The 72,089-nt window shown below is 44.6% G+C and overlaps 2 protein-coding genes and 1 pseudogene across 2 annotated transcripts in view; all 3 read right to left on the bottom strand.

Moving 5' to 3' along the window:
- The window catches only part of LOC133108252 (sodium- and chloride-dependent GABA transporter 2-like), a 13,850-nt pseudogene extending 9,451 nt beyond the window's left edge, over nt 1-4,399 (bottom strand).
- Nucleotides 4,400-16,481: 12,082 nt separating this feature from the next.
- Nucleotides 16,482-46,437, bottom strand: LOC133108251 (sodium- and chloride-dependent GABA transporter 2-like). Its single transcript, XM_061217721.1, has 14 exons — nt 46,266-46,437; nt 45,735-45,869; nt 44,850-44,990; nt 44,205-44,295; nt 42,425-42,557; nt 39,705-39,839; nt 39,458-39,561; nt 39,106-39,230; nt 23,038-23,150; nt 20,226-20,363; nt 19,835-19,937; nt 18,542-18,642; nt 17,149-17,319; nt 16,482-16,595 (listed from the first exon to the last, which is right to left on the bottom strand). Exons 1-14 carry the CDS (start codon nt 46,435-46,437, stop codon nt 16,482-16,484), a joined length of 1,776 nt encoding a protein of 591 aa, XP_061073705.1.
- A 13,660-nt stretch (nt 46,438-60,097) lies between these two features.
- Nucleotides 60,098-72,089, bottom strand: part of LOC133108711 (sodium- and chloride-dependent GABA transporter 2-like) — a 13,521-nt gene continuing 1,529 nt past the window's right edge. Inside the window, exons 3-14 of the mRNA XM_061218395.1 lie at nt 71,794-71,934; nt 71,127-71,217; nt 69,949-70,081; nt 69,558-69,692; nt 69,319-69,422; nt 67,109-67,233; nt 66,423-66,535; nt 65,936-66,073; nt 65,001-65,103; nt 61,652-61,752; nt 60,808-60,978; nt 60,098-60,227 (exon numbers count right to left, since the gene is read on the bottom strand). Coding sequence (XP_061074379.1) covers nt 60,114-60,227; nt 60,808-60,978; nt 61,652-61,752; nt 65,001-65,103; nt 65,936-66,073; nt 66,423-66,535; nt 67,109-67,233; nt 69,319-69,422; nt 69,558-69,692; nt 69,949-70,081; nt 71,127-71,217; nt 71,794-71,934 — 1,469 coding nt within the window. The 3' untranslated portion in view covers nt 60,098-60,113. The remainder of the gene's footprint in view (nt 60,228-60,807; nt 60,979-61,651; nt 61,753-65,000; nt 65,104-65,935; nt 66,074-66,422; nt 66,536-67,108; nt 67,234-69,318; nt 69,423-69,557; nt 69,693-69,948; nt 70,082-71,126; nt 71,218-71,793; nt 71,935-72,089) is intronic.

Here is a 72,089-nt window from a genome sequence, read left to right as displayed (position 1 = left end):
TAGACCTCTGACAGTAAATCAATCTCTAACCTTGTTGAGAACAGTGATAGCTAATGTTGGTCTTCTTGGGTCCCTGAGCCGCCATCGGATACACCCATTGGTAGCATCTGACACAACATCTGAAATGACCGTGGACATAGCCAGATCGTGAGATATGTACCAGAATTATTTCCTGTCTGATTCCTGGTACAACCTGTTTTGTTTTCTACTCTCGCTCTTTGGATTATCCTCTTGTTCTGTTTTGACCCGCTGTGTTTGGACCCCCTTTGGCTACTCATTGATTTTGGATTCTGTTTCTGTTTGGACTGCCCGTGTGTTTTCGACCCTCTGCCTGTATTATCAACTACTCTCTGGATTATCCGGGTTGTACCGTTTGCCTTTTTTCTGAACCATTGCCTGGACTTTGGGTTTTTGAACGGCCTTATCTCTGATAAATTTATCTGCTGGAAATTGACCCTTGCCTGTTTGATCAAAGTTAATAAAGACTCTTTATTAGGTATCTACTAGAGATGTTCCGATGGCATTTTTTCCTTCTTGATACCAATTTTGATACCTGAACTTGCATATCGGCCGAAACCTGTGCATGAAATTTTATTTTGTCTAATTGCAGTGTAGCCTCTCAGTTACAGAAATCTGTAGTGAAATGCATCTGTTAAAACGATAATTCTTCATTCCTCTTCCCTATGGCCTTCTGTCTGATGGACTTGATTGGCATCTGTTAATTTGCTGCTGTTAAGAACTTTGTAACAGATGGGGTTGTGCACTCAAAATGTTGTGGTCACGCAATATTTGCCTGATAGGATATGATACCACTGGATTTACTTTACCATAGGTGACTGGTCTAATGATTTTACTTTGTATGCCAATACAGGTCTCTGTACCATGAGACTTTTATGTTACAGTAAACTTTGTCAATGCTTTTTGTATGGTGCGGGAAAAATGTAGTGCCCCCGACCAGTGAGTTGGTACCTTGCATGACAGCCAGTTGCCATTTTTTTGTGAGTGGGTGTGAATGAGTGAATGAGAGGCATCAATTGGAAAGTGCATTGGATAAAAGCGATATATAAATATTTTTTACCATTACAGTCCGCATTGTCACGGTCTGGATTCAATTCAAGCTCATGAGGTTCATCTATGCACCACAGCCTTAACCAAATTACATTTTTATATATTTGTCACATCTTCGTAATTGGTCTTCACATACTGTGCAAGTACCTGATTCTGCGACTTCCTCTATGGGGACGCCCTGCTCATGTGCCATGAACCCCAGCACAGAAAAGACCGCAAATCCTGCCACCAGGCTAGTCCCGCAGTTCAGCAGACACAGCCATAAACTGTCCCTGTAGAAACACCACCAGGAGGCTAAACATTCTCTGACCAGCCCTAATTTTTGCATTTCATTTCTTCGAAGGTGAAGGAAATTAAGTACTTGCTGCTAAGTGGCTTGCAGGATGTGTGTTGGTATCAGAGTATTGCACTAGACAGAGCTGCATATTTATGGTTAAGAACCTGACTATTTTCCTCTGCGTTTCTGCCCTAGTGTACCGTGGGTAAGCTTGGGCCTTACTTGTAGCAGTTGTTGTTATAGGTGTTGTAGCTACCCAGGACAGTCGGAGTACCCGATCCAACACTGTATGAGAAGAAGACCTGAGCTCCTGCATCCATCCACACCTGTAGTGACATCACAAACCTTGAACACATTGGGTGTTGCTTAACACAGAGGAAAGCATTTGTTCCCTGGCTGGGTGAAATTAGGAAAGAGACACCTTACTGTGACAAGGTGATGGGGTGCAGCTGGTGTTATGGAGTACTTACCTGTGGGTCTGCCAGGCAGGAGGGGTCAGGGTACAGGTAGAACTCCACCCCCTGCAGAGCTCCAGGTAGAGTTAGCCCTCGTATTAACAACACCAAAAGCATCAGGTAAGGGAAGGTAGCTGTGAAATAAACCACCTGGTGAGAGAGGGAAAGAAAGAGTGAGAGAGAAAAATGATGGTTCATTTCTTTGGAGAAATGTTATAAATAAATAAACATGAATATTAAATGTCAGTCTGATTTATACTGTATGTCCCTGTTTGAGTCTGTTAAATTCAAGTTCCACACCCGTCACTATGTGTTGAGTCTTTTACTTTGTGGGTCTCAATCTACTGAGAGGTTACCTGGGTAAGGACATTATTTACTTATCTCTGTCAGTAAATCAGGGACAGACCTTGCCTGTAGACTTCACCCCCTTCCAGATGCAGAAGTAGCAGATGACCCACATAGTGATGAGGCACAGGAGCAGCTCCCACCTCACACTGCCCACCTCCTCAATGCCCCCTGAGATCAGCAGCACACGTCTCCTGGGCCAGGGGGAAGAGAGAAAGAGAGAGAGAGGGAAAGGTAATGAGGGGGAAAAAAAATGGAAAAAGCAGAGAGAAAAATTGTAACAGCTTTATTTACAAGAAAAATATTTACTTACATTTATTCCAGTGTAGGAACCATGATTCTCTGCACACCCATTGCACATTGGCCCAACCATGTACACAAATAATGAACATCTTCTCCACTTATGGATTAATTTATGGCTCAGAAATAATTATTGTGCAAACATAAATGCAGGTGAAACTAGGCCAATGTGCTCCATCTCCACATACACTTGCAAACTATACCCTTACACATCACCTGATTTATTTATCTTAGCAGACACTATTATCCAGAGCAATTGACATGCATTTATACAACTGGATATTTACAGAAGCAATTCAGGCAACGTACCATGGTCTCTTTGAATCCACAATCTCTGGTTTCCCAGTTCTATAACCCTGAATACTGTAGGAGGTGCAGCCTGCAGACTGCACTGCAGCGCTTGCAGTGTGTTCTGCAGGTGGAGTTATAGCATGTACACAACTTTTAATTCACTTTACCTGAGTTCCAGGTGTTGGAACAGCTGGCCCAGGGCAGCTCAGAGCTGTAGGAGAAGTACAGGTAGAAGAGGGCCCAGGCCAGGATGATCATATAACAGATGACATCGTACAGCATGACCAGCTGACCAGCATAGCCAATCCCTGAGACAAATACAAATACACACACATGCACACACACTCAATTAACACCTGGTTATGCAATCATCGGTTTGAACAGCAACTTAATGGTTATGCACATGCCTGCTGTGGTTCCTCTTCACATTAGCACTCGTGATAATAACATTGATGTCTTCTGCTTTGAGAGACACATTGAGCATATGACAAATTCCAGTAATATACTGTGAATTCTTGCAATTAGCCCATTTCCCCCCTTAAGAGTTGAATCAACCTTTTAGCCTCACAGAGTTAGAGTCTGACAGAAGTGTAAGATGTCAGCTATATTTATAATAGATTCATTTTCCTGGGTGAACTTTGGTTTGGGAGAACATTCTATCCCACTCCTGTATGGCAATCAAGTGCTGTAACCCTACTGCTGATTATCCATTTTCTCCCAGTGTATTTACTGACCTCACTCCACCTCTCCATACTTGGATGCAAGGCAGCAGAAATTGGCCTGACATCAGGGCAGTCAACACACAAGAAGAGTGCGACAGCCTAGAGCTACAATTAATAACCACTCCTCACTAATAGCAACAGTGTACTTTCTCTTGTTTGCATTTTATATGTGCATATTGAGTTTGGAGATTTGCATGTGAGAAGAACTGAACTCAAACACTGGCTACACAGGGAGATTTGTCTCTTCTCTCCATTGCTCCCTATTGGTAAAGCCAAAGTGATCTCGGGTTTACCCATTTGCCCACAGAGGTTTCTGGCCTCTCACCCTCAGCCAATGGGCACAGCTTCCTCCAGCAGGTGATGGCCCCCTCCTGGGTGTACTGCCCCATGGCAGTCTCCAGCAGGAACAGGGGTATCCCACAGGTCACCACAAAGACCAGATATGGCACAAGGAACACTCCTGCAGACACACCCACACACAAAGTTAAAATTCAAGATAAATATTCAGTCAGCAGTCCCACAACTGGTATTTGACCAAAACCAGAGATGTTTAGTTTCATGTTGTCAGCAATGTGTGACTGTGTAAGAGACTGAGCACTAAACACACCATTGAGAATAAATCAATACGTAAATCTATACTCATTCAGAACATAATACGTACACACTCTCACTTACACTCTCACTTACACTCACACTCTCTCTTACACTCAGACTCTCACTCTCACTTACACTCTCAATCTCACTCTCACTCATGCAGTCATACTCACATTCATACACTCATCCCACTCACCGCCGCCGTTCTTGTAGCAGAGGTATAGGAACCTCCACACGTTTCCCAACCCCACTATGTTGCCTGCCACTGCCAGGAGGAACTCCAACTTACTCCCCCACTGCCCCCTCTCCTCCAATGGCCTTTCTGCGGTCTCCCTCTCCTTCTTCATCCCTCCTGCTGTCCGTTCCACACTCTGAGTGAGCTGAGATCAAACAGAGGCTGATGTTTATGTCATGTCGAGGATGGGTGGAGAGCCAGATGTGACTAAGGGTAAACCCCTATAAAGGAAAGGAACAGGGATATACAAATACAAATGAGGAATACTCCCGGAACAGGGGGAGGAACAGAAAATAACACGGATGAAAACTCAGACAAAATCAGAAATAAAGCCCAAAACGGCTATAAGAAAATAAAAGGACCCTTAAAAACAGGGCGACTACCCAACCAAAATACGTGCTTAAAGTTGAGCACTGAAAACCCCGGACCGGGGATAAAATAAAAGTACAACCTAGAAAAAGACAAGGCACGAAAATAAAAACCTTGAGACGCAGCTCAGGAGAAAAAATGCAAACCAAAATACTTTTACCGGGGACACCGTCCCTCAACCACAGACTCACATGAGCACGAAAAATAAAAGAGAAAGAAAACAAAGAACCTATAGGAAGGCGTCAGCAGTGTACACACACTCGCAAACTGAACACCTTCCTTACCTTTTTCTTTTAACTGAGTCAGAAACCCAAACCAGCACATTACCTGACTCAACAATCACTGAGTCTAACTTGTGCTTACCAGCTCTGTGCCAGAGCGAACAGTGGACACTAAAGCATTGATCAACTGTCAGCACGGCCCTTAAATACTCTCAGGAGGAGACTAATGAGGGCCAGGTGAAAACAATGAGCCCCTGCCCTCTGGTGGCCCCAATCAGTCACTACCTCCCACCATGACAGTTTACCTGCTGACTGACAGAGACCTCCTGACATGTGCACAGTGTACCTGAGATACTGAGCCAAGTTACGAATGAGTGACAGGACCTTAAAGAATCGTAACTTTGTAAATCACAAGCTGTTCTGAAAACAATATGCATAAAACATTATGTATAATAAGCTTATCATAAAACTTGATTTTCAGATTTTATTTTGACTGTATGAAGGCTAGATACTAAAATCCTCATGTTCTACCATGCAAATGAAAAATACCTTCCAGCAAAATGCTAGAAATCCAAACAAGCAATGCAATTAATGACAACTGACTTTTCATCTTTATTCATCAGGGTCCTATTATAAGGGAAATCTGAAAGATGTTTTAAATCTCTGGATAAAAAATCCATCTCAGCAAGAACATTGATGAAGGTGGCTTTGCATTCTTTCACCTTGTTAATACTGAATGCTTACCATGGAATTTTCTGTTCTTCCTTCTTCCCATCTTTGTCAGGAATTTGATGTTGTTTGGATCGATTCACATCAAACTGCCTCTATTGCAGCTTTCATACAACTTGTTATGACTAACAGCCAAATCAGCATCAGTCAGTTGGCCAATGTGACATGACTAGTTGAGACTAGTGTGCATGGAAATCTGAGGAGATCAGCAGCTTCTAAGACACTCAAACCACCATGTCTGCCACAAACAATCATTCCACGGTCAGTCACTTAGATAAAAAATTTTCCCCATTCTGATGGTTGATGTGAACATTAACTGAAGCTCCATACCCTTATCTACATGACTGTATGCATTGCACTGTGGTCACACAAATGCTGATTAGATAATCTCATGAATAAGTGGGTGTAAAAAAGTAAAAATGTTCTGAATAAAGTGCTCGGTGAGTATTTTGTCTATTTGAAGCCTGATATCTATCAACCGTAGATGTTTCAACATTGTTATCTCAATTTTTTCAGATTTGGTGGTTTTGCAATGAAAATGTCCTTCCGTTTCAGAAACTTACATCAGTTTACTTGTGAAAAACTTTTTAGATCAGATTGAGCCACCCCTCCACAGCACACTAAGGGTGTAGGAGAGTAAACTACTCCCCGTCCTGCTGCAGGATTCTGATCAGCTGTTGATAATGTTGATGAGTTGGCTGTGCTGAAGATCCCGTTTGTTACGGCCACTTGGGCCTCTCAGCCTTATTCTGCATTACGTTGCTTATTTCTGTTCTGGTGTCTTGTAGGCCAGGTCCCGTGTGTTCCTGGATGGGATGTGCCAGCGCGCGGGGCGTGTCCCAGCCGAGGTCATAAAGTGGGCCTGGCCTTCCAGAGAAGCGGCGGGAGCTTTGCCATGTCTTTTGCGTTTGAGATCAGTTTGAAATACATATGTTTTCACGTAATTAAAACCTAAATGTGAAACAGTTGCGAAGTCTCTCCTGCCGTTTTCTTTGTTACCTTGAGCCGGTAACAAATGGGGGCTCGTCCATTCGTGCACCGAAACGTCGGACAATAAGGTTTGGTAAGTTCAGCGATATATTTGCTAGGCCTTTTACCTTACCTTACTTAATTGCGTATTTTTTGGGACGTGTGGTTTATTATTTTTGAACAGTTCCTGTGGCTAGAGCAATTGTCTCGGGTGCACTCCGAGGCATTGGTGGAATCGCCAGTTTTCTGGTTGTTTTGCCATACCTGCGGACTTGGTGCTCAATTCATCCCACCACCGGCCTGTTCGAAGCGTGTAGTTAATTACATGGGTTTGTTTTGTTTTGCCTAGGGGGAATGGTCATTGGTCTTGGCTTTTATTATCGCTGGGCTTCCCGGTTTAGTTTTGTTTTCTGACTTTGGTGTAATTAGTCTCTTATACTGTTTCGTTCAGTTGGTGTTATACGCGCAGTTACTTGAATAATGACATCACTTGTTGAAAAGTTCGTTGTCTTTGATGCATTAACCAAGGACCAATTGATACAATTGGCTGGTCATTACAAAATTGAAGTCCCATCCGTGCGTCTTAAAGGGGATGTTAAAAAGACTGTGAAGTCGGCTTTGTGATATGCTTTTGATTAATGAATCCGATTACGTTTCAGATGAGGAGGAAAATCCTCCGTCTCCTAAAACTAAGGAAACGTTGACTTTTGAGGAGCAGAAAGAATTGCTTCGCATCCAGTTGGAGAATAGCAAACTTCTGCATCAAATGCAACTAGATAGGATTCGGTTTAATGAAGACAATGAACGCGCTCGCCGAGCATTGGAGCAGCAAAAGCTCGATCTTGAAGCTCAGCGTTTGGACCTTATTAGACAGGGAAAAATGCCTACACCTACTGGAGTAGATGCTAACAAGGATCTTGTCACTAGTCTACGGTTGATTCCTCCTTTTAATGAAAAAGTTGAGTTTGCCAGAGATGTGCGCTTACAATGCCAACGACGGTGCGTTGCCTCTAATGTTAAAACCTATGATAATTTAATGAATTTAATTGTCCTTGAGCAATTTAAGAACACATTGCCCGAGCGTGTTGCGACATATGTTGCCGAGAAACAGGCTAAGAACGAGGCCGATGCTGCTGTTTTGGTAGATGAGTACGAGTTAACTCACAAAGTTCACGTGGGCTCATCGGATGAGCAAAGAGATGTTGGTTCTTTTCGCAGAGATAAAAGTTTTAACGTTAATACACCACAAGTTTCTGGAACAGATCATTCAGTCGTTAAATCTGATTCAGAACAAATTTGCTATTACTGTCATGCGAACGGTCATTGGAAAGGGAACTGTCCAGTTCTGAAATCAAACTCCAAAAGCCGCTTTTCTTATGTAAAGCCTGATATGTTGGCTGCATCCCCTTTTAAGATGGATGTACAGTCACGTTCTACTGAACCGAATTCCAATTATTCTCCATTCATTTCAGATGGACTTGTTTCCTTGATTGGCAGTGACGAAAGAATTCCTGTAAAAATCCTGCGTGACACTGGAGCGTCAGAGTCCTTCATTTTGGAGTCTGTTCTGCCATTTTCGTCCTCTTCAAGTTCTGGTAGATCTCTTTTGGTTCGTGGAATTGATCTCACTACCTTTGCAGTCCCTTTACATAAGATCATGCTGTACTCAGAGTTAGTTGAGGGGGAGGTTGAGTTGGGAGTATGCCCTGCTCTCCCTGTGGACTCTGTCTCGGTGATACTTGGAAATAATTATGCAGGTGGACGCGTTTGGCAGTGTAACCCTGTGCCAATAGTGTTGTCTTCTCCTCAGCTGAGAAATTAAACTGATGATTGTTCGAAGCAGTTCCCTGAGGTGTTTGCAGCTTGTGCTGTGACCCGCTCGGCTGCTCGTGCAGGGGCGGAAGCCAAGCGGGTCAAGGTGGGTGCAGAGAAAACTAGGTTTGCCTTACCCGATTTTCCATTGAATCTGTCCTATGAGGACCTAGTTAAAGAGCAGCGTGCAGATCAGTCCCTGTGTTCATTGTTTGACCGTGCTGTCCCAGCTGACATTTTTGAGAGCATGGCTCATGGGTACTCTGTTCAAAATGGTCTGCTTGTGAGAAAATGGACCCCCTCCACTGACACTTCGGTGGGGGAGCCATGGTTACAGGTTGTTGTGCCTGCCACCGCTAAACTTGCAGTGATGAAGATCGCTCATGACCTGTTGGGGCATTCTGGTGTGAGAAAGACATATGACCGCATTATGCGCCATTTCTATTGGCCGAGGTTAAAGAAAGATGTTGCTGCTTACATAAAAACTTGCCACATCTGCCAGATGACTGGTAAGCCCAATCAGGTCATCAGGCCTGCACCTTTGGAGCCGATACCTGTGGAGGCTGGTCCTTTTGACCATTTACAGTTGGACTGTGTTGGGCAGTTGCCTACCTCTACAAGTGGTTCTAGGTATTTGTTGACCATCATGTGCCAGGTGACTCATTATCCTGCTGCCTACCCACTGCGTTCTATTACCACCAGGTCCATTGTAAAGGCTCTTTCCCAGTTCATCTCCATTTTTGGTATACCAAAGGTCGTCCAGACTGACCGTGGGTCCAATTTTATGTCTCGAGTGTTTTCTCAGGTTTTGTGTCAACTACATATTAAGCATCACAAAGCTTCAGCTTACCACCCTCAGAGCCAAGGTGCTCTTGAGCGTTTCCACCAGACATTGAAGTCTCTACTTCGTGCTTACTGCATGGAGTTGGGACAGAGCTGGGAGGAAGGATTACCTTGGTTGCTCCTTGCTTCAAGAGAGGTAGTACAAGAAAGTACAGGGTTCAGCCCTAATGAACTTGTCTTTGGCCATTCTGTGCATGGTCCTTTGACTGTACTGAAGGATGGTGCAGGCCTTCAGGAGCCACCAAAACCTTTGTGTGATTACGTTAATGGTTTTAAAAGACGTCTATATGAGGCAGCTCGGTTGGCAGGTGAAAATTTGTCTGTCACTCAGGCTAAGATGAAGCAGCGCTACGATCGGAAGGCTTGTATTTGCGCCGTGTATTTGCATTAGGTGATAAGGTGCTGGCCCTTTTGCCAGTTATATCCTCAGCGTTTCATGCAAAGTTCGCTGGTCCATACACTGTGGTCCGAAAGGTGTCAGATATTAATTACATTACATTACATTATTGGCATTTGGCAGACGCTCTTATCCAGAGCGACGTACAACAAAGTGCATACCCATAACCAGGGATAAGTTCGCTGAAAGACCCTAGAGGTAAGTACAATTTCAACTGCTACCTGTACAAGAAAGATAAGGACAAGGGCCATTTTTTTTTTTTTTTTTTTTTTTTTTTTTGAACAAACAAACAAACAGAGCAAAAGTCACCAAAGTTAACTATCCAAACACTGCTTACCTAGCCAACTAAAATACTGATACACAAGTCACAGAGACAACAATTAAGGTTCACAGGGAGGTAGGGAGGGATGGGGAGAGGTGCTGTTTGAAGAGGTGTGTCTTCAGCTTGCGCTTGAAGGTGGGGAGGGATTCTATAGTTCTGACCTCAACGGGGAGTTCGTTCCACCACCGTGGAGCCAGAACAGACAGTAGTCGTGAGCGTGAGGTGGAGGTTCTGAGAGGGGGAGGTGCCAAGCGGCCTGTGGAGGCTGAACGAAGAGGTCTGGCAGGGGTGTAGGGTCTGATGATTTTTTGCAGATAAGCTGGGGAAGACCCTTTAACTGCTTGGAAGGCTAGCACCAATGTTTTGAATTTGATGCGAGCCATGACAGGCAGCCAGTGGAGGGAAGTAAGCAGGGGGGTGACGTGTGAGTATTTGGGAAGGTTGAAGACCAGACGAGCTGCTGCATTCTGGATGAGTTGGAGGGGTCTGATGGCAGACGCTGGGAGGCCAGCCAAGAGGGAATTGCAGTAGTCCAGGCGGGACAGAACCATCGCTTGGACCAGGAGCTGGGTCGAGTAGGGGGTGAGAAAGGGGCGGATTCTCCGTATGTTGTATAGGAAGAACCTGCAAGACCGGGTCACCGCCGCGATGTTCTCGGAAAGGGACAGTCTGCTGTCCATCACCACGCCGAGGTTCCTTGCACTGGGTGACGGCGTGAGTGTGGTATCCCCGAGGGAAATGGAGAGATCCAGATGGGGAGAGGTATTAGCAGGGATGAATATCATTTCAGTTTTACCTGGGTTGAGCTTTAGATGGTGGTTGTCCATCCAGCTCTGGATGTCCCTCAGGCAAGCAGAGATACGGGCTGAAACCTGCGTATCATAATTATATGATTGCCACTCCTGACAGGAGAAAAAGCTCGCAGTTGTGTCACATGAACCTGCTTAAGCCGTATCATGAGCGTTCTGATACACCTGCAGGTGGTGCGGTTGTGCAGCCTGTGGCCTTAAGTGATGGTGTAGTGTCTCCTGTCTCTCCTTTTGATCCTTCGGTGGCAGCACAGGAGCAGGAGGAGATCAGGGCTCCCGACGACAGTGTGTTGCGAGCACGTCTTAATAACTCTAAGACCTTGAAACAACTTCCACAGTTGTTACAGCACTTGTCTGAGGACAAGCGGGCTGAGCTCATAAGTTTAATTCATGACTTTCCGATGCTTTTTTCAGACCCATTTGTTCCAGCATGATATAGATGTGGGTGATGTTCCCCCAGTCAGACAATGTGATAGCTGATGCTTTGTCCCGTGCTCCCACTGATTAACATTTCATGCTTATTACCCCATGTTTTCCTATCTGTCTTCTTTGTTTTCCAGGGCCCGGATTACAGATGTTACGACAGTTGGGAAATGGTTTTGGAGAAATAGGGGTTAATGGGGTGTAATTTTTGGAATTTAAATGGGATTTTATTTAAATTCTATGATTATTGGGATAATTGTGTGCACCTTTAAGGACTGTGTTGCCCAATTAAGCACATTTGGTGAATTTGGTGTATTTAAATCGGTGATTATTGGTGATATAATGGTTGTGGGCATAATGACCTGTGATAGCCTACAAGCCTCTTCTTAAGGGGGAGGGTGTTACGGCCACTTGGGCCTCTCAGCCTTATTCTGCATTACGTCGCTTATTTCTGTTCTGGTGTCTTGTAGGCCAGGTCCCGTGTGTTCCTGGATGGGATGTGCCAGTGCGCGGGGTGTGTCCCAGCCGAGGACATAAAGTGGGCCTGGCCTTCCAGAGAAGCGAGAGAGCTTTGCTTTGTCTTTTGCGTTTGAGATCAGTTTGAAATACATATGTTTTCACGTAATTAAAACCTAAATGTGAAACAGTCGCGAAGTCTCTCCTGCCGTTTTCTTTGTTACCTTGAGCCGGTAACAGATACAAAGTGTTGCTGCCCTTTAGCTGGGTATACACTGTGCGATTTCTGCCACAATTCTGCAGTTGGGCGCACTACAGTCATTTTTCAAACTTGCTCAAAGCTTGGTGTATTGCCTCCTCAGACTAAGCTTCTTCAAACAATTATTCAAAATTTTGATATGTTCCAATATGGCTGAATAAGCAGCCAATGCAAATTGATATGGGCATGCATTACCACATAAATGCAAATAGCTGTGCTGTTAGCAAAGTTGGAATTCTTACAAAAATATCTGGTTCTGCTGTGTGAATTGGTGGTGTTATTACAGGGGAAAATGTGAAAATTGCCATAACTCATGAACCAAATTATTAAATAACTTAATATTTTGTATGCTGTGCCTTGGCCGCAGGTTCAGACAGGCAATATATAAAATAAAATAAAAAACATGGCTGCCATCAGCCAATCACAATTCGGCACTCATTAGGTCGAGTTAAGGAGCAGCATGCACAATTAGGTGAGAATTTGCTAATAGGTGGTGCAACAGTAATATATCAGGCTTTTGAGTACTTCAACATGTAGTTCTCGCTGTGTTTGAACTGCGGTCATGGGCTTTATATGACCATATGTGTCTGCCTCGTGGATAGGAACGTTACCTCTGAAAAAGAAGGCTGTGGGTTCAAATCCAGCCAGGGCGGGTTCTGTGTGGACTTTATCTATTCTCCAGGTCCCTGTGTGGATTTCAAAGTGTGTGTTTTCAAACTCTACCACCTTTTCAAACTGTACCTTAGTCCTCCTTCCTGATTTCCCCCGCCCCACCTTTCTGATATCCCTATCCTCCTTGTCTAACCCAAAAAAATTCTTTTGCACATTTTGATGACGACTATATGTTTAGAACAGCATTCCATGTGTATTTTCCTAGGTATAGATGTCATGCTTTGACTTGTGGTAGAACCTATGCACTTGTAAGTCGCTTTGGATTAAAAGCGTCTGCCAAATGACAAAAATGTAAATGTAAATGTTCTTGCTGACTGCTGCCATGCTGCTTGCAGCTATATTAATGTGATTGAAAGGGTGACCTGTAGCGTAGTGGTTAAGGTAAATGATTGGGGCACGCAAGGTCGGTGGTTCTAATCCCGGTGTAGCCACAATAGGATCCACACAGCCGTTGGGCCATTAACCCTGCATTGCTCCAGGGGAGGATTGTCTCCTGCTTCATCTAATCAACTGTACGTCGCTCTGGATCTGCCAATAATGTAATAATGTAACCCTCTTAGGAAAAGGGCCTAAAAAAATACAATGGGCTCATTACATTTCTTGTTTTTTTTGTTCCTGAACTTTGATTTATACCAATGATCATACCTTGTTTTTCTGTTTTGCAATTGGTTAAGTAGTACTGATCACACTTTTTTAAAAACAGGGGTGCACAACGCTCGTCCTGGAAGGCCGGTTTGCAAGCTGGTATTCGTTCCGCCGCCCCGACAGGCACCGATGACCTTCTGGCCACAGCTCCTGCTTGCTGCCTCTGCAATGGAGGCTTTGAACATGGCCCACTCGGACTCCATGTCCCCAGCTTCCCCCGGGATGCGTGAGAAGTTCCTCCGGAGGTGGGAGTTGAAGACCTCATGAACAGGGGCCTCCACCAGACGTTCCCAGTTCACCCTCACTACACGTTTGGGTTTACCCGGTCTGTCCGGCAGCCTCCCCGGCCACTTGATCCAACTCACCACCAGGTGGTGATCAGTTGACAGCTCTGCTCCTCTCTTCACCCGAGTGTCCAAGACATACAGCCGCAGGTCTGATGATACGACCACAAAGTCGATCATCGATCTTTAGCCTAAGGTGCTCTGGTACCGAGTACAACCCAAGAACCCGCTGGTGTCCACCAGCGGTGAGGGAGGCCGTCAAACTGAAGAAGGAGGCCTTTCGGGCTTGGCTGGCCCGGGGGTCCCCTGAAGCAGCAGACAGGTTGGCTAGAAGGGCTGCAGCTTCGGCAGTCGCTGAAACAAAAACCCGGGTATGGAAGGAGTTCTATGGAGGCTATGGAGAAGGACTTTCGGTTGGCCTCGAGGAAGTTCTGGCAAACAATCCGACGACTCAGAAAGGGAAAGCAGGGCTTGTCTCAGGAGGAGACCTGCTGACCCGGACTGGGGATATTGTCGGGCGGTGGAAAGAGCCCTTCGAGGAGCTGCTGAACCCGAACAACACGTCCTCTGTGGAAGAGGCAGAGCCCGAAGACTCGGGGGAATCTGCACCTATATCCCTGGCGGAAGTTGCTGAGGTAGTCAAAAAGCTCTTCAGTGGCAAGTCACCAGGTGTGGATGAGATTTGCCCTGAGATGCTGAAGGCTCTGGACATTGTTGTGCTGTCTTGGCTAACACGCCTCTTCAGTGTCGCGTGGAGGTCGGAGACAGTACCTGCAGAGTGGCAGACCGGGGTGGTGGTCCCCATTTTCAAGAAGGGGGACCGGAGGGTGTGCTCCAATTATCGGGGTATCACACTCCTCAGCCTCCCTGGGAAAGCTTATTCTAGGGTGCTGGAAAGGAGGCTCCAACCGACGGTCGAACCTCGGATTCAGGAGGAGCAATGTGGCTTCCGTCCTGGTCGTGGAACAGTGGACCAGCTCTATACCTTGGCGGGGTTGCTGGCGGGGTCGTGGGAGTTTGCCCATCCAGTCCACATGTGCTTTGTGGACTTGGAGAAGGCTTTCGACCGTGTCCCCCGGGGAACCCTGTGGGGTGTACTGCGGGAGTATGGGGTACCGGGGTCGTTGTTACGAGCCATCAGGTCCCTGTATAAGTGAGAGCTGTGTCCGCATTCTCGGCACAAAATCAAGCACGTTTCCTGTGGGTGTTGGACTCCGCCAAGGTTGCCCCTTGTCACCGGTCCTGTTTGTGGTACTCATGGACAGGATCTCAAGGCACAGCCGAGGTGAGGAGAGTATCCGGTTTGGTGACCTCAGAATCGCATCTCTGCTTTTTGCGGATGATGTAGTTCTGCAGGCTTTATCGGACCGTGACCTTCAGCACGCACTGGAGCGGTTTGCAGCCGAGTGTGAAGCGGCCGGGATGAGAGTCAGCACCACCAAGTCCGAGGCCATGGTTCTCTGCTGGAAAACGGTGAATTGCTCCCTCCGGGTTGGGAACGAGTCTTTGCCCCAAGTGAAGGAGTTCAAATATCTCAGGGTCTTGTTCACGAGTGAGGGTAGAAGGGAGCGTGAGATCGACAGGCGGATCGGTGCAGCATCAGCAGTAATGCGGGCGTTGCACCGGACCGTCGTGGTGAAGAGAGAGCTGAGCCGGAAGGCGAAGCTCTCGATTTACCGGTCGATCTACGTCCCAACCCTCACCTATGGTCACAAGCTTCGGTTAGTGACCGAAAGAACGAGATTGCGTATACAAGCAGCCGAAATGAGCTTCCTCCGTAGGGTGGCCGGGCTCAGCCTTAGAGATAGAGTGAGGAGCTCGGACATCCGGAGGGAGCTCGGAGTAGAGCCGCTGCTCCTTCGCATCAAAAGGAGCCAATTGAGGTGGTTCGGGCATTTGTTCAGGATGCCTCCCAGGCGCCTCCCTTTGGAAGTTTTCCGGGCTCGTCCAACTGGGCAGAGACCCCGAGGTAGACCCAGAGCCTGCTGGACAGATTATATATCTCTCCTGCCAACGCCTCGGGATCCCCCAGGAGGAGCTGGAATGCGTTGCTGGGGAGAGGGACGCCTGGAATACCCGGCTTTGCCTACTGCTACCGCGACCCGACTCCGGATAAGCGGGTGACGATGGATGGATGGATGGATGGATGTCTCCTGGGCTTGGAAAAAATGTAATGAAATACTTTTTAATTTTTTATTTTTAATTGTTAACAAGCATGCTAAATCCCTTTGGCATCCATCAGCATGGGAAAAGCCAAAAATTAGACTCTAATTGACTCTAATTGACCATGACAAGTCTGGTAATGGGTGCAAAATAAAATACATGAATGGTTAAACATACCACTTAGCACTGTAAGGCCAGTAATAACAATTTAAACATCTGGAATCGTTGCAAACTTGCCAGGAAGAGGACAAAAGTGTGCATTGTCCCAATGGCCAGCGAGGAAGATGGTGAGGGAGATAATAAATAACCCATGGATTGTGGTTTAAGAATTACAGAGAATTACAAAATACCTGGATGAAATATTTCCACATTTTGCTAAGTATATTCAGGAGCATACTATACAGCAAGTAACTGGAGACATTGGTCCCTTAAATATGACATGCAGCTTGACGTCATATTCCATCAACAAAAATCTAAATTTAAATACCAGTGCGATTAAATGCATGTGTTTTGTATACTTTTATCATACATTGTTTAAACTGACCTCACACACAATATCTCATTAATTTCATTGTGGAATAACTATGCGACTGTTAAGTACCAAAAAAATCATTACATCAGTTGAGCATAGCTGGGAAAAAAGCTACATTGTGTAAAAAATATATATCCTTGGCAAAAAACAAAAACTATGGCTCTCTATTTAAAGCCATACCTGACTAGAATGACCCTAGATTAGTGATATAATTTTTAAACGCACACTTTTCAAAAAGATGAAAGAAAGAGAGTTGGGAAGCAAAATCAACAAATCTGCAAAATATGAATTAGTTGGTCATTAACTCTTCCATCTCTGTGGCAGTAATTGCATGTTCTCGCTCAGCCATTTGCTTCCGGGTCAGGGGGAGGTCATCACCAGGGTGACACAGATCAGACCATCTCTGTCAGCAGAAAAATAATAATGGTAGGGATCTTGATAAGCAAGTGTTTTACACAATATAAATATGAAATGTATTTACTATGAACAAAACAATGCCAATGATCTGTAAAATATTTAAAATCAAGTTTCATAAAAAAAACATCTTTAAAAAGAGAGAAAAAAGCAACTCCAACTTCCACCCATTGTTTGGATCTGCTTCTAGGTCCATTCAGCACCAAACCAAAATGATGACATAGCATACTGATCATATATTTAATATAAAATACATGAGTGAATAGGTTTTACTTCAAAAGATGGGTTTTTCTTTTCTAGCATAAGCTGTCAGTAGATAAGACTCATAGTGTGCTGCCTCGGTAGGAGTAAGAATGGAAACAGACTACAGAATGGTAACAGACGACACTATTTTTCACTCCATATTGTACAGGACAGACAGCTCTATCCACATCCACCTGCCTTGAATTTGGCTCATTGCATATCTACTGATGTTGTGTGTGTGTGTACAATTCGGTAAAAGCTTTCAGCATAGCTGTGGAGACACGGGATCCAGGCCTCACCTGTCTGAGAGTGCCAGTGCTGATGGAGAGCTTGACCAGACTCCACCCCGGCACCAGTACAACAGAGGAGAGGGCCAGCAGCCAGCCCAGCACGTATGCCCAGTCTGGATACACATACCAGTGGTTAAAGGTGAGGGGCTGGTACTTCACCACAGAGAAGATGAAGGTTCCCTACGGGAGAGGAGGAAGAGTGGAAGGTTTTATTAATGTTACACACGCCATGCTGCCATTGTGTCATAGAAGTAGAAATTACATTAAACTGAGTACAATGTATGCAGTTAAAAACACTAAATGACCAATTTATTAGGTATTTCCGAGACGTATTTTTCATCTGCTGTCGTAGTAGCATCGGTTCAGCAGTTCTGTTGGTGAAAATGCCTTGTTAATTAGAGAGGTCAAAAGAGTGGCCAGGCACTGCTGTCAGGAAGGCAATAGTAACTTCATCTTCAGCGTAAAGAAGAACAAGGATTCCTGGAAGTGATGGTATGGCCCCCACAGAGCCCTGATCTCAACATCATCGAGTCTGTCTGGGATTACATGAAGAGACAGAAGCATTTGAGGCTGCCTAAATCTACAGAAGAACTGTGGCTAGTTCTCCAAGATGTTTGGAACCTACCTGCCGAGTTCCATAGTTGGAAGTATACCAAGAGGAATTGATGCTGTTTTGAAGGCAAAGGGTGGTCACACCAAATATTGATTTGATTTAGATTTTTCTTCTGTTCATTACCCTACATTTGCTCATTGTGCATGTGACAAGGCATGTGACCAAGGACACAACTGAACATGTGGTGAGTGAATCTATTACACTTCCTGATGCACTTGCTGTCTCTGTATATTACACAGTATACTCTACGGGCTGAACCCAAATCACTGCAGTCTCTGTGTAACGGGTGAGAAAACGGCCTCTCACTCGTCCAAATATTTGTTGAACTCAGCTAAAGACAAACTCGCCTCTAGCCAAGGGCAACAGCGTTCTTTTTGAATTTGAGGGTTACGTCATCAGGGAGCGTTGTCGAGGTAACCTGCTACCAGCCTTCACTGTCTCTGCACGTCACCACTGAACTAGCTGAGCTAAACACGCTACATCTGCACTCCAGACTTTGGTCTTACATACTGTGGCATAGACTGTAGTGCTCAGCTTCATTATGTGAAGAGCAAAGGGCTGTGAGGGTAAATGCACTTAGACTGGATTACAGACCTCACTCATTGCCATGGATTACGACCCTTTTAAAATGTAAAATTACATGGAAAAATCAGTTTAATTAATTTAATCAAATTAATCAAATTAATTAATTGAATGTATAAAGTGCAGTCCGTAAACATTTGGACGGTGGTATAATTTTTGTTCTTTTCACTAATGACAAATCAGAAACAGCTGAGAAGTCAAACTCACCAGGGTCACCAGTGGGGTGAAGTAGAGCCAGCAGAGCTTAAAGATGAGGCTGGGCCGTTCCCCGGTCATGTCCTCGATCACATCCATCATGCGCTCCGCCCCTGCTCCAGGGCAAACAGGAATAACGGTGAGTGTAGTGTGTCATGCATAATGGGAGATTCCACTAGGGGGAAAAAACCCTCAAAAAAGGCAGAGAATGGGTGTAGAAGCCAAAAGGTTTAAGATATCTCCGCTTGTGCGTCCCCCTAGTGGCCAGCTATACAATTATTTAAGGGCAACCCTGGATGATGCAAGCAGCATTTGCCAATTGAAGACAGGTGCATACCTGAAGGACAATGAGCTGAAATAGTTCTTTTTAACGAGCTTCGCTTTAAAGTTTTAATTGTTTTCATTTGTTTAGGAAAGGAAGCCATAAGCCATTTATAGAAGTGCTTTGTTTTGGGTTGTCGCGACATATCCTTTTTTGTTTGGGCTATTTTTATCTGTTATATAGTCTATCCTGCATAGCATATGCCTAGTATTTGAGCGACAAACATAGCACGCACACTCATTCATTAATCCGTTAAACACTGTCAATCGGGAAGACTGGATACTTTGAACAAATCAAGAAGAAGCAATCAACTACCGTGAGTAGCCCAATGCAATGATAAATGAAGTAAAACTGAATTAAAGTGAACTTAGTTATAACTTGTATCGGTGATAGAAAACAGCTTTTAGAAATAGTAGACAAGGCTGTCACAATGGCAAATGAATGATGACAAAATGCATTTCTTTTTTGTTTTGTAAGCACAGTGGAGCAGTGTGTTATGGAACTGCTGTCTCTCTGCCTTAATGTTTCCCCTTTTGAAGTGGTTTTGACTGTTCTTGGTATCCATGGTGATTAATTTGCATTACTCTGTAGGCACCAGATACCTTTTTCTTTACAAATCAAATCAGTAATTGTTCTTTTGCACATATGAACCCCCAGCCATTTTTAATATATATGGCAAAAAACGTCAGTTACTTTGAAGCTGGGTTCAATTCAGAGATATTCTACCATTCTCTGTATGTTTATTTTTGCACATTTTGAATTTCATACATTTGATATATTTTTTCGATATTCATTTTATACATAATTCCATTTTCATGGCCTCTTCTGTACATTGTGACTACTATTGTTTCCATTTTTTTATTTTATATTTCCAGTGTTGCATTGGAAAGGTATAGTTTGTTGGAAGATACACTGTTTGTGCAGTAATGTGTTAATACAGACAGCGATCTTCTTAAATCCATTCAGCAAAGTCCTGCACTCACCAAACAGCCAGCCCATGGCCAGAACCTTGAACACACACATGAAGAACATACAGGCCCCATTACAGGCATAGTAGTCCAGGAGCTGGAACACATACATCCCCCCCTGGTGGACAGAATGGGAAAGGACAAGAATAGATATTATAGGAAAAAAAGGTCAGGGTGAGACCAGAGATGGAATATGGAGATATGCTGCCAAAATGAATATCAGGTTTCACTTTCAAGGGGTGACTATGAGCACTAAAACTGGGTTAAACAGAGCAGAATGAATGGTGTTCAATGGAAGTTTTCCAAGAAAACAGCTCAGTCTGAGAAAATTCATAGTCAACACTGGATAATTGTCGAATACAGGATGGTCACATAGCCTCATATCTCTCTCCAGCTGTCTTCTCACCTGTGTGACCATCACCAGCTCCAAGACGAAGCAGGTGAGGCAGAAGAGCAGGAGGAAGATCTCTCTGCGCCCAGCCCTCCGTAGTACTTTGGGAAACAGGTCCATCACCGACGTTATCACCACCTCCATCCCCACAAACTGAACAACAGACACCAGGTTCACCAGAGAGAGGCAGGGAAAGGGAGATAGAGGGAAAAGAGGATAAGAAAAGGATGAGAGAGAGAGAAGACACACACTAATGTTTTCCTACTTGTGATAAACTATCAAGAAATACATCTTTATTAGTGTGATTGTGAAGAAACACACTACTGTTATTCAAAATGCAAGTTTAGTGGGCTAGCACTTATGTCACCTCCACTCTTTATTCTCCACAGTTTTTCAGCACTGAACTACTTGGGCACACTTTCCCTAAAAAACTTTAAACTATTCAGCTTGCTGAGGAATGGTGTGGTCTTTCTTTTCATATTGATATATTTTATATTTTCTGAATGATTTAACTTTTAATTCCGATTTTCCTGCTATTGAAATTAATGGTGGAATGTTCATTTGCTCGAGTGGTGACAGTTGGAATTAGAATTTTTAATGTTTCTTAACTCTTCTTAACTTTTTATGCTACATGCATACACTCACCGAGGACTTTATTAGGAACATTTTTACTTCATTACACCTAATTACTCATGCAATTATCTAATCAGCCAATTGTGTGGCAGCAGTGCATACAATCATGTAGATAAGGGCCAGAACGTCCTTGAGCCCAACCGAAAGTCCTTCTCCATAGCCTCCCCAAACTCCTCCCATATCCGCGTTTTTGCTTCAGCGACTGCCGAAGCCGGAGCCCTTCTGGCCACCCGGTACCTGCTTCAGGGGACCCCCACACCAGCCAAACCTGAAAGGCCTCCTTCTTCAGTTTGACGGACTCCCTCACTGCTGGTGTCCACCAGCGGGTTCTTGGGTTGCCGCCCCGACAGGCGACCGACCTTCTGGCCACAGCTCCTGCTTGCTGCCCCTGCAATGGAGGCTTTGAACATGGCCCACTTGGACTTCATGTCCCCAGCCTCCCCGGGATGCGCGAGAAGTTCCTCCGGAGGTGGGAGTTCAAGACCTCATGGACGCGGCCTCTGCCAGACGTTCCCAGTTCACCCTCACTACACGTTTGGGTTTATCGGGTCTGTCCGGCAGCCTCCCCAGCCACTTGATCCAACTCACCACCAGGTGGTGATCAGGTGACAGCTCTGCTCCTCTCTTCATCCGAGTGTCCAAGACATACGGCCGCAGGTCCCCGCCTTTGACTCCGATGCCAACCCCTGCAGGTGGTGAGCCCACAGGGCGGCGACCCCATGTTACCAGCTGGCGCTGTGCCCGGCCGGGCCCCATGGGATAAGGCCCGGCCACCAGATGCTCGCCGACAAGCTCCCCTCCCGGGTCTGGCTCCAGAAGGGGACCCCGGTTTCCCTTTTCCGGGTGAGGTAACTGGGTTATTGTGAGGCCGTGTCATGGAGTCTTTGAATCACTCTTAGTCCGGCCCCTACGCCGGAACCAATTTGTCTAGGGAGACCCTACTGGGGGCTAATGCTAATGCCCCTGACAACCTAGCTCCCAGGATCACCGGGACACACAAACCCCTCCACCACATTAAGGTGGCAATTCCTTGGATCGCTTGGATTTCTAAATGTTAAACTGTTGAATTTAATCTAGTCTTGAATAAGACATATGTAGGTTTTATTGATTAATTGAAGTTGTTTCTCTATCATTAAATAAAGTAAATTCATATTTCACCCGAAATTGAAAATAATAATCAAGAAAATGTTATTTACAATTGTATATAGCACTTTTCCCAAATACTTTACAAAATCTGAGGAGGAGAGGACAATTACTGTGGTGACTAACAATAAAATTCTGATTATTATTTATTTATTCTTTATTTACACACGGAGGACTCATTGAGACATGTTTCCCATTTTCCCATAACCGAGAACAATAGAAGTTTAAAATAGAACTATACATTTTACAAAAGAAACGAATAGAATTTAAAAGTAAAATCAATCCAATCACAAATTCTATAAAACATGTACAAATCTTCTCTGCTGTGATTTTGTTTCTTTTTGTACAATTGTCTGAACATTTTCATGGCTCCTACCATTAGTTCAGATAAACACTATGTACTTATGTCATTTGGCTGTGATGACCTCGAATAGTTCCTTTTACAGAGCATTAATTACTAGGAGGTAATGAGACACAATTGGTGCAATTGTAACTGTTGCTACAAAGCTCTGGTTCAGTCGCTTTTGAACGTTACTTCATTCTGCAGCTCACCCAGAATTATCATAATGACCTCTTTGTCCAAACATTCTGATTTGTCCTATACTGCCATGAAACCAATAGCCTTGCATTATGCATGAACTCTTCATCTCATGCCACTAATTGATTGTTATTCATACTTAGCAACCACCTAGCGACACCATAGCAAAGACCTCGTAACACCCTAGCAACCATAGCAACCACCTAGGAACACCTTAGCAGCACCCTAGCAACAAGTAACCACTGACCAAAGACCAGGCATGCTGCCAGTTTGCTGCAATCACACTCTAGTTAACTATGAAATGTTGTCCAGTTCGCTTGGCAAGTAATCTTGCTGTGATCTCTGGTAACCCAGCATTATGCTTTGCTAGCTCAGCACAGCTTTACTTCATGTTAAGCAAGAACCAAACTGGGAGCATCCAGAAGTAAACAAGGGCCACAGACATTAGCAGTGGCAGCAGTATCACAGAATCAGCAGCCAGGAATGGTGACCAGCAGTCAGGAAACTGATTACCTGAGTGTCCAGGCCCAACAGGATGATCATGATGAAGAAGCAGACGGCCCACAGCTGAGGTAGGGGCATCATTGCTACTGCTTGGGGGTACGCAATGAATGCCAGACCAGGTCCTGGAAGCAGGGGAGAACATGGGAGCGAAAGACAGGAGGAGAGTGGAAGAAATGGAAGAATAATAAACAAACCTACCATTCTTACCCAGGTCATATTCCCTCACATTACAGTCACACAGTTCTGCATTAAGCAGATGCTGTCATGCAGAGCACCTTCCACAGATTACCTTTTTACATACTGTCTGTTAATACAGCAGTAGATTATGAAGAGTTAATCAGAATATGCAATAAAAGCAAAATAAGAAAATATTGCTTTTGTCAGAACATATGGATCAATGACGTGACTTGCTATTGTGATGTCTGAAACCCATTTATATATGTATATTTATATATCTATATATATATATATATATATATATATATATATATATATTTATATTAGTGAAAAGACAATATTATGACGAGTTAAGTTATATAAAAAAAAAACTAATGAGAGAATTAGAAATTTAAGGAACTACTTCCAATTGGCTAACGTCACATAGGATAACAGTCCGCACCAACATGCTGAATGCAAAAATGCTACAAAAATAGTTACAAATAAAATGAAAAAACTCTTTCTTGGGCATCATTTTATAGGTCTTTCTATCAACATATGAAGACTTCAGACCAGGCAGGGTGAGAAAGTTGGGTGACAGCAGGTCGAAAGCAAAGAAAAAGGCAGGCACACGATGTAGGGGTGGCATCTTCAGAGGTGGTGGTGTCCAAGCAATTCCAGCCCTTGCAGGAATTGGGCCTGCCTGGTGCCCAGGTAGGAGACATCCTGTGTAAGGTGGACTGGCTGGAATACCCTTTAATAGTTACACTGTTACACACTATCAGTGAGCAGGTGAAGTGGTGTTCCATAGAAGTTTACAACCTGCCACCCCAACACATATTGCGAATTTCACTGGGCCATAGTCCCTTTTCTGCACCTTTTGGGGTCGCAGGAAGGGTTAACAAGGGATGACCATCTGTTCTCTTGTCAATCACCCTGTCTCAGTATTTACAGGGTTCAGTAACTGAAATGAATCAAGTGTGGGGTGTTTCATGACAAAGCAGGTTTAGGGTATATTCATGTTTAGTATCATTTCGCTCGTTTCATTTCCACAGCAGTATACCGAGGACTTGGTTCCCCAGGAACCTAGGGAAACTGTGGAAACCTGCCCCCGTGAAGCCACCTGTCTCAATCTCTTGACCAGCACCCACCACCTAGAGAGCAATGTTTCTAAATCCGAATTGACTAAATTTTGACTATTTTTAGAGGGAGATCAAAGGCCTGGTTTCGGCTTATAAGCACGGCAAACCAAGCTATCTGAGGGTGTCTGTAGCCAGACCCCCATGCACACAGTGCATGTAGTTTTCATTGCCAGGTATGACTTTTAAGACTCTGCGATTTGGTTTAATATTGTAACACTTTTATTTATGTTTAACCTGTTTTGTTTTCTACTCTCGCTCTTTGAATTATCCTCTTGTTCTGTTTTGACCCGCTGCGTTTGGACCCCCTTTGGCTACTCATTGATTTTGGATTCTGTTTCTGTTTGGACTGCCCGTGTGTTTTCGACCCTCTGCCTGTATTATCAACTACTCTCTGGATTATCCGGGTTGTACCGTTTGCCTGTTTTCTGAACCATTGCCTGGACTTTGGTTTTTGAACGGCCTTATCTCTGATAAATTTATTTGCTGGAAATTGACCCTTGCCTGTTTGATCAAAGTTAATAAAGTCTCTTTATTAGGTATCTACTAGAGATGTTCCGATTGCATTTTTTCCTTCTTGATACCAATTTTGATACCTGAACTTGCGGCCGATACCTGTGCATAAAAAAAAAATTAAAAAAAATAAAAGATTTTGTCTAATTGCAGCATAGCCTCTCAGTTCCAGAAATCTGGAGTTAAATCCCTCTGGTTTATGTCCTGGCATGCTGGTCGATCTTGTGTAATTTTCTTTTGAATGCATCGGTTAAAACGATAATTCTTCATGTTTTCATTCCTCTTCCCTATGGCCTTCTGTCTGATGGACTTGATTGGCATCTGTTAATTTGCTGCTGTTAAGAACTTTGTAACAGATGGGGTTGTGCACTCAAAATGTTGTGGTCACGCAGTATTTGCCTGATATATGATACCACCGGGTTTACTTTACCATAGGTGACTGGTCTAAGGATTTTACTTTGTATGCCAATACAGGTCTCTGTACCATTAGATTTTTATGTTACAGTAAACTTCGTCAATGCATTTTGTATGGTGCGGGAAAAATGTAGTGCCCCCGACCAGTGAGTTGGTACCTTGCATGACAGCCAGTTGCCATTTGTTTGTGAGTGGGTGTGAATGGGTGAATGAGAGGCATCAATTGGAAAGTGCATTGGATAAAAGCGATATATAAATGCAATCCTTTTACCATTACAGTCCGCACTGTCACGGTCTGGATTCCATTAAAGCTCATGAGGTTGTTGGGGCCAACGTAAGAACTTTTTGAAACAGGGAAACGCCTTTGTCCACGCCATTGATGACGCAATCAACGCCGCCTCCCACTGTAATTTAATGGAAATTTAGCCAATACAGTAACAGCCGGAAATACGCAACTGCTGGACCTCACAAAAGCCTCAGGCGCGAATTTCACGGCCTCTTTCTAACCTACGGCTATCCCATGCTGTTCGTTCCAAAAGAGACTCCCATCTAATTAATTTTAAGAACACTCCCTTTGTGTCTGAACCCTTGATCACGGTTCTATTCATTGGGCCTGCTAGTTCTGAAATTATACACATCAATACTTGCAAGGACCCGATATTTTATCGGAGATCGCACATACATTGTGCGGTTTTAATCAACTTTGGAGCTAGAAGACGACCGGCTTCTCTTCCTCCTCCAACCACGCGTGAGACGACGACGCCTTCCCCTGGTCAGGCCAGAGACGGATTTCCCTGGTCCCGCCAGAGACGCCCTTCCCCCGGGACAACGGTACCTGGACAGCGTTAATTCCCTGGAGCATCACAGATTCTCCAAGCAACAAACTTTGCCTGCTGACGACGGTCAGCTGTTTGAGACTGGTCGAATATCATCAGATATTCGCCCCCAATTAAGGCTGCGCATCTGGGCATTAGTTTTGTTAATGTTATATACATTGTATTGTTAGATTAACTTTATGTAACTTTGTTAAATTGTTTTTCTCGTTTACAACTTCCACACGATCATCCAATTACATTGTTCTCTCTCTCTCTCTCTCCTCCGTACAAATAACCCTCCGGGCTTATAGTCAGTGGATTCTAAGTTTATAGACAAATTTAATCAAGCACCGCAAACTCGCGGAAACGCTTCCCAAAGCGCAAGTACTCTTGTTGCGGTGATTTCATTAATTTGTCTCCTGACCACCCAAATTTTAGCTAGGTGTACGCGCCATTACGCGCTAGAACCATAGGTCCACCATTATAAGGCCCTACCTACATTCTCCACCAATTCCTTCCCCCATCCTCTTCGCCCGCTACGTGTACTCACGTGCACGCGCTCTTTCCCTCTTCCTTTGTCTCCTTCCCTCGCTTTCTCGACGCGGGCATACGTGTACGCGCATTCCTTTGTCCTCCATCTTTCTTCCCACTTCAATGCGTTACTTTTCCGTCACGCCCTTCTTATTTAGCTGTGTTTATATGTTTCTTGTGTTCAATAAATACCCCTTTATTGTAACCGGTTGTCCGTCAATGTTTTTCCAACACTAAATCAAGCCAACTAGCTATTTAAGAACTACTTATAAGGCTACTTATAAAATTCGAACTCATATAAGTGGTTGTTGAATTCATAGTATTAATTCAACGGTATGACTGTTGAATGATTTATTAAATCATTACCATTGAGTTCGTTATTAATAACGTAGCTAAATTTAATAATTAAATGAGACTGATTACTAAATACGATTACCCTTCGGAACCTACCTACTGGCGCCCCGTGTGAGGAGTAGAAAAGTTGGCTTGATTCATGTTTGAATAGCTTTGGGGTGCGACCAAGATTTTTGCGTTTTGTCTTGAACAACCATTTGACGCCACGGGGTGGCGCCAAACCCACATTTAGCCTACTAGGCCAAAGGCGCTTGTACGCAATTGTATTGTGGTGGTAGCTCTGTTCATTGCGACTTGACGTAGCTCCGACATCATCGCGAGACTAACGCAGCTTTATTCACCAAGTGACGATAATTATTTAGTAATTGACATATCGCTTAAATAAAGTTAACGGATTAATAATTAATGGTTATACGTTTTGATTAATTTATTAATCATTTCCCATTAAAAAAATTTAATAATAATAATAATTCTTTAATTTTAAGTGTTTTGCCAATTATTCATAATTTTAACTTTTTCATTTTTCAATTAGCCACTCATCCCTTTTTGATTATTAATCAAATTCTGATTTCAAATTCCACGTTGAATCAATTTGAATCGTTAATCATTCCAGGGTGTTGGTTAATTGTCACTGGTTTTCTTTTCCCGTTTTTGTTCTTTTAGAAGTACATACCATTTAAGATTCACCCGGCCTGCTGAGGTACTGGGCTGGTGTTGTTTATCAGTGCTGTTGCTGTGTTGGTATACACTGTTGGTAACCCGATAGCTGGTTTTGATTCTAAGTGCCTAACCCGGCCCTGTGAATTGATGTTGTGACTAGTCAGTGCTTCTGATTTGGACACGTTTCTGCTGTTGTTGCCAAGCTGGTGTTATCCTTAATCAGTCGTGATAATCAACCCACGTGCTAGCATTCCGGTGAAAGCTTTTGGTTGTGCAAACTACTGTAGCTAGCCAATACGCAGTAGTTTTGGTTGTCTTGTAAGGTGCTGCTGCAACGCACCACACCTCACGTGTTTCATTCAATTTAACATTTTTGCACAATAAGTAACTAGAGTTCGAAATGAGCTTCCGTGCTCCACGTGCAGTGGCTATGGAAGATAGCCCACCACCTTTGGAGAACATTTCAATTTGTGAGTTTGTGGCTCAACTCATTCAACTGTCTCATGAAGACAAGGAGGAACTTGAGCAGCACACTGCTGAGGAGTGTGCGGCAGGAGTGGACAATTTGGTCCGGCTCATCCAAGACCCCTCTCGGAGTGTGCTCACTGTACAAGACACAGTTGGAAGGCTGTTTCTCTTGTACCATAGACAAACGAGTCTGGAGCTGGACACTCTGCATAAGGAGAATAAACTCCTACGCCAGAGAAATGATAAGCTTGACTCGGAGGTCGAGGAGCTGCGCCATGACCTAAAACTCACCACTGAAGCCTTAGAGGAATGTACTTCCAGGCTTACAGAGGGTGAGCAAAGCCAGAGTGCTACTGGGTCCATTGTCAAAAGACAGGTAAGTGGATTCTCCCGTACAGGGGTACCGGAGGGCCTTGCCTCCAAGCCTACTGGCTCTAGGGAGCTTGCTACATCAGAGGCTCCTCCTCGTTGGGCAGCTCCCCACCCGGAACTGGGAAACCTTGGGACTCGTGCAAAGCATAGGCCCAAACCTAAGCTAACTGCTACTAGCCCTCTTCCCACGGATTGTTCTGAGGCCGATTTGTATTCACTCTCTGAGGAAGAGACTGAAGGCTACATACCTGATCCACATTCTCTCTCTAAAGACCCTACTAGACCTGCACCAGTTTCTTCTCTTCGTGTGTCCATGGGTCGCTCCACAGAGCATCACCCACGCTCATCACGCTTTACGTCTCCTTCATCGCCCCCTAGAGGGGACAAAAGGAATATAGGGCTGCCTCGCCTATCTCGTCTCTCTTGTCAAGAGCACAGGACCCGCTTTGCAACCTCATCTCCACGCCGTGTTTCTGCTTCACCACCTTGGAGGAAGGCAGAAATGCCGTATCGTGATTCTGATTCCCCGCATGGTAGGGAATCAAAGTTATCCTATCGGGAACCTCGTAGGGAGTACTCACCATCGCCCCCTAGGCGTAGGGTGCATGGTTCTCGCTCCCAAACCCTAACCACTCAGCGGGAAGAAGAGTCCAGCCACTCTGATAGCGATCATGGAACTACTTACCGACCCCGCCAAACCACTCGTTTCACTGGCGGTCCCCGCTTGAAACAGCTGGATGCACTAGCCAAAGACATCGAGAGATTTGACCCAGAAAAGAAGGATCACAATGTTGAGGACTACCTCAGAGAAATCGCACATAGTCTCTCCGACTTACCTGGTGCGACGCAGAGAGAGAAGATTAAGCTGATCTGGAAGACTACTTCCAGATCAATCCATGCTTTCATAGAGTCCCAGCCTTCCTCAACCCGTGATAGTTATTCTCGACTCTGCAGAGCTCTGATGGAGGAGTATTCTCCATTTGCTGATGAAACATCGGCAACTATCTCCGCCATACAAATCAAGCATCGTCGCAACGAACACCCAAGGGAATTCTATAACAGGTTGCGACATGCATTCTTTCAGGGAAGGAATGCGCCAGGTCTTGTGGAAGACCGGGCCTTCAAGTCCCTCTTCCTGCATAACTTACATCCCTGTGTGCGGACCCATGTCACGCTTATGACGCGGCAGGATGATCCGTCGATGCGCGACATCAAAAAAATGGCACAGATGGCATGGGAAACAGTGGTCCGCTCGAATGACAAAAGGGAAGAGGACCAAAGGGTCCTCATAGTTCAGGCCCCCACAAAGGTTTCATTGGAACTGGAGGGATCTGAAGTTCCTGCTCCAAAACCCTCTCACTCCCGTGTCCAGCAAAACCGGCCTTCACATCGCGACAGCGCAACAAGGGGATGGAAGGACAGGCAGTCGAAGAGGGGTGGTGATCGTCAGCCGATGGATGCCCAAGGAGAAAGGAATGACTACCAGTCGACCTACATGGGTAGGGACAGAGAACAGAGGGGATACAAGGGTCGTGATTCCCGCCGAAACGAACAATATAGAAAACAGGAGGGTGGGGCAGGTCCTCAAGCTCCTGTCCAGTGGAAGTCAGAGCTGGCTTCTATAAAGGACACTTTGGCCGCCCTATCAAAGGGTATGGCGGCCCTCTCTAAAGTCCCACCAAAGGATGCTGAAAAGTGTTCGGGCAAAGGTGGTGATGGTCCTCCTAGAGAATGACTAGTCCGGGAGCCTTCCTCCACACCGGCGAGAGTCTATCTCATTGGGTGGGGTAAGGAACCCCTAGGTGATGCTGTTCGTTCACCAATTAATGAACAGCCTCATAGAACCCCACCGATCACCCTAACTTACCCATTTTTGCAGTTCCTAGGCGACCTCATCCAGAAAGGGAACGCCAAGCGTCTTTATACTACAGTCCTGATTGAAAACGGACTGCACCTTGACGCTTTATTGGACACTGGATCCGAAGTTAGCCTGATGTGCGCAGACACCTTTGCAGAGGTCACCCAAATGACCCTGTCCACTGGGAGACGCCTTCGGATAGAGGCCTGTGACATCAACATCACCAGCTATACCCAAGACCAGGCTCCAATCACTCAGAAAGCCTGGCTGGAATTCACCTTCCAGGAGATGAAAATTGTACACCCCGTGTACATCTCCAAGGTTAACACGGAACGGATGTTAATTGGCCAGGACCTGTTGGACAGACTGGCCCCCCTGATTGACTGTCATCGCGGACAGCTATAGGCGCAAGTCATGCCGAAGCCCACCAATATGGAGACCACTGGACACACGTCATGTGACAGAGTGGCGGTCGAGGAACCACCTAGTGACTCCCTCGCTCCCACAAATCTATGTGCGCAGTTAGCCCCCTCGCTCCAGACACAAGGCCAAGCGCCCCCTAACCAAGACACCCTGAATAGAGCCGGGAACCGTTGGCCACCTGCTCAAGTTCTGAATGGTCATGAAACCTTCCTCTGTGCCTTAAATAACTCAGAGTCAACACTGTACAGTCCTCTGGTTACCGGTGGCATCCGAGTGGGTGAAACAGCCATACCGGATGCACTTGTAGCTTTGTGGTCAGAGAAATCTGCCATAAGGCAGGAGCTGTATGATGCAATCTGTCAGAACGACCCCTTTGTGCAAAAGAGCCATCGGTTATTATCAGCGGGGTCTCCCCAGACCTCCATGGTAGCTGTTGGTGTTTGCACACTCTCCTTACAGATTGGAAAGAAGGAATTCAGGCACTACATGAGCGTAGTGCCGAAGTTGTCCCATTCTGTTTACATAGGAGCCGACATCTTGGTCCGGCTTGGGGCCCAGATTGATAGGATCAATCAGGTGCTGTGGTCTCAGGCAAACATAGAGAGGAGACCACTGACGGGCACACCTGAGAATATGCGCTCAGGCCAGACCATCCCTCAGGCATGTCAAATCGCAAGCGAATTTGACGTAGCCGTTCCCGCCAGAACAGCTGGTGTACCTGTCCGCCTCATGGTTTTAAAGGGACAGGAACCACAGTGCTCCCAAGCCTTCTTTCAACCAGGACCACACTTCTTTCAGCTGAATTTAACGGTCTGCGGCACACCCCTGCTCGAACTGAACAATCGTTCAGCTTACTTGTTAGTGCAAAATCTGACTAACCACGTCACTCAGATAACGGCCCGAGAGCCTCTGGGCTATCTAATTGACTGTGCATTTCATGATTTTGAGTTGACCATTCCGGTGATTGGTGAGTTGCCAGACTCCCTGATCGGGGACGAAAATGATGCGCAAGTGTACTTCACGCACCCCACTCGGATGATTTCCATTAGTCCTCGGGGAACTATACACACAAGCGCCATCTGTCGCATCGACCTAAGTGGAACCAATGAGATGGTGGTACATGCCATTGTCTCTGATCATAGCTCAGCCTTGAGCAATGATGCCTACCCTCCTTCACAAGAAGAACCATACTCTGGTTTTGAGGCTGAAGCTCAGCAGCAGCTTGATAAAGCTGATGCACTGGAGACAGATACCCAAAGGCAAGAGCTCAAAACACTTTTCTATGAGTTCCGAGACATATTCTCCAGGGACTCTTATGACTGTGGTATCACAGATATGCACACCGTCCGCATACCCACCGATCCCGGCGCACAACCAACATTTGTACGACAGTACAAGATCCCTCTAGCAGCCTTTGAGTCCATTCAAGAAATTCTGGACTCGCTGTTGGAAAAGAAAGTCATCCGGGAATGTAACTCAACGTACAATTCCCCATTGTGGCCAGTGTTGAAACCATCAGGTAAGTGGCGTCTCACTATTGATTACCGGCAGCTGAACAAGCAGGTTCCGCTCTCCCGCTGGCCAATGATCCATTTGGACCAAGAACTAGCAAAGGTCACCAATGCGAAGTACTTTTCCACAGTGGATGTGTCAAACGGCTTCTGGACCATGAAAGTGGATCCAGTGGACCAGTACAAACTGGCTTTCTCGTTTGGCAATCGACAATTCACGTGGAACCGGTGTCCCTTTGGCTATTCCAACTCCCCGGCGGAGTTTAACATTTTCCTACATAAGGCCATGAGCGATGCGGTTGCGCGCGGTAATCTAATTTATGTTGATGATATCCTGATGCGTAGTCAGACATGGGATGCCCATCTAGCGGAGATCCGTCACGTGCTCAATCAACTCTCCGGTGCGGGCGCCAAACTGTCCCTGACAAAGGGTCAGTGGTGCCGATCCAAGGTGGAGTACGTCGGACTCCTGGTTGGAGCCAATGGTGTGGAACCACAGTCCAGCAGGGCTCAAGCCATTCAGGACATCAAGTCACCAACCAATGTGTCGGAACTGCGGAGCTTCCTGGGGATCTGTAATTATTCTCGACAGTTCATCGAGGACTATGCAGAGATTTCCAGGCCCCTGACTCAATTGCTCCAGAAGGACAGAGACTTTCTGTGGGAAACAGCCCAAGAAAGTGCTGTCAAGGAGATGAAACACAGGCTCTGCACTGCACCATGTCTTGCCTACCCAGATAAGGACAAGGAGTTCTATCTTGAGGCAAGCTTCTCAGAGCACTGTCTCAGTGCGGCTTTGTCACAACAGTATGACCAAGACAGGCGTGTGGTCGCATATGCCAGTAGGTCATTGACCAGTGTTGAGCTGAAGTTCTCGGACTGCGAAAAAGCCCTACTCGCTACGGTGTGGTCAGTAGAGCACTTCCGGAGCTACATCGGAGGGCAGAAAATTATCATTGAGACCTGCCACCAACCTGTGTCATTCCTAAATAGTCAGCGACTCAGAGAAGGCCGAGTCTCCAACAGTCGCATCGCAACCTGGATGATGGCTCTGCAAGGCTATGAGGTTGAGGTGAGGTATGCTCAGAACCACAAAATGGCCCTGGGCCAAGGGTTGGCGGAATGCCAACATTGCATTGGTGAGGGTGAACCTCACGAACTCCCCATGATGACAACAACTGCAACACTGCCATCGAACCATCACTATTTTGATGAGAATGTTTGTCGCGGTCTTCCAAAAGTCTATGTGGACGGGTGCTCATTCCATCATGAGGGCCAAGTCCAAGCCGGTGTAGGTATAGTTTGGGCAAACTACTCTGTCGATGAACCCCAACAGTATCACCTTGGACCCAAGACTAGCCAGTATGCGGAGATAGCCGGTGTGCTTATCGTCCTACAACAGGCAGCTCGGGCTAACATTCCAGAGTTAGTTATCTGTTCAGACTCAAACTACGCCCGGTACAGTTTTGTCTCTCACTTCCCAGTGTGGAAACAGAATGGTATGAACAATGCCAGAGGAAAGGCCGTGAAGCACTCAGAACTTTTCTTGGCTGGTGACAAACTTGTCAGTGATCGTGGCATGAGGGTATACTGGAAAAAGGTCAAGGGGCACTCTCAAGTCGCAGGCCCGGACAAGGATGGCAACGATGAAGCAGATCGGTTAGCCAAATCCGGCGCGTTAGATGGTAGCCCTTGGCAGTTCCAAGAAGAATGGCTCCCAGCAGTGGACACCTGCTCAGTGAACGCAATCACTCGTAGACAGGCTTGGAATGGTCAAGACCAACCAGACGACAGTCACCAAACAGTGTGTTTGGGTAGGAAGCCCGGCGACGCCGACCTGGTCACCATGCAAAAACAGGATCCAGTGATCAAGGCCATTTACCGGTTCGTGTCGGATCCTCTGAAAAACCCCATCTCAGCAGAATCGCTGGAACAATCCGGTGATCTGAGGACATTGTACAATCTCAGAAAACATCTGAAGATTGAAAAAGGGTTGTTGGTGTACACCCCAAATGATCAGAAACCTCCTCGATGGGTCGTTCCAGCTGAGCATAGGGGTGTGATGATCGTTCATGCTCATGACGCACCCTGTGGGGGTCATAGAGGCTCCAAGGCCACCTATAAAACGCTCCGACAGGTGGTGTACTGGCCATTCATGGCTAAGGACATAACAGAATATGTCAGTGGTTGTCTAGTCTGTTGCCAGTTCCAGCCATCACAACCCCTACACCGAGCTCCTCTACAGAAGAGGGGAATCGCGTTTCCCTGGTCGAACCTCCAAATAGACTGGATCGGCCCCGTTCCAAAATCCTCGAGAGGTAACAAGTACCTCCTCACGGTAACTTGTGCCTTTACCAAATGGGTTGAGTCTCTCCCTGCCCCTAATGACACGGCTGAAACCACAGCCATCTTGCTGGTCAACCACGTCTTCAGCCGTTGGGGCCTTCCTTTGTCTATCGACTCAGATCGGGGCACTCACTTCACAGCTACGGTAATGACTTCATTGTGGGAAATGCTGGGTGTCGAGGCAAAGTTCCACATTGCCTACCACCCTCAGTCATCCGGACAGGTTGAGCGAGCCAACCGTACCATCGTTGGCATGCTGAGGAAATACGTGAAGGCTAATGGCAAAGATTGGGACGTGAAACTCCCTTTGGTGCTGATGGCCATCAGATCAACTCCTCACCGCTCTACCGGAGTTACCCCGTTTGAGATGATGACAGGGAGAGAGATGACTCTTCCCTTACACCTCCTCTACAGGCCTGAGGATGTGAGTGTGGCTGCAGCATATGCTACCCACCAATATGTAGCAGACCTGCAAGCACACCTCAGGGCCACCTTTGCCTGGGCTCAGGGAAACCTCGAGGCCAGTGCTAAAGGACAGAAGGCCTTTTATGACAAAAGGGCGACCGAGAGTGAATATCAGGTTGGGGACAAGGTACTGTATTTCAACTTTACCAAACCCATCGGTACGCCTAAAAAGTTTCTCCCAAACTGGTCTGGCCCTCATGAGATTGTGGGAAAGCTGTCACCGGTCGCTTACCGCATCAGGATCTCAAAGCCAAACCAAACCCCGGTGTATAAGTGGGTCCATGTTAACCAGATTAGGCCATATAACCCTTCAACCGTCCAAGGGGGGTCTCATGACTAACTGGTAGATAGGCTCCCTCACCACTAATGTAGCATGCTACTTACCCCTCATATACCTTCCGTTCCTGGGCATTAATCCACTTCAACCTATATCCATTCCAGAATGCACCTTGAGTGGATCCTTGTGATGTTCCTGGTCCTTCGGACAGCACAGTCCGACGAGGTGGTGGAACCGGGACCTCCTACTGGCATCGTTCTCCAGGATGCTCCTGGACTTCTTCTAGTAAATTGCCACCTCTACACCCAAAGGGTCTATGTCCGCCTTGACCCTCAGGACGTCTACCAGAAACACATGGATGCGCCCAAGGACCTCCCCTCCGATGGGAGGTATCTGAACAGCCAAACCCAAACAACCCTGGAACATGCTCGCCTGACTACTGTCCACATCTTGGAACAATTGCAGAAGTTCCTAGTAACTGAAGAAGAACTGGGGGGGACAAAGCGTCAGAAGCGATTCCTAGGGGGGTTGTTAACTGCAGTTTCTGCGATTGGGTCGTTGTTTTCAGTTGGTCTCTCTGCTGCTAACTCTGTTAGTTTGAGCACAATAAAAAGGCAGGTAAACGACCTGAAGCAGGAGATGCCAGAGATACAGCAGAAACTGTTTGTCCAACAGCAGCAGTTGCAGGGTGTTGGTAGGACTTTACAAGGTACCATACTTGCAGTCAACAGGCATTCAACACTTTTGAATAGTACTGTCTATGCCCTCAGCAAGCTGTCCCATATTGTAGAGACCGAAACCTCTGTGGTGCGTATGATCAGGGATCTTATGTCCGACCTCCTAAGGGAAGTCAGCTCCTCAGTGAATAGCCTGAGTGGAGGAACTATCCCTTCATACCTCGTACCCCTCAGTATGGTTGAAAGTATTGTACAGTCTGCTACCACCACCACAGTTCAAACTTCACAGGTTCATTTGGCCTATAGCCTGGGTAGTGCCATCCCTATATACGTCAATCCAGCAAAACTAGAGATAGGATTCATCCTTAATCTACCTATTATAGAAAAGCAACATATATATCGCCTTAAGTCTGCCCTCAATGTAGGCTTCTGGCAGGATGACATACATGTACATATCAAAACACCACCCATGCTAGCCTATCATGAAGATAGCCCGACACTCTACCTTATCCCTAACCTAGACATGTGTACTCTCACAAAAGACATTCACTGGGTATGTCCTAGCAACCCATTCATTAGGGATACCACTGAACGCTTATGTGGCCTTAGAGTCGGTGCGTCTTCAGAAAAATGCAGGGCTAGCATGACTATAAAGGATGATGTCGAGGAAACCCGCATAGAGAGAGTTGGGGCTCGGTGGCTTGTGAACACCCCTAAGCAGGAGATCACAATGTCCTACGACCGCCACGATACAGCCACAAGGATGAAGCTCCCTAACCAAACCATCTTTATCACAGTCCCCCAAGGGACTACAGTCCATATTGAGGACACTGTCCTACACTACCTCAATCCTGAGAGATATGAGACAGAAATAGAGATGGTAGATGCCTTTCGAGGCTACACACTCGATCTTGGTGACACCCTTCGACAGCAACTCCTGTCTGAAGGGACCAAAACGGTCCAATTCAGTCTGGATCAGTCTGGACTCCAAACTACTCTCCTCAGTCCAATAGTCAGAAGGTCATCTGATCCCTGGGGTACTATTAGCGGAGTCGCGTTTGGACTTCTCCTGGGTGGCTGGATCGTTACTGCGGGTGTGGTACTAATTCTCTCTAGACACATTCAAACCTTACACACTAAAATTGACTCCCTCACCAGAATCCCTGACCGATTTAAACGCAAGCCCTGTGGTGTTCTTCCTCTTTCACCCAGGACTGCAGGAGACTGTGTTGAGTGATAAGGACAATGACCCCCTATGCACTTCACCCAGCCCTAGAACTGCATGCCCTTGTGTACTAACACATATAATCTCAGGGAATATGTAACCAACGGTCAACAGTGTATTTTGATATGTACCTTTGTTTTGTTTCTTTGCCTACTATAGCCTACATAACCTACCTCAATTGCCCAGATGTTAGCAGTCTGTAATCTTTGCCCAGATGTTGCAAGCCTGTCATGTACTGTGAATGGACTTTTGACCCACTTTGTGTCCTCAGGACTGATTTGAGCTCGTCCTAAGGCCAAGGGGGGATGTTGGGGCCAACGTAAGAACTTTTTGAAACAGGGAAACGCCTTTGTCCACGCCATTGATGACGCAATCAACGCCGCCTCCCACTGTAATTTAATGGAAATTTAGCCAATACAGTAACAGCCGGAAATACGCAACTGCTGGACCTCACAAAAGCCTCAGGCGCGAATTTCACGGCCTCTTTCTAACCTACGGCTATCCCATGCTGTTCGTTCCAAAAGAGACTCCCATCTAATTAATTTTAAGAACACTCCCTTTGTGTCTGAACCCTTGATCACGGTTCTATTCATTGGGCCTGCTAGTTCTGAAATTATACACATCAATACTTGCAAGGACCCGATATTTTATCGGAGATCGCACATACATTGTGCGGTTTTAATCAACTTTGGAGCTAGAAGACGACCGGCTTCTCTTCCTCCTCCAACCACGCGTGAGACGACGACGCCTTCCCCTGGTCAGGCCAGAGACGGATTTCCCTGGTCCCGCCAGAGACGCCCTTCCCCCGGGACAATGGTACCTGGACAGCGTTAATTCCCTGGAGCATCACAGATTCTCCAAGCAACAAACTTTGCCTGCTGACGACGGTCAGCTGTTTGAGACTGGTCGAATATCATCAGATATTCGCCCCCAAGTAAGGCTGCGCATCTGGGCATTAGTTTTGTTAATGTTATATACATTGTATTGTTAGATTAACTTTATGTAACTTTGTTAAATTGTTTTTCTCGTTTACAACTTCCACACGATCATCCAATTACATTGTTCTCTCTCTCTCTCTCTCCTCCGTACAAATAACCCTCCGGGCTTATAGTCAGTGGATTCTAAGTTTATAGACAAATTTAATCAAGCACCGCAAACTCGCGGAAACGCTTCCCAAAGCGCAAGTACTCTTGTTGCGGTGATTTCATTAATTTGTCTCCTGACCACCCAAATTTTAGCTAGGTGTACGCGCCATTACGCGCTAGAACCATAGGTCCACCATTATAAGGCCCTACCTACATTCTCCACCAATTCCTTCCCCCATCCTCTTCGCCCGCTACGTGTACTCACGTGCACGCGCTCTTTCCCTCTTCCTTTGTCTCCTTCCCTCGCTTTCTCGACGCGGGCATACGTGTACGCGCATTCCTTTGTCCTCCATCTTTCTTCCCACTTCAATGCGTTACTTTTCCGTCACGCCCTTCTTATTTAGCTGTGTTTATATGTTTCTTGTGTTCAATAAATACCCCTTTATTGTAACCGGTTGTCCGTCAATGTTTTTCCAACACTAAATCAAGCCAACTAGCTATTTAAGAACTACTTATAAGGCTACTTATAAAATTCGAACTCATATAAGTGGTTGTTGAATTCATAGTATTAATTCAACGGTATGACTGTTGAATGATTTATTAAATCATTACCATTGAGTTCGTTATTAATAACGTAGCTAAATTTAATAATTAAATGAGACTGATTACTAAATACGATTACCCTTCGGAACCTACAAGGTTCATCCACGCACCACAGCCTTAACCGAATTACATTTTTATATATTTGTCACATCTTCGTAATTGGTCTTCACATACTGTGCAAGTACCTGATTCTGCGACTTCCTCTATGGGGACGCCCTGCTCATGTGCCATGAACCCCAGCACAGAAAAGACCGCAAATCCTGCCACCAGGCTGGTCCCGCAGTTCAGCAGACACAGCCATAAACTGTCCCTGTAGAAACACCACCAGGAAGCTAAACATTCTCTGACCAGCCCTCATTTTTGCATTTAGTTTCTTCCAAGGTGAAGGAAATTAAGTATTCGCTGCTACGTGGCTTGCAGGATGTGTGTTGGTATCAGAGTATTGCACTAGACAGAGCTGCATATTTATGGTTAAGAACCTGACTCTTTTCCTCTGCGTTTCTGCCCTAGTGTACCGTGGGTAAGCTTGGGCCTTACTTGTAGCAGTTGTTGTTATAGGTGTTGTAGCTACCCAGGACAGTCAGAGTACCCACTCCAACACTGTATGAGAAGAAGATCTGAGCTCCTGCATCCATCCACACCTGTAGTGACATCACAAACCTTGAACACATGGGTGTTGCTTAACACAGAGGAAAGCATTTGTTCCCTGGCTGGGTGAAATTAGGAAAGAGACACCTTACTGTGACAAGGTGATGGGGTGCAGCTGGTGTTATGGAGTACTTACCTGTGGGTCTGCCAGGCGGGAGGGGTCAGGGTACAGGTAGAACTCCACCCCCTGCAGAGCTCCAGGTAGAGTTAGCCCTCGTATTAACAACACCAAAAGCATCAGGTATGGGAAGGTAGCTGTGAAATAAACCACCTGGTGAGAGAGGGAAAGAAAGAGTGAGAGAAATGATGGTTCATTTCTATGGAGAAATTGTCATGTTTCAGGTCTGTCTTGCCATGTTTTATGTTTATTCATTTTGTCTTAGTCACGTATTGTCTTATCATGTGTTATGTTAGTCTAGGTTCGTCATGTTGTTTAGTTTGTTTCTTGTTACGATTTATTTTCTTGTCATGTCTAGTTATGTTTCGTGACGATTATTTTACCTTGTTATGTTGAGTGGTTATCATCTTAGTTCGTTTAGTGTTATGTTTGGATTTATGTTTATTGTTACGCAGACTGGTCACTGTTTAAACATACACTTTTAAATGTCTTTCCGCAAACCTTGCGTTCTGGCTTTCTCTCTCTCTTTCTGTCATTCACACCCTAATTGTTTCTATTTGTCTATTTACTAAAACTACTAACGCTAGATCAGGATTGGGTAGAACTAACAAACTAATCATGTGTTCATATTACCTGACGTTTCTCGTGCATGTCATTTACTAATTTACTAATGCTAGGGCAGGATAGGTTTATTACTAACGATTACTAATTACCTTGTTAAACTTGTCATCCATCGCACCTGTTTTCCATTTCTTTGCTGCTCTCTAACTAATTGTCTACACCTGCATTTATAGCCCAGTCGCGCTTCTGTTCGGTGCGAAATTGTCTGCCTCTTGTACGTCAAAGCACTCTTGAGCATTACTGTCATTGATTACTCGTTAAGATCCAAGCCTGCCTACCGACCATTGTTTATTGATTTCTGTTTCATTGACCATTGTTTGTTTTTGACCACGTCCTCGCCTACCGTTTTTGTACCTTTGCCTCGCTGATTGTTTTATGGTTTCGACTTCCGCATCGCCCTCGACCACAACCCTGCCTGCCGTCCGCCTGTACTTCTGCCCCGCTGACAGTTCTCCTGCTACCGGACCTCCCAGCACATCTACGACTACGAGTTTGCCTCTTCCCTCAGCACCGTGCTTTTTTTTGTTTGTTTATTGTTTGTTTGGCTGGATCTACGTGTATGGACTTTGCTTGTTTTGACTACTGTAGGGACTACAACTTCCACATTCCCACAGGAAAATTCTGCGACGTCCACCACGAATGACGTCTAACTTGGTTCAGCCAATCCCGTTATGGCGGGAGCAATAAACAGTCCCGTATAAGAGCAAGACACGTTCTTGGGATCTCTCCTGCTTTTTCTGCTTCTTCTGCTTCTTCTCTTCGACGCACCCTTTTTGGCCATTCGCTTCAGCTCATCTGCTCCGAGACTTGGACAGAGGCTGAATGCTGCACAGCGCACTACCAGGCCTACGGACACACCCAGTTACCTCGCGGTAACTTCGTGGCCTATAGCGAGTGGAAACTGGTGTACGCGGAACGCTACATCAGTTTACCCCTGCAAAGCTCACCAAAGAACAACAGCAACACACTTTTCCACCCGGAAAAGGGACCAACGAACATCCTTCCAGCAACCGAGCGGACCAGACGACAACGCACGGCTAAGACGCCCCAGCCTGCGCATCTCTCCAGGACACACATTCACAGCACCATCGCGGCTCCTACAAGGACAGCACGTCTTTTGGATCCAATGCGTATGGACTCAGTAAGAGAACAAACATTCAGGCATAGCCAGTGTTTAGTTTAGTCTTAACTGTTTTTGTGAATCTGTGTTTCCTTATTTGCCGTCTTATCATTGGAATGTATTTTGTTAGCTATATATGTACGTGAATTGATTCGCCGTCTTTTGTGCATATATAGAGTAAACTACGCAAGTAGTCTTCTCACAGCTAACAATAACTAACACACCCAGAACTCTAGCTTACCCAAGCTAGCTACTCCCACTTTTACCTTTCCTTTGTTCAAGCGACACACACACGCACACACACATACCCAATTAAATTTCCTTCCTAACTTCCCGTTAGTTTATCTGTTCTGTGTTTTACATTTGTTTAATAAATATATTTTATTGTGTCCGTTTTGAAATCACATAGACATGAGAGCCGAGTTAAAGCAGTCTTTCGAAGAACTTCCAACCTTCAGGTTATCGGTATGTTTAATCATTAATATTGGTTATTTTAATTATTAATTACAATACTAAATTTGTGGTTAGATATTTCTGATAATAGTAATTTTATGAGACTGATTACTTTTTGCAGTTATACTGCTACACAACGTTTAACTGGCGCCCCGGTTTCGTAGAGAGTAAAATCCCTGCGTTATTTGGCGGCCCGTGCGAGGACCCTACATAATTTGGAGTCCCGTGCCAGGACCCCTACACTACGCTCCTGGGATTCGTCCCGAATAAATCCCTGACGGGACTTTATCCAACTATTGTTTCTGAGTCGTGCATTTTGGGTCCAACCCCCACGCACCCGTCTCAGAAATGTTATAAATAAATAAACATGAATATTAAATGTCAGTCTGATTTATACTGTATGTCCCTGTTTGAGTCTGTTAAATTCAAGTTCCACACCCGTCACTATGTGTTGAGTCTTTTACTTTTTGGGTCTCAATCTACTGAGAGGTTACCTGGGTAAGGACATTCTTTAATTATCTCTGTCAGTAAATCAGGGACAGACCTTGCCTGTAGACTTCACCCCCTTCCAGATGCAGAAGTAGCAGATGACCCATATAGTGATGAGGCACAGGAGCAGCTCCCACCTCACACTGCCCACCTCCTCAATGCCCCCTGAGATCAGCAGCACACGTCTCCTGGGCCAGGGGGAAGAGAGAAAGAGAGGGAGAGGGAAAGGTAATGAGGGAAAAAAATTGAAAAAGCAGAGAGAAAACAGATGTAACAGATTTATTTACATAAAAAATATTTACTTACATTTATTCCAGTGTAGGAACCATGATTCTCTGCACACCCCTTGCACATTGGCCCAACCATGTACATAAATAATGAACATCTTCTCCACTTATGGATGAATTTATGGCTCAGAAAGAATTATTGTGCAAACATAAATGCAGGTGAAACTAGGCCTACCACAACTACGCGGACAATACCCAACTCTTCGTCTCGTTCCCGCCGTCTGATACGCAGGTTTCAGCCCGTATCTCTGCTTGCCTGAGGGACATCCAGAGCTGGATGGACAACCACCATCTAAAGCTCAACCCAGGCAAGACTGAAATGATACTCATCCCTGCTAATACCTCTCCTCATCTGGATCTCTCCATTTCCCTCGGGGATACCACACTCACGTCATCACCCAGTGCAAGAAACCTCGGCGTGGTGATGGACAGCAGACTGTCCCTTTCCGATAACATTGCGGCGGTGACCCGGTCTTGCAGGTTCTTCCTATACAACATACGGAGAATCTGCCCCTTTCTCACCCCCTACTCGACCCAGCTCCTGGTCCAAGCGATGGTTCTATCCCGCCTGGACTACTGCAATTCCCTCTTGGCTGGCCTCCCAGCGTCCGCCATCAGACCCCTCCAACTCATCCAGAATGCAGCAGCTCGTCTGGTCTTCAACCTTCCCAAATACTCACACGATACCCCCCCTGCTTACTTCCCTCCACTGGCTGCCTGTCATGGCTCGCATCAAATTCAAAACATTGGTGCTAGCCTTCCAAGCAGTTAAGGGGTCCAAGCAGTTAAGTACACCCCTGCCAGACCTCTTCGTTCAGCCTCCACAGGCCGCTTGGCACCTCCCCCTCTCCGAACCTCCACCTTACGCTCACGACTACTGTCTGTTCTGGTTCCACGGTGGTGGAACGAACTCCCCGTTGAGGTCAGAACTGAAGAATCTCTCCCCAGCTTCAAGCGCAAGCTGAAGACACACCTCTTCAAGCAGCACCTCTCCCCATCCCTCGCTACCTCCCTGTGAACCTTAATTGTTGTCTCTGACTTGCTTTGTGTATTGGTATTTTTAGTTAGCTAGGTAAGCAGTGTTTGGATAGTGAACTTTGGTCACTTTTGCTCTGTTTGTTTCTTTGTTTAAAAAAAAAAAAAACAATAAATTGGCCCTCGTCCTTATCTTTGTTGTACAGGTAGCAATTGAAATTGTACTTCCCTCTAGGGTCTTTCAGCGAACTTATCCCTGGTTATGGGTATGCACTTTGTTGTACGTCACTCTGGATAAGAGCGTCTGCCAAATGCCAATAATGTAATGTAATGTAATGTAGGCCAATGTGCTCCATCTCCACATACACTTGCAAACTATACCCTTACACATCACCTGATTTATTTATCTTAGCAGACACTATTATCCAGAGCAATTGACAAGCATTTATACAATATTTATTATATTTACAGAAGCAATTCAGGCAAAGTACCATAGTCTCTTTGAACCCAAAATCTCTGGTTTCCCAGTTCTATAACCCTGAATACTGTAGGAGGTGCAGCCTGCAGACTTACTCCCAAAACTCGGTGGCTGCAGAAGATGAGCTGTTGAGCTTTTGGGTCCGGTTTGCGGTGAGGTTTTGATTGGAGAAATCCACACAGTGATCTGAAGCACAGAGAGTCGCCGTTAGGGAATGATCCCAGTCCTGACCTCGGCAGAAGCATGCAATTGCACTAGCTTTGACAGATAGTAGCATGTCCACTACTACAGGAGGCACCTGCATACAATAATGTAGTACACCACAGTGCTACTCCACTTCAGTTGACATTCACTTCAGTTGACTTTTCTTCCTACGCTCACAGAGTCAGTGCTGAGAAGGTTTATGATGTTACAAATTGTGAGGTGGATGAGAGGTGATCCGCTTCCAGTGTAGTTCATAGAAACGGGATGAACTGTAACTGCTGTGGCTGCGCTTCTTATTCCAGTGGATGTTCTTCATTTATTAATGTATTTTAAAGTGTAATGAGCATCAAGGTTCAGCCTGTAGCCTAGTGGCTAATGTACATTACTGGTTCAAGCCCTGGTGTAGCCATAATACGATCCACACAGTAGTTGGGCCCTTGAGCAAGACCCTTAACCTCGGACATAAAAGACTATGCGCTTGCAGTGTGTTCTGCAGGTGGAGTTATAGCATGTACACAACATTTCATTCACTTTACCTGAGTTCCAGGTGTTGGAGCAGCTGGCCCAGGGCAGCTCAGAGCTGAAGGAGAAGTACAGGTAGAAGAGGGCCCAGGCCAGGATGATCATATAACAGATGACATCGTATATCATGATCAGCTGACCAGCATGGCCAACCCCTGAGACAAATACACACACACATGCACACACACTTAATAAACACCTGGTTATGCAATCATCGGTTTGAACAGCAACTTGTACAATTAATGGTTATGCACATGCCTGCTGTGGTTTCTCTTCACATTAGCACTCGTGATAATAACATTGATGTCTTCTGCTTTGAGAGACGCACTGAGCATATGACAAATTCCAGTAATATATGTGAATATTTCTTGCAATTAGCCCATTTCCCCCCATAAGAGTTGAATCAACCTTTTAGCCTCACAGAGTTAGAGTCTGACAGAAGTGTAAGATGTCAGCTATAGTTATAATAGATTCATTTTCCTGGGTGAACTTTGGTTTGGAAGAACATTCTATCCCCCTCCTGTATGGCAATCGAGCACTGTAACCCTACTGCTGATTATCCATTTGCTCCCAGTGTATTTACTGACCTCACTCCACCTCTCCATACTTGATGCAAGGCAGCAGAAATTGGCCTGACATCAGGGCGCTCAACACACAAGAAGAGTGCGACAGCCTAGAGCTACAATTAATAACCACTCCTCACTAATAGCAACAGTGTACTTTCTCTTGTTTGCATTTTATATGTGCATATTGAGTTTGGAGATTTGCATGTGAGAAGAACTGAACTCAAACACTGGCCACAAAGGGAGATTTGTCTCGTCTCTCCATTGCTCCCTGTTGGTAAAGCCAAAGTGATCTCAGGTTTACCCATTTGCCCACAGAGGTTTCTGGCCTCTCACCCTCAGCCAATGGGCACAGCTTCCTCCAGCAGGTGATGGCCCCCTCCTGGGTGTACTGCCCCAGGGCTGTCTCCAGCAGGAACAGGGGTATCCCACAGGTCACCACAAAGACCAGATATGGCACAAGGAACGCTCCTGCAGACACACCCACACAAAAAGTTAACATTCAAGATAAATATTCAGTCAGCAGTCCCACGACTGGTATTTGACCAAAACCAGAGATGTTTAGTTTCATGTTGTCAGCAATGTGTGACTGTGTAAGAGACTGAGCACTAAACACACCATTGAGAATAAATCAATATGTAAATCAATAGTCATTCAGAACATAATACGTACACAGGCACTTTTAATATGTACATTTTAATCAAACTAAAACTTCATATAAGCTCATAAACAGCCTTCATTCAAATTCAGTCTCAAAATCAGTCTTTGTCCTGATCACTTACTCACACTCTCACTCATACTCTCACTTACACTCTCACTCTCACTCATACACTCTCACACTCACATTCATACACTCATCCCACTCACCGCCGCCGTTCTTGTAGCAGAGGTATGGGAACCTCCACACGTTTCCCAACCCCACTATGTTGCCTGCCACTGCCAGGAGATACTCCACCTTACTCCCCCACTGACCCCTCTCCTCCAATGGCCTTTCTGCGGTCTCCCTCTCCTTCTTCATCCCTTCTGCTGTCCGTTCCATAATCTCTGATTATGTTCTCTGTCTAGACACAGTGAGCTGAGATGAAACAGAGGCTGATGTTTACCTGCTGACTGACAGACACCTCCTACATGTGCACAGCGTACCTGAGATTCTGAGCCAAGTTACGAATGAGTGACAGGGCCTTAAAGAATCGTAATTTTGTAAATCACAAGCTGTTCTGAAAATAATATGTATAAAACATTCTGTATGAAAGTGAGCTAATCATAAAACTTTATTTTCAGATTTTATTTGGACTGTATAAAGGCTAGATACTGAAATTTTCATGTTCTACCATGCAAATGAAAAATGCCTTCCAGCAAAATGCTAGAAATCCAAACATGCTGGATAAGAAATCCATCTCAGCAAGAACATTGCTCAAGGTGGCTTTGCATTCTTTCACCTTGTTAATACTGTAAAACCCCACGCTAACCCAATGACGGAATTTAGCGAGGGTCGAAGGGGTTTGCATGCTTGCCCTTCTGGTGTTGCTGGAAGAATATTAGTTGGGTTAAATAGTAATGACCACTATGCGGAGAGTCGAGATCAGCTAATGAATAAACCACGTTACAAAGACAGAAGTACCACTCTGCCTTCCGCTCTTTACTGGTCCGGGCTGACCAAGAATCTCCACAGTAGGGCCAATACATTTACCTTCGTTATCTGACTTCATTTAAGATATAATTTAGAAATTTGGGTTTGAAACATATGCGAACCTCGGGAGTGATTACACTCGACTCTTACCTGCGCCACCATTACTCAATATATGCTCCCGGGATTAGCATTATTGCTGAATCTCAGTTCGGCGGAGAACTCAGAGGCTGAGGGACTAGCCAACAAAATACATGCACTATTTTGACATGATAGTTGCGAGCCCAGGTTGGCGTGCATTTAGCTTCTTAGAGCTAACTTGACAGGAACCGGCATAGAAACGCCCATGGGTTCCCTTCGCATCAAATTACAAGAGCCATGCACCACCAATTCTTTCTATGGGCCAAACTTGGCTGCCTTTCCCAGCTTGGAAACACCACTAAAGTACCAAGCTGCTGATCAGTCGGTCTTTGGTCAATATTGTCCCCGTGAGTATTCAGTCGTAATTTAGGCTGAAAAAGGTACAAGATGAATTACAGTCATGGAGATCACGCAAGTTACAAACATATTCGCTTTGGAATACCAATAGTCAATTACAAAATACACAAATTAAGAATAGAGATAGAGTAAATAATCATACCTAGCCTGCTTTGGCTGCACACAAACACAGAACCTACATATAGAATGTGCATTGTGTGGGAAGGCGGTTACGGTCTTCCCTATACATACACACACTTAGAATATACTGTGCAGGAAGTCGAATGCGATCTTCTTGATACTTACATACATTAGACATGTTGTGTAGGAAGTCGAATGTGATCTTCCCAGATTGGTCTGTCTCCCTTGCTTTTATGTCAAATCATACGTTTGAAACCAGGCAGCAGTGCCGTAAATCAACATGGAGGGGTGGTCAAATCTGGAATTTAGACCCCCACCCTTGGGGGTTGTTAAGTAGGGAAAATGAGATGATTACCAAGAGAGGACATGCAGGTTTTCCCTTGAGTTACTGAAACAATGGTTTATTAAACTCCATTTGGTATGAAATCCATCCGATTCCTTGTATTTACCGGATCACAGCCATACCCAACAGATTACCCTTATGTTTTATTATGTTGCAGTTATCATGAAACTTCCCTCCTGATTATCCATTCTACATGCAATTCCTGTTACCATTACATAAGACTTAATTCAATAATACAAGGATCACATGGGCAATGTTTTCAAGGTTTTACCAGGTCTATTTACGATCTCAATAGCAGTTTTGAATATTTAATCTAGGAGAGCAGTCACCATTGTAATGACAGCAGTGCCCAAATGAGGGCACTGTGGCATTGTCCGGAGTCTTTCCCCTTGGAAGTGACCAGGTATGAGGTCACAGGAGACGTCACTAATGTTCTGGAGCGCACTCTTTTCCCAGATCCCTGTGACCAAACTGCCCTTACTCATACAGCCACCCGTTATCTCCTTCAGCGCCGATGGCCTGAACCTCTCCAAAGGTAGTCCAAACAGTTTGACACATACCAGAAGCCCCAGCTCTCAGGTTTCCCACTCAAGGCAGCCCTTCCTGAGTCCCACTTTGCCTTTGGATACCCAGGGTCGTAGGGCTTACTGTGGGTTGAGGTGTGCTCTGTAAGGAGCGGATCAGATGTTGGATGGAAAAGCTTGCAAGATATTATATCTATGAATGTAGTTGGGAGTTTTCATGATAACTGCATTATGCTGGAAATATGTTTTGTGCCTCTCATGCTAATATACCTTTTGGATAAACCTGATTTGGGTGAATTAAAGGAAAGGAGACAAAACCCCAGATTGCTTGGTTTCTTCTCCTTATCTCCTTAGACCCTTAAAATGGGTCACCCATCTGAAATTTACAGCCAAACTCCCACCAGTGAGACCTTGGTCAGGGAGTTAAAACAAATGGCTTCTACAGAGACAGCTTTTGCCCAGTTTCCTCTCGGCCCCTGGATGGTTATGATATCAAAGGTAGACTGTTACAAAAACTAGACCATTACACCAGTCGCGCTGAACCAATCAGAATAACACCAAACTGTAATGTTTCTGTATTTGTTCTGTATGTTTTTCATGTTTATTCTTGTTTATCATTCAGTTCTCATAGTACCTGGTTTATTTTTTCCCATTACAGTTCTCTATTGTCCTCCCCTGTTATGTCTACGTCTGAATGTTTATCAGTCTAGTCACTCCCCTGTCTGCGTGCCCCACTATTCGGGTGGTTACGGTAGTTTTCGGGGTAAAACATTTTTTTCTAAACTCGCGATTCTCACTTCCTGCTTTTTCTTGATAGTTAAATGTTGTAAAGCACGATTCTTACTAACTACTCCTAATCTAGGTTTTGTACAGTACTAATCCGATTAATACACTTACTGTCTGTCTAACTAACTAACTAACTAACAATCACTTTTATTGGGTAGTTTAGAAATATGCACGTAACTAACTCACTAACGCTATCTCTTAGTATTTCTGCACTGTTCTATAACTCCGCCTCCCTATGCTATCCCTGATTACTCGTTTAGTTTCAGCGAAGTGTTCGCACCTGTCTCTAACTATCACTACGTCTTCTAACTATGCAAATGTCTACTCCCTAATCCGGAGCCGTATGTTTTACATGTTTTGTTTCGTGCATCCAGTCCGCGTTTTTGTCTCCCTCCCGTTATTATGTTATTACCCTATTGTGTTTCCCCACCTGTTGTCCATTTGTTTAGCCCACCTTTTCCTCTGCCCCGCCTAGATTGTCACCTTCCCTCTAGTATTTAAACCTCAGTCTCTGTATGCTTCGTTGTCAGAACGTTGATCTTGATAAGTGCCGATTGTTTGTAAGCCTTGTTATAGAGATTCTTGAAAGACACCCCTTTGCCTTGACTTCGACTTTGCTTTTGCCCTGCTGTACCTTCGCCCTGTGATTTTCTGGATTTTGACCTCTCGCTTGTTTTTTCAACCATTCTTTTGCTTTTCGTTTTTGGCTGTGTTTTGGATCTCTTGGCTTGTGACTACTGGACATTAAAACTACTCTTTTGGATTATCCTGTGGTCTGCGTCTGGGTTCCCTGCACCGTACATAACACAAACATTATTATATTCTGACCTGGGATTATTATGAAACATCTTTATGCCATCTCCAGTATTCCTGTGCTCTAAACCTGTAAGGAATGTGAGAGAAGGGGGGCTTCCCAGGGGGCCCAGGAAGGCTCCTCCAGGAATCCTTCTCTAGCTCTCCCCCACAGGCATGGGTGCCAAAAGGTGGGGGCTAACAATGTATGCTCCGGGAGGGGGAAGTCAGCAAGCTGACCAGCGCATGACACCAAATGTTAATTATTACTGGCTTACAGATTCCCCCCTTGGCCCCGTGGGACAAACAACACAGTTCCAAGGGGTCACTGTGAAAGCCGTAGCTGTACATGTAATTCCCTGCGGATGCTTGGGGTCTCAATCCCGACAGTGTTGCCACCTGCAGGGGGCTGAGCACCGAAGCAGCAGGGGTAGAGGATTTTAGGGAGTGGAATGAGGCTGGTGATGACGGACCCTCAGAGCACCCAGTCCCACCAGTCCCACCATGTGTAGGCATCCTGGGCAGAGCTGGTAGAGGAGCCAGCCCTGGACGACCTGTTGCACCAGGTTCATTAGGTCAGAGACCACGCACTCTGTCCAGAAATAGTGTCCTTCCACCACAGAGAGACGTCCACCTCCAGCGGAATTCTCCTCAGGACACAGATCTGACCCATTGCAAAGTCCTCCATCACATCCAGTCGATGAAATGACTCGCTGGACATAAAGAGGTGGATAATTAATATTTTCCCTTTGCTCTGACACAATCCACCAAATCATACACTCCCTCAAGATAAATCATTGAGAGTGCAGGTTCACTGCTCTTACAACAAGTAACACCACAGGTGACACAATTAGGGAAGGAGAGACAAGACGCACAAAGGGAGCAGTGGGAGCTATGAGGGGGCAGTGAGGAACTGAGAAGTTTGAAACTGTGGGGGGAGTAGAATGACCCATAAACCAGTCCTTGCCAGAAAATGACCCCCTTTGTTAGGTTTTATGCCCAGAGATGTAAATAAGAGGAGGAATTGCTTCTTCTCTTTTACTCTTAAATTTGCTTAAGCATTTTTCATTTGGAACACCTTCCAAAATATAAGCCAATTCAGTGTTACTGGGCTATAAATACCTCTCCTGTTGTAAACATCTCACCGTCTAGGTACAGATGCAACAGGTCACTGTAAATCAGTGAAAACTTGTATGATATGTATGATATGTACCCTGTATAGTTTCAAACTGATTAACTGAAAAATTGTGCTAGAATTACACAGTGACCCATATGTAACCGGAGTTTAATAAAGCAGCCAGCTGGGGGGGGGGGCGTCTCAAACTGTCAAGGACACGGGCAAAGCGAGATATGCCTGTACAGCTGATTTCTCTGGAACTCTTGATGTTTTATGCTAGAAGTCTATCTATATGCAAGTGACTTATAATCAATATATCCCATGTACGCTGCTTGTTTTCAAATCAAATGAACCTAGAACATTAATTATAGCTGAGCTTATGAAAACGCAAGAAACCACAGTGAAAACTGTTGAAATGAGAGCAAAGAATGCAACGAATGCAACGTTTTTTATTTACTCACTTAGAAGAGAATAATTAATCAAATGTTTAGTATGTCTGTATATTAGAAAAGAATATGAGAAGATAATATTAATCAAATGTGTAGTATGTCTGTATATTTTCAATGATTACTGCTGCCTAGTTCGTCTTATAAAAGCGAAAGATACAGAGTGACGTGTATGGATGACGTGTGTGTTAGAGGGGGGGCATCCAGAACTTTATGAGGTGAAGTGAGGACGGGGGGAGTCCTGAACTTTGTTCGTAGTTGGCAGAATGCCCTGAACTTTGTACAGAGCTGGCAGAGCATAAGGACCTTTGGCGATTTGCCACAATGACGTTGTGCGAGGAGCTTTGGGAGGAGTTAAGATAAGAACAGTGTGGGTGATTTGTCACAATGAGGTTTGAGGAGGGGTTGTAAGAGGAGTAACTGTGTATAAAATGGGTGTAAAAATGACAGTCCAGGTCTATGTTTCTGCAAAAACTGGTCCGGCTTTATGCGCTTCTTAAATTGTCTTAAGAGATGAGGACCGCAGCAAACCAAGACCGGATCGCTCCGGCACCCTGCTGAGCTCCCTCATCGAGGATTTCTCCCTCTGCGACGCCGGGGGCGCTTCTCCACCCCAGCATACTTTTGTGAGTTCCTCTGGCTCCTCCTCATCCAGAATTGATATGTTTCTGCTCTCCCCAGGCCTGAGGGTGCACAGCTATTCCACCAAGGAGGTGCACTTCTTGGACCACCACATGGTAACCGTGTCCCTGGTCTGGGAGAAATCGATAACCGTGGGTAAGGGGCTCTGGCGAATGAACATCACCCATCTCCAAGACCCCCAGGTGCGTCTCTCCTTCTCGAGAAGATACCTGGAGTGGGTGAGTCTGAAACATCTCTTTGACTCCCCGGTGGAGTGGTGGGAGATGGTGAAGGAGCGAGTGCGGGGCTACTTCCGGGCAGTCGGGCGGAGGAAGGCGAGGGAAAGGAGGGCAGTTGGTGAACGCCACAATGCTGCCCTCCAAAAACTAAGCCTCCTCCAGTCCCGAGGCCTGGATGTTAGCAGCGAAATCGCACAAGCTTGGCAGAGCCTCACCACCCTCTACTGGGAAGAGCAGAAGAAACAGACCTTCCGCTCCATACTCCAGGGCCTTGAGGAGGATGAGAAGTGCACACGGTACTTCTTCCGCAGGGCACGGACCAAGACGACCAACATCTTGTCTCTCTATAACAGGTGTGGTGGTGTCTGAAGAGGCGGAGGTCCGGGAGGTGGCCAGGGAGTTCTACGAGGGCCTTTACAGCAAGAGGCCCTCAGACGGGGCTCTCATGGACACCTTCCTGGGCTGCCTGGACAGACACCTGGGAGATGAGCAGATGGAAGCGGAGTTGAGCATTGAGGAGCTCACCAGGGCCGTGCACTCCTTGAACACGCACAAAGCTCCGGGCCCTGACGGAATCCCAGCTGAGTTTTACCAGGCTCACTGGGATCTCCTGAAGGGGGACGTGGCGGAAGTGTTCAGGGCTGCGTACAGGGAGGGGCGGTTAGGCGCCTCACTGAGACAGAGCTCAGTAGCTCTTGTCCCAAAGAAGGGGGACCTGAAGGACCTCCGCCTGAAGGCGGCCGATCAACCTCCTCTCAGTCGATTATAAGATCATGTCGAAGGCACTGATGGGGAGGTTCCAAGGCCTGATAACATCAGTGATCGGACCGGACCAGACCTGCAGTGTGCAGGGGAGGTCCATAAATGACAACCTGCTCCTCGTGAGGGATCTAATCATCCACTCCGGGTGCTAGAGAAAATGAACATTCCTGGCCCCCTCCTGCGCAGGACAAAAATCTGTCTGACAGACATAACGGGCAGAGTGGTTGTCAATCGGCAGCCCTCTGCCCCATTCGATGTCAGGTCTGGCGTTAGGCAGGGGTGCCCTCTAGCATCTCTCCTGTACGTCATCTACCTGGAACCGTTCCTCCAGGCCCTCAGGGCCAATCCAGGGGTGGTGGGCTACCCACTACCTGGAGCCGGGGGGGAACAGCTAAAGGTGATGGCGTACATGGACGACAATGCCATCGTCGCCACAGATAGTCGTTCTATCGCTTGTGCCACCAAGGTGTTGGACGACTTCTGTGTGGCCACTGGCGCCCTGGTCAACAGGGACAAGAGTGAAATGTTTCTGTCTCCACATTGGAGTGAGGAGCTGACCGTTTCCTTCCCTGTGCGTAGGAATACCATCAAGCTCCTGGGGGTGCCCTTCCAGGCTTCCAGGAGGGAGAACCAGCTGGGAGGGAGCCCTCCGCCACGTCCAAAATAAAATCAGGAGCTGGAGTATACGGCTCTTGACTATGGCGGGTAAGATCCTTGTCCTGAAGGCAAGCCCCCATTCTGCTCTATGTGGGGAGGGTGTTTCCCCAAACAAAGCCACCGGGAAGTTAATCACCCGGGTGGCTTTCCGCTTTGTCTGGGGGAGCACTATGGAAAAACTGAAACGTGTCACCCTCCTGAAGGAGGAGCGGAATGGGGGGCGGGGGGTCCCAGACATTGTAACCATCATTATGGTGCAGGGTCTGGCCACCCTTGTCCAGAACATAGGGAAGGTGGGTAAGGCCTCTGGTACCTTTGCCAGGTACTATGCCACCCCCTTCCTCAGAGCAATGGGCTTGGGTGTGCTGGACCTCACCATACCCTAAAGCTATGTCTACCGAGCCCTGAAGGACTTTGCCTACAGGACGGGTCTGCCCAGGGCTGGCCTAACCTCGTGGAGCTACAAAATGATCATGGCTCATTTAAGATCCGGCCAAATTGTAACGCTCCCGAGGGGGGGGCCAGACCTGGACCCGCAAGTCATCTGGGCAAATGTGACACATAAGTGTCCAACGAACAAACAAAAAGACATTGCCTGGATGACAGCCCATAGGTGTCTCCCCACAAGAACTTTTATGTTCCGCCAGCACTTAGCCCTGACTGAACGCTGCCCCCACGGATGCACTGACTCAGAATACATTTACCATCTTTTCTGGGAGTGCTCCGTGGCCAGGCGGGTCAGGGGCCTTGTTTGTTCCTCTGTCTCCCTAAGCAGGTTCCTGCCAAGGTCCTCCCTGATGGCTGAGGGCATCCTCTATGGTCCAGCGTCAGTGGAGGATCATTAACATCGTGAAGCAGGTCCTGTGGGAGGCGAGGAACATCAAGGTCTACCAAAAAACAACTGTAGACCTGATCACTCTCCGGAGGAGGATTCAAAACCTCCTCCAAGACGGCGTGATGTTGGACATCCATATCAACAAGACCCTGGCGAGAGAGAAGTGGGGGGTGGACCACTGGAAAGAACTGGTTATATAGTTCACCCCCCCAAGAGGGGCAAGAGGTCCTCAACACTTGCTAAACCCGATCAAGATGGACCCCTTTTAAATATTCTTGCCCGCTTTGAGTTCTCTTAAAAACCCACTTTGTTGCTTTCCTTTTGTTTTGATATGATTTTCTAAAGACTTGTTTTTAATTTGTTTAATCATGTGTTTGTACACCTTTGTTTAAAGTTATGTTTCATTGAAATAAGATTTGTTGTCTAGTTTTGAAATTTGTGCTTGTTTTTGTTAAAATTATTATTTTGTGTTATTGAGTGTTTTTTTAAAAAAGGGAAAAGATTTAAAATTGTAAGAAATTATTATAACCAATAAAACAACCTTCTGCTATTAAAGTCTGATTTTCCTGAAGAGCTTGCTGCCTTGGTGTCTTTTCCCTCATGAAGATGTTTTTCGACGAATTGGAGATTTGACTTGTCATTTCCTAGACACGACAACCTCACCCATTGTAAGCCTCAGCAGACGAATCTTACATGGATGAAATTTGTTCACGTCGAGCTTACCAACTGTAAAACCCCAGATTCCACACACATGAATGAAATTTGATCATGTCGGGGTCACCAACTGTAAAACCCCACCCTAACCCAATGACGGAATTTAGCGAGGGCCGAAGGGCTTTGCATGCTTGTCCTCCTGGTGTGGCTGGAAGAATATTACTATTTAACCTGACTAATATTCTTCCAGCAACACCAGGAGGACAAGCATGCAAAACCCTTCGGCCCTCGCTAAATTCTGTCATTGGGTTAGCATGGGGTTTTACAATACTGAAGGCTTCCCATGGAATTTTCTGTTCTTCCTTGTGTAGGGAAGAATACATTTCCTGCTTCATTGTTCTTGGATGGTCACCTAACACCTCAATCGTACTGAATGATCAACGGGGGTTAGAAAGCCCATACTGAATGATCAAGGGGGTTTCACTGTCTGCTTTGCTGACAATGACCATTTGGTTTCCTTGATCACATCATATGCATACAAAATAATGTGTATTCGTCTGCCTGTCACCCAATCAGGGACAACTACGAGGTTTGGGGCATAAAAGCTCATTCCCTTCTAACATGATTTTGTAATTGAACTGCCTTGCTATTACCCGGTATGCTTCATACTGTAATTAAAGACTATTTTTGCTATATTCATAAATTGAATATTCATATAATCTTATCCAGAGTGACATACAGTTGATTAGACTAAGCAGGAGACAATCCCCCTGGAGCAATGCTGGGTTAAAGGCCTTGCTCAAGGGCTCAATGGCTGTGCGGATCTTATTGTGGCTACACCGGGAATTGAACCACCGACCATGCGGGTCCCAGTCATGTACCTTAACCACTGCACTACACCACATTTGGGGAAGTCTCCTCTGACAATTCTCTAAAAAAAACCACTGAGCTCCAACAAAGAAGCACGCCGTTTTTTCTTCATTACATTTGAATGGCCATCTGTGGAAAGCCTGTGGAGCTAGTTCAGGCAGACAGCTCGAGAGGTGCCGACCCCTCACATGGTGCTTATGTCTAATGGGAGGGGCTATATAAAGCAGCAACCTCACCTGTTCACGCCATTGCTCATTTTGTGCTGCTCTGCCACACTGTGCTGTATTGCTTGACTTGCCCTGCTCTGGGAATCATGCAAAAGCTGACCTGCTGCCGGGCTCATTCTCCTTAGCACTGCTTGACTCTTTCTGCTGCATTGCTCGTGTGACCTGGCATAACACCACTCGGTTATGCCACCTTGGGAATTACGCTCAAGAATCAAGGATTGGTGATCAATCCCCACATAGGTATGTTCAAGTAAATGAACAAGCAGAGACGTGAATTCAAAAATAAAAAGAGTTTATTTGTTACAAATCCAAAAAACACAGTAGAAAACCCACACAAAAACCCACAGGATCCGCAAACTTATAAAATTAGCCGATGGGTCTTCCCCGCCGCTAGGGGCGCTAATGGGTGCTTGTGGGTACGGGTCCATGGAGGGTGGAGGATTTACTGGAAGTGGAACCTGGGCGGCCTGTAGCATAGTGGTTAAGGTAAATGACTGGGACACGCAAGGTTGGAGGTTCCCCGGTGTAGCCACAATAAGATCTGCACAGCCGTTGGGCTCTTGAGCAAGGCCCTTAACCCTGCATTGCTCCAGGGGAGGATTGTCTCCTGCTTAGTCTAATCAACTGTACGTCGCTCTGGATAAGAGCGTCTGCCAAATGCCAATAATAGAACCAAAAGGTCACTCACTCATGAAGATGCCAGCAGGCATACACACACACGCACTGTAAATCGGTGAGATACGGACATGGTGAATCAAATATTCTACTTCTACACACGCTATAACATGCAGTGAAGAGAATGGCACCACTTCCGACGGCGCCGTAGCGACCTCCACACCAAACCAGATCCCAAACCACGCACTGCAATGTAAACAGTAAGCCACCCCAAAGCCCCAACTCGATCAACAGTTGGTTTGTCAGTAATAAGGATATAATAAAAATACAAATAAATATGGAACCCCAGGGAAAAGGTGGGAACCACACAGTTTAAAACAGCAGCTCTTGGTGCTAGCTGTCCTCAATAGGCTATGCGTGTGCAGAGTCTCAAGTTCCACCACCTCGTCTATGGCGACCGTGAAGTCAGACAGGAACTTGCATACAGGAACAAGTAAGAACAAGAACCACAAACAGGTAAGGCATTTCCTCGTTACTGCAGCCTATTCATAGGCCCCCAGAAATGATTGATATGCGCATCAGTATACAAGATACCTGAATGCACATTCACCTAGCCTATTCGCTAGTTAGTGTGTTTACTACTCAGTAACTTGTAACCCGCTACACTTGTTTTGGTATGCTGTCACTCCCACAAAGCCATTGCTCATATTGCATACTATTGCTACATTTGCAAGTAGCATTTGCTCAAATTATCCTGCTTACTCCTATGTCATGCCTTCAGAATTTTTTTGCGCTCCTACCACAACCCCAGCATCCAACTATGAGCTCTGCTTCTCAGGGGCAGAGAAGTGATGATAGGCAGAGCCTTGATACCAACGTTTGCATTTACATTAAACCTCAAAGTATATTTCTTAATTCATTGTGAGTTGTCTGACTGAACTTGTGTACTGTATGTGTATGGGGATATATTGTTTTAACATCACCAGGTTTACTTACCACTGAAGCCAGCTAGCAAACAGCACATTTCACCATCTGCATTGTTGGTCCAGGTCCCTAGATTTGAGTCATTGAGTACAGTACAGTTTTTATGTCACTGTCTCCTGGGCTTGGAAAAAATGTAATGTAATACTTTTTCATTTTTCATTTTTAATTGTTAACAAGCATGCAAAATCCCTTTGGCATCCATCAGCATGGGAAAAGCCAAAAATCTGACTCTAATTGGCCATGACAAGTCTGGTAATGGGTGCAAAATAAAATACATAAATGGTTAAACATACCACTTAGCACTGTAAGGCCCGTAATAACAATTTAAACATCTGGAATCGTTGCAAACTTGCCAGGAAGAGGACAAAAGTGTGCATTGTCCCAATGGCCAGTGAGGAAGATGGTAAGGGAGATAATAAATAACCCATGGATCGTGGTTTAAGAATTACAGAGACATTCCAAAAATTGTGTACAAAATACCTGGATAAAATATTTCCACATTTTGCAAAGTATATTCAGGAGCATACTATACAGCAAGTAACTGGAGACTTTGGTCCCTTAAATATGATATGCAGCTTGACATCATATTCCATCAACAAAAATCTCAATTTAAATACCAGTGCGATTAAATGCATGTGTTTTGTTTACTTTTATCATACATTGTTTAAACTGACCTCACACACAATATCTCATTAATTTCACTGTGGAATAACTATGCGACTGTTAAGTACCAAAAAAGCATTATGGCTCTCTATTTAAAGCAATACCTGACTAGAATGACCCTAGATTAGTGATATCATTTTTAAACGCACACTTTTAAAAAAGATGAAAGAAAGAGAGTGTAATGTTTCTGTATTTGTCCTGTATGTATTCATGTTTATTCTTGTTAATTATTCATTTTTCATAGATCATTGGTTAGTGTTTTCCATTACAGTTCTCATTTGTCTTCCCCTGTTATGTCTGCATCTGAATGTTTACCAGCCGAGACACTCCTCTGTCTGCGTGTCCCACTAATCCCACTAGTCCCACTAAATGTTTACGGTATTTTCGGGTTTTCAAGAAATTCCTTCCCAACTCGCGATTCTTACTTCCTGCTTTTTCTTGGTAGTTAAATGTTGTAACTTCTTACTAACTACTACTAATCTAGGTTTTGTACAGTACAAATCCGATTAATACACTTACTGACTGTCTAACTAACTAACAATCACTTTAATTGGGTAGTTTAGAAATATTCACGTAACTAACTCACTAACGCAATCTCTTAGTATTTCTGCACTGTTCTGTAACTCCGCCTCCCTATGCTATCCCTGATTACTTGTTTAGTTTCAGCGAAGTGTTCGCATCTGTCTCTAACTATCACTACGTCTTCAAGCTATGCAAATGTCTACTCCCTAACCCGGAGCCGTATGTTTTACATGTTGGTTACGTGCATCCAGCCCGTGTTTTCGTCTCCCCTCTATGATTATGTTACTACCCCATTATGTTTCCCCACCTGTTGTCTATTTGTTTAGCCCACCTTTTCCCCAGCCCCGCCTAGATTGTTACCTTCCCTCATGTATTTAAACCTCAGTCTCTGCATTGTTCCTTGTCAGAACGTTGATCAGCCTTAGTGCCGAATACTTCGTAAGCCTAATTCTTGAGATTCTTGATAGACACCCCTTTGCCTTTTGATTTCCGAGCCTGCCTTGCCCTTTTGTTTTGTTTGCCTTTCTGCTTCTCTGGTTTTTTGACATTCTGCTTTGTTTTCTGATTTCGATTTTTGCCTTCGCCCTTCTGTACTTTAGCCTTTTTTTCGACTATTCATTTGCCTTTCGTTTTTGCCATTGTATTGGATCTCCTGGCTACGATTTCAGACTAATAAACAACGATTTTGGATTATCCTGTGGTCTGCGTTTGGGTTCTCAGAGCCGTACATAACAGAGAGTTGGGAAGCAAAATCAGGTGTGTTACCAGGATGTAGCCCGTTAAAAAATACTTCACAAATCTGCAAAATATGAATTAGTTGGTCATTAACTCTTCCATCTCTGTGGCAGTAATTGCATGTTCTCGCTCAGCCATTTGCTTCCGGGTCAGGGGGAGGTCATCACCAGGGTGACACAGATCAGACCATCTCTGTCAACAGAAAAATAATAATGGTAGGGATCTTGATAAGCAAGTGTTTTACACAATATAAATATGTAATGTATTTACAATGTACAAAACAATGCCAATGATCTGTAAAATATTTAAAATCAAGTTTTATAAAAAAAAACATCTTTTAAAAAAAGAGAAAAGAGCAACTCCATTGTTTGGATCTGCTTTTAGGTCCATTCAGCACCAAACCAAAATGATGACATAGCATACTCATCATATATTTAATATAAAATACATGAGTGAATAGGTTTTACTTTAAAAGATTAGTTTTTCTTTTCTAGCATAAGCTCTCAAGTAGATAAGACTCATAGTGTGCTGCCTATGTAGGAGTAAGAGTGGAGACTATTTTTCACTACATATTGTACAGGACAGACAGCTCTATCCACATCCACCTGCCTTGAATTTGGCTCATTGCATATCTACTGATGTTTTGAGTGTGTGTGTGTGTGTGTGTGTGTGCAATTCGGTAAAACACTGTTGGCCCTGGGTAAGGGGGTGGGACAGTGAAAACAAGGCTATCTTTCAGCACAGCTGTGGAGACACGGGATCCAGGCCTCACCTGTCTGAGAGTGCCAGTGCTGATGGAGAGCTTGACCAGACTCCACCCCGGCACCAGTACGACAGAGGAGAGGGCCAGCAGCCAGCCCAGCATGTACGCCCAGTCTGGATACACATACCAGCGGTTAAAGGTCAGGGGCTGGTACTTCACCAGAGAGAAGATAAAGGATCCCTATGGGAGAGGAGGAAGAGTGGAAGGTTTAATAAATGTTACAGACACCATGCTGCCATTGTGTCATAGAAGTAGAAATAGCATGAATTTGAGTTCAGTTGTTGAAACTGGGTCACAGTTATGCAGTCAAAAACACTCAGTGACCAGTTTATTATTTCCGAGACTTGATTTACTGATCATCTGCTGTCGTATCCCACCCACTTCAAAGTTTGACATGCTGTGCATTCAGACTCAGCATGGGGCCCCTTCAATTGTACAACTCAGCAGCCTTAGCCTCTCCAGACTTCACAGGAATTCAAATTTCCAGTCTTATCCTCACTTGCAGACTGGACGATTTAATGGATTAGCCTACATGTACAAACTATAACAATAATCCAACTTTTAAAATGAGACCAGGAAAATGTAACCTACCATTTATAATTTGTTTACAAATGCCCAGTTTACATATGGCATTTTCTTTTCACATGTGAATATTTTAGCTTTCCTGTGCACAAAACATCTTGTTTGTGCTGCAATTCTCATTCAATTGTATTCATTTTGCTGAAGTTTGCAGTTTAATAAATCTGAAATGCAACATGCTTGAGTTGTGCAATGATGAGGTTGTCCTGTAATACGCGAGTCAGGCAGATGCTCTGTCTCTGGACATCCCATAGTGGGGGTGAGTCAAACTCACCAGGGTCACCAGTGGGGTGAAGTAGAGCCAGCAGAGCTTAAAGATGAGGCTGGGCCGTTCCCCGGTCATGTCCTCGATCACATCCATCATGCGCTCCGCCCCTGCTCCAGGGCACATGGGAATGACGGTGAGTGTAGTGTTATGTCATGCATAACGGGAGATTCCACTGGGGGGGGAAACCCTTGCTTTGTTTTATAAGCTGACTGGGACCCACAAGGTTGGTGGTGCGATCCCCGGTGTAGCCACAATAAGATCCGCACAGCCCTTGGGCCCTTGTCTTCTTCTTAGTCTAATCAACTGTAAGTCGCTTTCGATAAAAGCGTCAGCCAAATGACATGTAATGTAAGCACAGTGGAGCAGTGCGTTATGGAATTGCTGGCTCTCTGGCTTAAAGTTTGCCCTTTTGAAGGGGTTTTGAGTGTTCTTGGTATTCAAGATCATTCATTTGCAGTATTGTATTGGCATTCAACTAGATACCGTTTAATCAAGTCAGTAATTGTTCCGTTGCTAAAAAAAACCAAACTTTTTAAAAATATGAATGGCAAAAAAGGAATTTGGAAAATTATGTGAACTGGGGGTAACAGTTTCAGAGAAGTACAAATGCTTGTACTTCTCACGATGACCATGTAATAAAGCTGGACCAAGATTGAAGTCTGCGTAGGCCTAAATTATTCTGAAATTAATTATTCCTCGACAGTCAGTAATTTTGAAGCTTGGTTCAATTCAGAGAGACTCTACCATTCTCTGTTTGTTTATCTTTTTCCCTTAAACCAGTTTTTTTTTTTTTTTTCCTGAAGCAAAGTTCCAATTATAAGGCCGTCCTTGTGCATTTGACATTCAATCTCTTCCTTATTGGTCGCCCTTACATGCTAACAAGTTTTTATCTGGGTCTTTATTTTTTTAAAGTAGGCTCTGTCTATGTGCCTTGATGTGCACATTTTGAATTTCATAAATTTGATCAGTCAACATTGATCACAGAAGCAACTGCATTTGCATGAGCAAAGGGTGGCACTATTTTAAAAACCTTTGAGTATAAACTTTAAGCTCGATATGCGGGCAGGACAGTGAGTACTTTTGAATATCCTGTTGGGTGACGTTATGTAGTAGTTGAGGGGACATTGATTGTTATTCCAGTGTCAAATATACAAATAAGAACTGTATGTACTTTAGATTGTTTGCAATAGACCTTGGCATTAAAAGCTGTCGAACCTGAACCCAGACCTGGGGCCTCATTTATAAACGTTGCATATGCACAACAGAACTTTCTAAGCAAACTTTGGCATTTATAAAAAACGAACTTGACGGGAAAATGTACGGTCCTCCACGGAAACTCTGACCCCTGCGTACGCACATTAACTGGAGAAATGAGAAACTGCGATTCCGATGGCAATGGGATGAAACGCAAGAAATGGTGTGAAATTGATACTGTTGTGTCCTGTGCCTTTAATGCTCCTGACGTAAGACCAGGAAAACAGGAAGTGAAACAGGATGTAAAAAGGTAGAAAGATTTGCCGGGAGTTGTGGCTGAGTATGGCTGCTGTAAGGACGTGCTTCGTCCCTGTTATACTTATTGAAGTGTTGTATTGTTGAATCTCACTATACGAGTTCTCTCCCTTCCTAAGTGCAACACAACATTTGGCGACGAGAGAAGTCAAAAATGATACACAACAGATACCACTGTGTAAAATAAATCGAAATATTACCTCTCACGTATCATATATGAAGAGTTAATCTGCAAAAACGGATAAAAGCCTCTCTTACAACGAATAAACAAACAGCTGTTTGATTGATGCTCCCTGGAGTGCCCAAAAAACATGATTTAGGATGATAAATATAAACAGATGTTGTTGTAAAATAATCCCTCAAATATGTAGACGAATTGTTAAACAATACTTCATGTTATTAAATGCATTCTCATAAATAATATGGTGAAGTCGGACAAATTACGCTGCACTGATGCCGTTTACAATGCGTCAGTCGGGCAGATACGAGTGCATAGTTTCATATATTGTTATCATATTCATATATTATGTTTTATAATGTGTTTATTGTTATGGATTTTTGTTTGTTTTATCTCTTAATTTTGTAACTGTGTTTTCAATGGTGCTAGACAAATAACGTGTATTATTATTATTATTATTATTATTATCATCGTCATCATCACATTCGTTGTGCAGAACTGTTCGTCATTTACAATCAATCAGGATAATTCCCACACCTGTAGCTTTTCAGAGGCAATCAAATGGCTGAAATCCCTTTTCTTGGGCTTCTTTTCAGCGTTTGCCATTGTCGTCTTCGAGAAATGCATATTCATTAGGGGTGTTTCACTGTCTATTTATAGGCAACTGTGGGCGGGACATGAAGCTGGCAAAGGTGCGCCACATTTAGAGTTGATTGTGATTTATAAAGGAAAACTGGCGTGGGACGTGCGTATGCACTGTTTTATAAATCAGAATATTTTTGTGCGTACGCATGTCCTGGGTTTCATGCTTACGCAACCTTTTGACGTGAATCCTACGCAATTTTATAAATGAGGCCCCTGAGGATTTGGCAAAGCTTTCCCCAAGCCATGTTGAGAATGGCTTTGCCAAAATTTTGGCTCAGACATGGTAGTTCTTTTGTGTGTGCCCCTGATAATACTGATAATACTTCAGTTGTCACACGTGCTGCCATATACAAAATGTCATCTACACTTCGGGTTTCTATATCTTCAACTAGCATCTGAATCATGATGAATTTCTCAAGGCTGCGACTTGACACAGACTCTATCTCAGAGACTTGAGACTTGGCTCAGAATTGCATTTAATGACTTCGTCTGAGGTATACAAATGGGCAAAACCATAAGAGTTTCAGAGAACTACAAATGCTTGTACTTCTCTCCATGATCTTGTTATCAAGCTCGAACCAAGATTGAAGTCTGTGTCTGAATTATTCGGAACTGAATTATTCCTCGACAGTCAATAACTTTGAAGCTGGGTTCAATTCAGAGATAATCTACCATTCCCTGTATGTGTATTTCTTCCACCTTAAAACAGTTTCTCCTGTCTTTGGCGATGAACGAAAGGAAAGTAGACCATGTTATGCTCTGTCTTGATGTTTCATTTCATACATTTTCTACATTTTTATTTATTATTTTTTTATACATAATGCCATTTGCCTTTTCTGTACATTGTGAGTACTTTGTTTCGATTCTTGTCCATAACCCATTTCCACTGGGTGCCATTTTTTTCTTTTCCATTTCCAGTGTTGCATTGGAAAGGGACAGTTTGTTGAAAGATACACTGCACTGTTTGTGCAGTAATACAGCCAGCTATCTTCCTAAATCCATTCAGCAAAGTCCTGTACTCACCAAACAGCCAGCCCATGGCCAGAACCTTGAACACACACAGGAAGAACATACAGGCCCCATTACAGGCATAGTAGTCCAGGAGCTGGAACACATACATCCCCCCCTGGTGAACAGAAGGGAAAGGACAAGAACAGATATTATAGGGAAACAAGTCAGGGTGAGACCAGAGATAGAGTACAGAGATTTGCTGCCAACATGAATATCAGGTTTCACCTTCAGAGGATGACTATGAGTACGAAAACTGGGTTAAGCCGAGCAGAATGAATGGGGGCCAATGGCAGTTTCATAAAATCAGCTCCGTCAGATGTTTTTATTTTGAATGGGAGAAAATTCACAGGCGTCAGAAACATAATGAGAATTTCTTAGCACGTAGAATGAAAGTCATGTAGCCTCAGTGCTAGTGGAAATGGGATCATTAAACAACCTCTGATTGTATCTCAGCTTATAATTACGTATTTGCTAGAAATATAGACCATGTAACAATGACAGCAATGCTCCAGTTACTCTTTTTTAACTAGATTGTATTGACCATTTCATAGCATTTAGCTCAACTGACCACCACTTATTCTACTCTGTTTAGCAATGCCACCACACTGTCCCCTAATGGTCAAAGTATAGCACTGCACTATTTTTTTCATTCCACTGCAGTCATTGGAGGTGGAACAGCTTTCTCTGGCCTTTTTTTTTCAGCCTCTCTCTATGTGCTTTGGTGAGACAGAGGAGATCTGTGCTTTGTATGAGACCTGAGATTGTTGTAATGATCAGACTGATGCAAGTTTGAACTTTTTCATATGGCCTGTCGTGCTGAACAAGGTAGTTAATCTGAACAACTTCAATCAAGTCAGGATTTAAAATTGGTAGAAATTAGTGCCTTATGGGAAAATTGATAGTGTACACTGAAATGTATTTCTATCTCTCCCCAGCTATCTTCTCACCTGTGTGACCATCATAACATCAAAGACAAAGCAGGTGAGGCAGAAGAGCAGGATGAAGATCTCTCTGCGCCCAGCCCTCCGTAGTACTTTGGGAAACAGGTCCATCACCGACGTTATCACCACTTCCATCCCCACAAACTGAACAGCAGACGGACAGCACAAGATTCACCAGAGAAAGAATTGAAAAAACAAAAGAAAGATAATTGACCCACACTAATGTTTACCGTTTTCCTGCTTGTGTGAAACTATCCACAAATACATCTTTATTAATTATGAAATGCTCTCCAGTTAGTCAAGTTTTGCCAAGTAATCTAGCTGTTCTCTCTGGTAACCCAGCATGATGCCTTGCAAGCTCATTACAGCTCCCCTTCATGTTGAGCAAGAACCAAACTGGAAGGATCTAGAAGTAAACACGGCCACAGACATTATCACAGTATCACAGACTCAGCAGCCAGGAATGGGGACCAGCAGCCAGGAAACTGATTACCTGAGTGTCCAGGCCCAACAGGATGATCATAATGAAGAAGCAAGCAGCCCACAGCTGAGGTAGGGGCATCATTGCTACTGCTTGGGGGTACGCAATGAATGCCAGACCAGGTCCTGGGAGCAGGGAGCAAGGTAGAACAAAGAACACAGGAGGAAAGTGAAGGAGTCAGAAGGAATGGGAGAATAATAAATGAACCTACCATTCTTACCCAGGTCATATTCCCTCACAATACAGTCACACAGTTCTGCATTAAGCAGATGCTGTTATGCAGAGCACCCTCCACAGATGACCTTTTTACATACTGTCCGTTAATACAGCTGGACATGTGAAGAGTTAATCGCAATACGTGATCAATGCCAAATCCGACATAAGAATTCAATAACAGTGCCAAAACATATTGGTCAACAATGTGACTTGTGTCTGAAACACATTTATGACATAAAACATGACATATGACATGACACAATTCTCAGGATTTTGCACATAAGTCTCTCGAGTTTGCAAAGAATGGTGCTAAAGCAAAAAAAAAAAAAAAAGATCCAGTGAGACAGAAACACCAGATTAATGGGAGAAGGCAAGCATTGGTAAAAGCTAACAGGAAGGTGACAGTAAAGTGGATAGGTCACAGCAGTAGAAGTCTAAAAAAAGAAGTCTAAAAAATACATTTGACATACTGCACAAAGTACCTGATTCTGCCACTTCTGCGATGGAGACACCCTGCTCATGTGCCATGAACCCCAGCACAGAGAAGACCGCAAATCCTGCCACCAGGCTGGTCCCACTGTTCAGCAGACACAGCCATAAACTGTCCCTGTAGAAACACCACCAGGAGGCTAAACATTCTCTGACCAGCTCTCATTTTTGCATTTATTTTGTTCAACGGTGAAAGAAATTAAGTGTTCACTGCCATGTGTCATACAGGATATGTCAGGCACCAGAACATTTAACCCAAGCGCGAGACAACAGAAGTGAATGTTAAAGACTTTATTAACTTCAGAGCAGTTCAGACAGGCAGTTCAGCAAACAGCAATGGCAGAGATTAGGCAGTTTGTAAGTGAGTCCAGGCAAAGATTCGGTTTCCAGGCAACAAGGGTAAACCAGAGAGTGGTTGAGGTCAAAGGCAAAGGGTTGAAAACAAACAGACAGTCCAAACAGAAACATAATCCAATATCAAAATCCAAAAAACCAGAGGGAATACGAACACAGCGGGTCAAATCACAATACGAAGGAAATCCAAAAACCAAAGTCGAAAACAAAGCAGGACGCACAGGAGATCAGACAGAAAACCGCTGGAGTATGGCTATAGCACATGACAATCTGGCAACGAGCGAGACAACCGGGGGTTTAAATGTAAATGTAAAGGTAACGAGAGGTAATAACAATCAGGTGTGCAAAACAATCCAGGTGAAACAAATGACAGTGAATGAATTAACTGACTACGGTGAGCACAGAGGGTAACAAAGAATGAAAACGCCAAGAACGTAGACGCAAATAGATAATAGAACCTGACAGGATATGTGTTGGTATCAGAGTATTACACTGGACAGAGCTGCATATTTATAGTTAAGAACCGGCCCGTTTTCCTGCACATCTGTACTGTGGGTAAGCTTGTCCTTTTGTAGTGTGTTTGACTAATGTGAGAGGTGGCTAACCTGTGTTCTTTAAAATATATATAGCTTGGGGTTTCACTTATTAACGTATTAGTATTAACCTAATGTGTGTATGACAACTCTTTTCCCTTTAAATCAGTGTTTAAGCATGACTTCTTACATGTCACCATTAACTAAAATGTCTTTGGAATTACTTTCCTTCTAAATAAACACTTTTACCCTTTAAACACTCTTATTAGCTTAAACAGAACTACTACTTGTCTTAATTAACTTAAAATATCAAGAGTAGTCATTAACCACAACTGTTTTATAAAAAAGTATAAAATATTTACTTAGAAAGTAGAACTGTGTTTAACTCTTTCTTTTCAAATATCAAATGTCACATCAAATGCATTAAAATGAACAGCAAAACATGGGCCCAAATAAATAAAATAGCCGGCAATAAAATAACCTAGCTTGAAATATATAATACCCAGTTCAAATGATTCAGGCCTGAATGTAGCTCGTGTACGTTGTAGCCTAAAACAAACTGGCTGCTTCACCACGCAGGCAAAAACAAAAGAAGGGTACCTTTATTCAATGGAATGTAGCCTCACACGCGCAGGTTCCAAGGCGGCAGGAGTCGGAGGAGAGATGACGAGAAGAAGCACGTGGATGAAGAGAATATTCACAGGGCTGAAGAGAAGACTCACGCAGTTGACGATCTCGGCAAAGTCCACCATTCGGCAACGCTATCCGGCTCCGTCGGGGTCCATACAAAAGGACTAGCCACTAAGTCAGCAGCTAAACTCAACTTCTTTCTGTCTTCTTGTGCTGAGCAGTTCGCTCAAAACTGACAGAACTATCACCATTAATGTTTCTGTAAGAGTCCTGGTCGAACACTTTCACTAAAAATAGTGTTGACATTAACTTAACAGTTCGTGTTCACGTTTTTCCATTCCACTCACTTCCTTGTCCTCTGACCTCGAATATGATTGGCTCATTCACAAAAGTTCCAGAAATAAAACAAATCCACAAAACATGTATGTACTTCTTTCTTCCTTATTCTTACAGGCATATTTAAAGCATTTTCACATATTTTTAACACAACAAATAATTAACCTTTTAAATGCTGTATTCAGTAAACCATGAACATTACACAATATTCATTGTTCTCAATGAGCAAAATCATAACTTCATTGCTGGTCAATGAATCTTAAAATTTTTAACCTTTGCTATTCATTAAACTATGAACTTATTTATTCCTTTATATTCTTACGAATACATTTCAACAGGGTTACACTTACTTGTAGCAATTGTTGTTATAGGTGTTGTAGCTACCCAGGACAGTCAGAGAACCCACTACAACACTGTAGGAGAAGAAGATCTGAGCTCCTGCGTCCATCCACACCTGCAGTGACATCACAAACCTTGAACACATTGGGTTTTGCTTCAATTAATTTTGTCCCTGGCTGGGTGAAATTAAGAAAGAGACATTTTGCTGTGACAAGGTGAAAAGGTGCAGCTGGCGTTATGGAGTACTTACCTGTGGGTCTGCCAGGCGGGAGGGGTCAGGGTACAGGTAGAACTCCACCCCCTGCAGAGCTCCAGGTAGAGTTAGCCCTCGTATCAACAACACCAAAAGCATCAGGTATGGGAATGTAGCTGTAAAATAAACCACCTGGCGAGAAAGAAAGAGAAAAGGAAACTGATTGTTATTTCTGTGGAGAAATATAAATAAATAAAAGTATGAAAAAATAAATATAAAATGTCAGTCCGATTTATACTGCATGTTTGATTCCGTTGATTCTGTTAAATTGAAGTTCTGCACCCGTCACTATGTGTTGAGCCTTTTACTTAGTTGGTCTCAATCTTCTGAGAGGGAACCTGTTTAAAGAAATTCTTTACTTTTCTCTGTCAGTAAATTGGGGACAGACCTTGCCTGTAGACTTCACTCCCTTCCAGATGCAGAAGTAGCAGATGACCCACATAGTGATGAGGCACAGGAGCAGCTCCCACCTCACACTGCCCACCTCCTCAATGCCCCCCGAGATCAGCAGCACACGTCTCCTGGGACGGGGGGAAGAAAGGGAAAGAGCGAGCAAGAAAATTAGGGAAAGAAAGGGAAGGGAGCAGAGAGAAAGATATAGTTTAACATGTTAATTTACATAAAAAATATTTACATTTATCCCATTGTAGGAACCATGATTCTCTGCACACCCCATGTCCACAAATAATGAACATTTTCTCTAGTTACAGATCTAATGTATCTATCTCTTATGCTTCAGAAAATATTATTGCACAAGCTGTTATGTACTGTTCAGAGGACCCAAACGCAGACCAGGGGATATTCAGAAATTGTTGTTTATAACAGTCCAAGTGTCTAAGACAGGTAATCCGATTAACAGTGCCAAATCGAGTTGCAGAAAGAATCGTGAGTAAACTGTCCAAAGTAAAAAATCCAGAAAAGCAGAAAGGCAATAGTACAAAAGGGCAAGGCAAGAGAGATGTCGAAAACACAGAGCATATGAACTATGAACGAATAAGCAGAGGACCAGGTAAGATTAATGAAAAATAATAAATTACAAGAATAACAAAATAAACTAACAGACAAAGGAACATTACACAAGCATAAATGTGAAAAGGTGAAACTAGGCCAATATGCTCCAGCCCCACATATACTTGCAAACTATACCCTTACACATCACCTAATTTATTTTCTTAGTGACACTCTTATGGGGCATAGTGGTTAAGGTAAATGACTGGGATACGTAAGGTTGGTGGTTCTAATCCTGGTGTAGCCACAATAAGATCTGCACAGCTGTTGGGCTCTTGAGCAAGGCCCTTAACCCTGCATTGCTCCTGGGGGGATTGTCTCCTGCTTAGTCTAATCAACTGTACGTTGCTCTGGATAAGAGCAACTGCCAAATGCCAATAATGTAATGTAATGTATTATCCAGAGTAATTTATACAATTTACAGACATTTACACAACTGAATATTTACAGAAGCAATTTGGGCTTAGATTTGAACCCACAATCTCTGGTTTCCCAGTTCTATAACCTTTAATCGTGTGAAAGAGGTGCAGCCCTACTGAAGTCAGCCTGCAGACTTACTCCCAAAACTCGGTGGCTGCAGAAGATGAGCTGTTGGGCTGTTGGGTCCAGTTTGCGGTGAGGTTTTGATTAGAGAAGTCCACACAGTGATCTGAAGCAGAGAGAGTAACCTTTCTTAAATCATCAAAACAGACTCATTGCTCTTTGCAGTGAATCTACAGGCCATTTTAAGGTTATGTTCCACCGAAAATGCATCTTTCGTCTTCCAGATAATTTCAGAGGTACATACTTCAATTATGATGAGGTTTGGACTTGTCAAGATAAATTCCAACAAAATATGTAAATTCTCTCATTTGCATACTTTATTTAATTAAAATTTTTTTAAAATTATTATTATTATTTTTATGTTCAGCCATTCCAACTCACAGTAATTATAATGCGAGCGGTTTTGGGCTATAACAGGCATGCATTGTAATTACAATAATATATTTCTCATGTTTCACTGATCTGAATTTACCGTCCTTTTTTTTTTTTTTCTGTCACTCGGAAGGAATGTGGGTCTTTCGTACGCACATGCTTTGTACCTTTATCAACCATGGATTGTAGGTGGAGAACATGTTGCCTGTATTTGAGGTGTTATTATAGCCAGCCTAGTGTCGCTCAGAGAAGGACTTTTTGCCTGTGGTCAGTGTGTTCTGCAGGAGTTATACCACATTTCATACTTTACCTGAGTTCCAGGTGTTGGAGCAGCTGGCCCAGGGCAGCTCAGAGCTGAAGGAGAAGTACAGGTAGAAGAGGGCCCAGGCCAGGATGATGATATAACACATGCACGTGTAAATCAGGATCAGCTGACCAGCATAGCCAATCCCTGAGACACGAACACACACACATACACCCATAAACATACACACAGACACACACACACAGTTTGGCAATACCAATCATTGGTTTGAAAGCTGCTTTGTGCAATTAATAGTTATGAACATGCCTGGTGTGGTTTCTTTTCCAAAATGGCTCCCTATT

This window comes from Conger conger, chromosome 13, assembly GCF_963514075.1.
Source record: "Conger conger chromosome 13, fConCon1.1, whole genome shotgun sequence".
NCBI classification, from domain to species: domain Eukaryota; kingdom Metazoa; phylum Chordata; class Actinopteri; order Anguilliformes; family Congridae; genus Conger; species Conger conger.
Note: the sequence above shows the minus strand (reverse complement) of the source record. Positions and strands in the feature narration are given on the sequence as shown.

Coding starts and splice junctions, on each gene's coding strand:
- LOC133108251 (XM_061217721.1), bottom strand. CDS start 46,437: ATGGAACGGACAGCAGAAGGGATGAAGAAGGAGAGGGAGACCGCAGAA. Junction 44,296..44,849: donor CTCCAACACCTGGAACTCAG/GTAAAGTGAATG, acceptor TCTGTGCTTCAG/ATCACTGTGTGGATTTCTCC. Junction 42,558..44,204: donor GCAGCCACCGAGTTTTGGGA/GTAAGTCTGCAG, acceptor CCCCTGGCCCAG/GAGACGTGTGCTGCTGATCT.